Source organism: Callorhinus ursinus, unplaced genomic scaffold (assembly GCF_003265705.2).
Source record: "Callorhinus ursinus isolate GAN/ISIS: 27379988/994484 unplaced genomic scaffold, GSC_fseal_2.0 scaffold9, whole genome shotgun sequence".
Taxonomy (NCBI): domain Eukaryota; kingdom Metazoa; phylum Chordata; class Mammalia; order Carnivora; family Otariidae; genus Callorhinus; species Callorhinus ursinus.
This window is the reverse complement of record NW_027397071.1, coordinates 31,010,841-31,082,929: the sequence shown is the minus strand read 5'-3', so window position 1 is coordinate 31,082,929 and position 72,089 is coordinate 31,010,841. Positions and strand designations below refer to the sequence as shown.

Genomic DNA, 72,089 nt, shown 5'->3' with positions numbered 1-72,089 from the left:
TGAAAACCACTGAGCAACTCAGTATGGCATTGATTCAGGAGAGTGGGCATTGGATTTCATGGCTCCTGGGCTGCTGGTCTGGGAAGGTGCTAGGGAGCTCTAGTCCTGGGACCCACCGGAGGGTGGACTGGGAGACCATTCATGTACATTATCCCACTGCTCTTCGTAACCTTCCCTTGGCAAGGGCTGACATCCTTGGTCTTGCTTATAATCACCCAGTTGTGCTTGGGGTCTTTCTGGATGGGACATCGGGTGGGCAAATTCTAGAAATGCCTACTATAAACAATCTGAGAAAAACAATCTGATCATCTTCTCCTGCAGCTGGGAAGAATGTCACCCGATCATCACCACTTGTCATCTGACAACCTCTGTCATCTGACCATCTCTACCTGGTCTCAGAGAGGAATGACCCCTGGCCATCTCCACCTTTCATGAGATCATCTTCACCGGGAAGCTGAAAGGAATGTCAGCAAGCCCAGGGCAGGGGCGTTTACACCCACCTCTGCAGGTCATACATCGATTGTTTTCCTGATAGTCGCATGCAACGTGTAGAATCCTCGGCTCATGATAATGTTTCACATATTTCCAGAGGCATTAATGTTTCCAACCTTCCCACTGGTATGCTCAAATTTAACAGTGTCAGAGCGATGGAATGCCATTAAAGCAGTCACCTTTGCTGACGCTATGAAGGGGTCTTGGGGCCAGTGGCCACTGTATTCATCAAACTGGAAACAAGATTAAATCTGAAAACAAGATTGTGGGAAAAGGCTAAGACATTCTTCAGAGCAAAATGAATGAAATAAAATATAAAGAACATCCCGAGTATTTATCAAGTGTTTATTTAGTTCATTCTAGCAGTCTGTTTATTCATTCATCCTATAAATATTTAGCAAGTATCTGCCTGGTGCCAGGCCCGATGCTAAACCTTGGGATAACTTTCAAAGAGTTGGTAATATTTCCATGATGTCGTACCTGAAGGAATTCCAAGGCATTTTAGGCTTTTATTTATTGTCATTTCTCCCCAGTTCCCTACCATCCCTTTCTGAAAAACTGCAAGTCTTCAGGAAAACCATCAGGCCCTGGGCAGCCGCTGAATTGCCCTTGGGACAATCCAGTGGTCACCACTGTCATTTTGAGCCAACCTCCCAACCTGAACTAGAAGAAGCAGATCTAGGGTGGAGGTGGGGCAGGATTTTATCACCTGCAGGCAGAAATCTGTCTGCGTTCTTCCCAGATGAGAAAAGGAGAATTGAAAAAGCCAATTTCAGATTAAGTTGGCAGGAACCAGTGTGAAAGAGACAATATTCTGGCAGTTTTTCATTGACCTCTAAAACCTTGGCACTTGAGAGAACAACTAAAAGAACAACAGAAAGGCTAACACTTGGATTTCACTGGATTGCCTCAAGTGTAAAATAATGTGAGCAATTTTCTCTTCTAATTTGGGGAGGGTCACCAGAGTTAGAGGGGAAGAAAACACCTCCACCTGTACTCTCCTCACCCCTCCTCCAGCTCCGTCCCACGAGGCTTCTGGGGCTCCTTCCAGAATACAGCACAGACTCTGCTCTACCTGCAGGGCTGGGGGTGAGTCTCCCCTTGTGCGAGTTCTCTGAGGGATCCAGGGGAAGAGGGGCTTGGGAGTCAAGATCACAGGCGTTCTGCTCTGTTCCTCTCTCCAAATAAAGTCAATGAATCCAGAATTGTGTTGAAAAGAGGAAGTTGCTGGGGTCGCCTGGGTGGGTTAAGCATCAGACTCTTGATCTGGGCTCAGGTCATGATCTCAGGGTCATGAGATGGAGCCCCACTTCGGGCTCCACGCTGAACATGGAGCCTGCTTAACATTCTCTCTCCCGGAGCATGCTCACGCTCTCTCTAAAAAAGAGAGAAAGAGAGAGAAGCCCTTTACCCGAGAAGATTCTGATAATGGTGGAAGAATTGCTGGTATTCTCCTTGGCTAGAAAAATAGAAACATTATTTTTGCTCCCAGGGAAGAACATGAACAGCTGTGAAAGCTGTGGATTTCTGCAAAGCCACAGCAGGAAGAAAGTAGAGAAGAAATATTTAAAGGGGAAAACTTACTAATAAGAAGTGGGCCTCTCTGTTCTGGTTTCTGTAACTTCCTAGCTCTTCTGATGCATTGACATTATGAGGCATACAGACTCAGAGCCTGAGTCAGAAATTCATTTTGGAGACATTTCAGAATATCTGAATGGTCCAGAAGAAGGGGAAAAGTTCAAAACAGAAATGTGAGGTCTCTGGCTAAAGTAACATTCAGAAAATGGCCTCTTCAGGAGAGAAGTCAATCCCTGTTATACATTCAAGAGCTTGAACTGGATTCCATGAAGATTCCGTGTTTTGTTTACAACATTTGAATGAAGAGCCTTTAAGAGCAGCCTTCGCTTCTGCTCCCAGACTTCCACAGGACCCATTTTTATTTCAAGCCTTAAAAAAAAATTCAAAATGTAGAAACAAATGATGGACAGTGGGGGGGGGGGGGGGGGGGGGGGGGGGGGGGGAACACTTCATTACAGTAGTTAATGCAAAGGTGAATAAGTCCTGTTTCTAAGGAACTGAGCCCTACATAGACCAGGAATTATACTATATAATTATATAATATCTTTGTGGAATTATACTTTACATAAGTCTCCATTCTGTTCTAATTTCATCAGTTCAGACAAACTGGATTGTGCTGGCTAACTCAGGGACAATAAAATATTCCCATCACATACAGATTTCCTGTAAGCTGTTTTGCAGTAGGAAAGTTAATAAAGGCCTGGAGGCTTAAAAATTCAATTCTGTTGAGGCATTTCCCACATTTATTAACTATTATTACCAGAGCTCTGTATGCGGGTTCTCTTAAGACATGTTGGTGGGAGGAGTGGTGAAGCTATTAAAGCAAACAAGAAAAACAAGGTACCATTTCATTGTTTAGGCAGGTGCTAATGAGACTGGCGGGGGGGGGGGGGGGGGGGGGGGGTGAGCGCTGTCAGGATCCAGGGGGAAGAAATGGAACAGGTGATGACCATTCACTGAGAAGTTTTTGGTTAAAGGAAAGTTATCAGTATTTCATATGTGAAATCTAAAAAAAAGACAAATGAATAAACAAGCATAAACAGATCCATTAAGTACACAGAACTGATGGTTGCCAGAAAGGAAGAGGGTGGGGGGATGGGCACAGCGGGTGAAGGGGCATAAGGTGGGAGGCTCAAGCTTCCAGTTATGGAATGAAGAAGTCACAGGGATGAAAGGCACCGCACAGGGGATGGAGTCAATGGTATCGTAATAGCGTCCTATGGGGACAGATGGGAGCTGCAAGGGAGCATAGCATGTTGCATGCATTTATGGAATCACCATGTTGTACACCTGAAACTAATGTAATACTGTATGTCAACTGTACTCAAATCCAAAATAAATATATTTTTAAAAATTATCAAGAATAGCAGCCAAAAGAAGCTGATAGGTAGTGGGATTCTGGGAGCTCCTATGTGTTTGAAGGTTTGGCTTCAACGATGCCCAACCGAAGGGGTGCGGGGGGTGGGGGGGAAGAGAGGCTGAAGGTGTTTGGAAGACGGTCTGTCCAGAGGAGACAGCATGATGGCCTGGAGGGCAGGGGGAGGCTTTAAGCCTGGAAAAAAAGGGATGCACCTCTTCGGTTGTGAGCAGGAGAAAGGAGCAGCGAGGGGAGAGGGGCGGGGCGGGGCCCCACGCCCAGCATGACGCAGGCCGCCCACAACTCCCCTGGATTCAACTCCTCACACGTCTTGCCTTCTGAAGTCGTGTGCCCTTAAAACCTACTTGGGCCACACAGATCTCATTGTACGCTCTTCTCCTGAAACCGCTTTCATAGTTCTGTCACTGTTGTCACAGTATCTAAATTCCCGAGCCGGCGTGTGAAGCCCACTCTACTTCTCACCACTCCTGCCCCCCACTCCCACTCCCGGTGCTCACAGTGTGGTCCCTGGCCAGCAGCAGGAGGACCACCTGGGAACTTGTTAAAAATGCAAAAGCTCAGGGGGGCTCCTGGGGTGGCTCTGTCCGTTAAGCATCCGCCTCTTGGTTGGGCTCAGGCTGTGAGCTCAGCGCAGAGTGGCCGAGTCGACTTGAGATTCTCCCTCCCCCTCCCTCTGCCCCTCCTCCCACCACACTCCCAAGGGCGCTTGAGCGCACTCTCTCTCTCTGAAATAAACAAATACATCTTTAAAAAAAATGCAAAAGCTTATGCCCTGCCCCGGATTTAATAAATCCGAAACGCTGGTAAAGAGGCCTGGCAATCTGCATTTCACCAAGGCTTCCCGGGGATTCTGACGCATGCTCGGGTGTGAGAACCAGGGGCCTAGTCTTACTGAACCACACTGGCAGCTCCCGGACCACACTGTGCTGGCCACCTCTGCCAGAAGGCGCCTCTCCCCCGCCCCCCGCACTCCCATTTCGCCGGGTCCTCCGCCTCTCCCGCTGCCCTCGGTGACTGCCTCCCCTGCCTGTGCTCCCAGGGAAACGGTGAGCACTTCCATCATTCAGCCTTGCTGCAGCTCCGGGTTTACGTGTCTGCCTCCCCCAGAGCCAGCGAGCTTCCCTCCCCGGCGGGGTGGGGGGCGGGGGGAGTGGCGACTGTGTTTGTCCCGGCACAGTCCTGGGACTCAGAAGCTGTTTCTTGAGTTGAAATGTTAATAAAAAGCAAAGGACAGGGAGGGGAGCGAAGAAGAGGGAGCGAGCATGCGGGAGAGAGACAACCACGGAAGGCTAACAGCGGCTGTTTGCCCCGATCCATCTGTGGGCGGGTCCCGGGTCCCGCCCCGAGTGCCTCGCTGAAACTGTCATGCAGTCCTCCAACACACTGGAGGCACTACTGAGCCACCCGGCAGAGATGGAAACTGAGGCACAGGGAGGTTACATAGTGTGCCCCAGATGCCCTCGGCTGCTACGCGGCAGGAGTCTATACTGTCAACCCTACGGGCTGAGAGGGGAGGGAGCTTTCTTCGGAGCCGTTACCAATACTCACTAGCCCCGCAAACGTTTCCTTGGATGCCTGCTCTGTCTGTGCCAAACTGAGCCCACCGAGAGGAACGCAGAGAAGGGCACGTGTACAAAGTTGCTTACACGGCAGCCCTGGAGGAGCTCCCAGGCTAGAGAGATCTGTAAACCAGTGAGCACGACTCGGCGAAGGACAATTACTGAGGAATGTCCAAAGAGCTGCTTAGACCCCACAGCAGGCAGCATTGTTCTGCCACAGTTTCTGCCACAGAAAATTCCAGAGGTAGGTAGTCAGGGCTGTGGCGATTCTGCTTCAGGGCACCCTCCAGCTTGCTGCTCCTCCTGCCCTGGGGTGTGCCTCTCACCCTCCTGGTCCAAAATGGAAGCCATCGCACCTTTGTTCCAGGCTGCAGGATGGAAAAGGGGGCAACAGAAAAGCAGTAAAGGACATGTTCTAGATCCCTCCTGCAGAAATTCTTGGAAACTCTCTCATGATTCTTTCGCTTACATTCCAGCATCCGGAGCGTTGTCACCTGGCCATATTGGACTGCAAGAAAGACTATACTGTAATTAGCAATTGTCATGATTTTAATCAGGAAGGAGGAGAGAACATACATTGGGGGCAGACTGTAGTCTCTCCTGCAGGATGCATGGCGGCGGGTGTCCTAGGAAGACACAGGGACGGCTGGGAACCAGGTGGGAAGAACTCGGTGCCGCACGACCGGTAGTTTGGAAGCTGTCGTCCTGGCAATGAGAACGGTCAGGTAGGTTTCAGCAAGAGACAGATGGAAACTGAGCAGCGTTTCCCAGGGATCTCCCTGACAGCTGTGCAGACAGGTTCTGGTGGGGTGCTACTGTGACCCCGAGACCAGTTAGAGGGCAGGTCCCCAGTGTGGGTGAGAGGCAGTGAGGGCCCAGGGCGGGGCAGTAAGAGCAGGGTAGAGACGAGAGAATGGAGAACAGGACGTGGGGGGGGGGGGGCGGTGGCAGGAGAGGCCGGATCTTGGTGACAATTAGGAAACGGGGGTGAAGGACAGGGATGGAGTTGAGGGTGACACTGAGGTTCTCACCTTGAGCAATGTGATAAATGACAATGTGGCTGAAGGTGAAGGAGGCTGCCGTCAGTGGCAGGGAGAATTGATCAGTTTGATTTGGGATATGCTTAGTTTAAGGCGCCTGTTGGGTGCAAGATGTTCAGCAAGCCGACAAAAATACATGTCTGGAGCTCTGGAAGGAAGTCAGGGATAAACGTACCAACTCAGGAGTGGGTGGGTCCAAGTGACAGCTGCAGACACAGTTTGGGATGGCTTGACCAAAAAAGAGTACGGGAACAGAATCAAGGATGAAGAGTAGGGAGGGCCAAAGTTGTGTGCATTCCCTGCGAAGTCCATTCTGATGGAAGGTTCTTTGGAAATAGAAGCTCAAGAAATCTCCGGTTGCATCCTTTTCCCAGATGTCCAGGACCTGGGTCAGACTCTCCATTTCAAGATAAGGTGAAACCACTAAAAGCTTCTGCTTTCCCTGGGTGAAATACTTGAACACCAGCTAACGTTAGGTTGGGGGGGGGGAAGTCATATTTAAGGTTGAGGTTTCCATTTCTACTCTGTAACACAGCGGAGCCTGTGCCCAGAAAACCTCCTGCCTCCCTCACCGTCCAGGCAGCTGTCTTGTCATTATGCTGCCGGGCCTCGGGACTAGGCAATGCCGACAGGTTGAGATCTGTGTGGTAAGGGATGGCAGATCAGGGGAGCCCTCTCCTACAAATAGCTTTCAACTTCTGGGTGATTTAATGCCCTTTTTGATTGCTTTCAAGAAATGAGATGTTGATTGTTGGTCCTAGTATCTGCTTCAATTCTAGAAAGGGTTAAAAAATTGTATATAGCATCCCTTTTTTAAATTGATTTCTTTAAAAAGATTTTATTTATTTATTTGAGAGAGAGAGAAAAAGCATGAGTGGGGGGTGGGTGGGCAGAGGGAGAAGGAAAGGGACAAGCAGACTCCTCGATGAACTTGGAGCCTACACGGGGGCTCGATCCTAGGATCATGAGATCATGAGCCAAAGTCAGACGCTTAACAGACTGAGCCACCCAGGTGCTCCTTAATTGATTCTTATTGTCCTTGCCCTTCTCCACTGCGTCCAGTCCTTGACCCCCTCCCCTCCCCCCCAACATCTGCTGCCCCTGCCCCTTCTCATTTTAAGCAGTTGGCTAGTATAACCCACTTTCAAAGCACTGATTTCTTGAAATGCAATGATTATAATTTGGGAAACACTTTCAGCCAAAGACTATGATATCAAAATGCTCACTTCTTTGGGTGGTCACTAGCAAAGTGTCTTCAACTGATGAGAATCCAAGTAAAAGGGCCTTCAATTATCTAGAAAGCACTTAAAGTTCAAACCCAATAGAAACAACAAAAGCAATCTAAAATTAAGATAAATGGTGGTTTTCATTTTTCCCTTCCTACTGTCTTCTTTTTTTTTTTTAACATATAATGTATTCTTTTTTTCAGAAGTACAGATCTGTGATTCAACAGTCTTGCACAATTCACAGCGCTCACCATAGCACATACCCTCCCCAATGTCCATCACCCAGCCACCCCATCCCTCCCACACCCCCACCACTCCAGCAACCCTCAGTTTGTTTCCTGAGATTAAGAATTCCTCATATCAGTGAGGTCATATGATACATGTCTTTCTCTGATTGACTTATTTTGCTTAGCATAATACCCTCTAGTTCCATCCACGTCGTTGCAAATGGCAAAATATCATTTTTTGATGGCTGCATAATATTCCATTGTATATATACACCACATCTTCTTTATCCGTTCATCTGTTGATGGACATCTGGGCTCTTTCCATAGTTTGGCTATTGTGGACATTGCTGCTATAAACATTGGGGTGCACGTACCCCTTGGGATCCCTACATTTCAACATTTAACATAAACAAGATAGGCATACGTTAAATATTTAATTTTAAGATGATTGACCAAAAAATAATCAAGCTGATTGATCAAGTAGATAGAGATGTAGATGTGAGTATGGTTCTATAGCATAGATACAGCAGGGCTTTAAGACACTTGGTTGTAGTGATGGCAAAAATCAATTTTTACTCAATTTCTTACTTTAGTACTTGTCTGCCCATTAACTAATGTCTACCGCACATTAGCAAATTCTTAATCTGAGATCATAAAATAAATAAATAAGATAAAATAAATGGTGGCTCAAAACCACAATGAGATACCACCTCACACCCGTCAGAATGGCTAAAATTAACAACACAGGAAATAACAGATGTTGGTGGGGATGCGGAGAAAGGGGAACCCTCCTACACTGTTGGTGGGAATGCAAGCTGGTGCAACCACTCTGGAAAACAGTATGGAGGTTCCTCACAAAGTTGAAAATAGAGCTACCCCACGACCCAGCAATTGCACTACTGGGTATTTATCCCAAAGGTACAAATGTAGGGATCCGAAGGGGTACGTGCACCCCGATGTTTATAGCAGCAATGTCCACAACAGCCAAACTGTGGAAAGAGCCCAGATGCCCACTGGCAGATGAACGGATAAAGAGATGTGGTATTTATATACAATGGAGTATTATGCAGCCCTCAGAAAATGAAATCTCACCATTTGCAACGACGTGGATGGAACTAGAGGGTATTATGCTAAGCGAAGTAAGTCAATCAGAAAAAGACATTATCATATGATTTCACTCATTTGTGGAATTTCAGAAACAGAGGATCATAGGGGAAGGGAGGGAAAATAAAATAAGATGAAATCCGAGAGGGAGACAAACCGTAAGAGACTCTTAACTATAGGAAACAAACGGAGGGTTGCTGGAGGGGAGGTGGTGGGGGGATGCGGTAACTGGGTGATGGGCACTAAGGAGGGCACGTGATGGAATGAGCACTGGGTGTTACATGCAACCGATGAATCACTGATCTCTACCTCTGAAATTAACAATACACTATATGTTAATTAACTGAATAAATAAAATTTCAAAAATAATAAAATAAATGATGGTATACTTGTCTAAGTTGGAAAGTTTGGGTACAGGATTAGTGTAGGATCCTAGGATTAGTATAAATTAGGAATTAGTATAAATTCAGCCAAATGTCTACTATATCTCACCTCAGTGTATTTGGCAGTGTTCACTGATATTCAACCTGCTGGCCTGAGAATAGTGTAAGAAAACCTCCTATCAAATAAAGACTCATTTATGGTCCTCATGCTCTAGTGGCTAAGACACGAAAATAGGCAAAATGCAAGCTGCTAACATTTTCACTTTGGAAACATGAAAAATTAAAGAAAATATGGTAAAATGTTTTATAAACTGAAGTTTATTTTTTAAGACAGTCCTTTATTCTGAGATCATGTCCTTTTGATATCAATGTGTCCTGTCTCATAGAAACAGTAGTGACAGCAGATGGCAGGTTCTTTTTGAATGACCTTAGCTGGCAAAATTGAAACCTGGCCCACCATCACTGTCCCTAAATTTATTTTGGAATTTTATTTGTTGGTGAAATGTCAAAGTCTGGGAATCCCTGGAGTTCTATTAGGCCTTTCCCACAGGCTTGTAAGCAAATGAGATTTTCTGTGGATTCCCTGAGATTTGGGGCTTGGGGGTGGGGGGGGGTCTGGTTCTCTGTCCTCTCTCACCCTGTGCTGATCATGTTGGCTGGTGCTGAAACAGGTGCTCAATAAACAATTTATTGGAAATGGTTGATCACCAGGCAATGGAAAGCTTAAATAGGGCTCTTTTGTTTGTTTGTTTCTTCCACTAATTACCAAAATGTTAAACATTTTAATTATTTTTAAAGTTGTGGTTTTTAAAATATATGTATTTTTAATAAATCAGTTATATATACAAAAGTCAAACCAGACCACCCTTGCAAAGCAGCTTCAAAAGGGAGCCTTGAAGGCTTTGCACACATCTGCTCCTCAAAAATATCCTCGAAAGACCTGTTTGGGCTCCGTATTCTTAAACCGATCACCAAACCCTTTTCTGCTTTTCAGAAACCAGGAAGGAGAGAGGAAGAGACTTATAATTGCTACATAACTCTCAAAGACAATAAAGATTCAGGGTTGGTTAGAACCAGCTTTTAAATCGGAACTTGGGTTCTCTGCCCTCCAAAATCAAAGAAAATTTTCAAAATCACTTTTCAAGAATCACAAAGAAAAAAAAAATGCCCCTTGGAATAGGTTCTTGAACCAGAGAGTTTTGATAAAAACCATCATCGTGATTGTATTGTTATTTCCCAGAAGCCAGCAGCAAACATTTTCCGAGGAATCGGCTCTTGAAACTGGTGAAAATGTAGGCAGTAGCGAAGTCCATCATAGTCATTAATCACGGAGATTCAACCCTGGGTTCTGTTACTAGGGCACCCGGAGTGCTGCTTGATGAAGCCAGGACGTGGTAATGCTGAATCTCCAGGAAGAAGCCCCCGGGCGGCCAGTGGGCATGAGACCGCTTTAGGAGGAGGTCAGGGCAGCCTTAAGAGTGGATGCGATTTAAATATGGTAACAACTCTCCTCCCACACACATTTTCACTGTAGAACATTCAGAAACGAAGAAGAATCGTTCTAATTCTACCATCTACAAATTACCTCCGTTAACATTTTGATGCATCTTCTTCCAGGCATGGATGAATAGATGGACAAACATACAGAGAGCTACAACGATAGACTTACTACATGTATAGAAGTGCATTTAAGAACCCATTACTAGGGGCACCTGGGTGGCTCATTCGGTTAAGCGTCTGCCTTTGGCTCAGGTTATGATCCCAGAGTCCTGGTATCGAGCCCTTCATCGGGAAGCTTGCCTCTCTCTCTCTCTCTCTCTCTCCCCCTCTCCCTCTCCCGCTTCCCCTGCCTGTATTCCCTCTCTCTCTGTCAAGTAAATAAAATCTTAAAAAACAAAAAACCTATTACTAGTTATTTATGGAGAGGGGAGTCGGTAAGGTGGTGGTGAAGGGAGGCTGATTTTTTAATATACACAGACATGACTTGGATTTGTCACAACTACATATTACTATGTATGTTTTACTTCCCTAATATTTTAAATTGCAAAAGCCCAGAGCAATCACTCTTAGGAGTAGTGGGGTCCAGTCGCGAGCTGCCCTGGGTGTGCCGTGGGGGCGCAGAGGTGAGCCGGGATCCTGCGCGAGGCTAGAGCGCGCGGGGAGGGAGACTCCGGCGCAGGAGCCCCGGGCAGAGGCGCCCGCGGCAGCCCGGCTCCGCCGGCCGCTGGCACTGCACCCGGGGCGGGGGCGGCCCTGGGCCCGGACAACGGTTACCTGTGCTCTGCAGCGTGAGGTGTGGTGCGCGTCGGACAACCGCCACTCCGCCCGGAGTCCGCTTCGCCGTGCCGGGTGCCTCGCTTCCGCGCCGGTTCGCGGGCCGCCCGGGGCTGTGAGCGGCGGGGGAGGACGCGGGGCGGCGGCCCCAGGGCGCCCTCTGGCGGGCAGGTGCGGGGCAGGTGAGGGCCCGCGGGGCGGAGCGCGGCAGCCGCAGGGGCTGCGGGCTTCCGAAGCCAGCAAGCGGAGGGAACGCGCTGCCTTCGGGGACCTGCCCTGGTTTTCTGAGGTTTGGTTTGGGTTTGGTTTGGCTTGGGGTTTCCATTTTCTCACTGCCTTGCCTGTCCATCCGTATTTCTCTCCACTCATGTTGGCTTTTTGTCTGCAACACCAATTATTTTCTATTCTCCAAAAGAATGCTTATTCATTGTAAAAAAAAAAAAAAAAAAAAAAGGAAAGGAAAGCACAGAATATCATAAACACCTTTAATCTCACCATTCAAAGATAAGCACATGCTTAAAGTGTTTTTCGTCTAGTTTTTTCCCCCTGCCCTGTATCCAACAGTATCTATAATGGTGAGTGTGTATATAAACAAACTGAGCAATGCTCTTTGAGAAGTCAGGCCTGGTGTTGAACTGGCCCATGGGAAGAGAAGCCAGAAAGGCCAAAGGGCAGAGAGTAAGGGCCTCCTATCCTTAAAAACCAGGCCTGGCTGCCTTTTGGCTTGATAAACCAGTTAGTCGCCCCAAGGAAGCTTGTCTTTTTCATCTCAGCTTGGAGGCACATAAGCTAAAGTTGTCCCTTTACAGGGAGCAAGTAGGCGGCAGTGGCCAGTGGGGTGGGGAGGAAAGGAAAATTGGTCTCCCTGCTAGCTTTACATAACTAGAAGCTTCTAAGAGAGTATCTGGCCACGTGGTATGGCTCCAGCTCGTGCCCAGCACCTTCTCCCAGGCTTCTCTCTGCCACTGTTTGACTCATCCTGTGTGGTCTCCTGCCTCTAGGCTGTGAGCCCCCTACAGCAGGAATACATGCACCTGGCAGAATGCTGAAGTCTCTTTGGTCACTGTCTTTGTCTTCTTTTTCCTCCACACACTTTGTCACATCATACAAACAACGTGCTTGCTCTACAAATGCAGCTTCATGACAACTTGCCCCTCTTCCAGCCAGACTGGGGCCTCCAAGCAAGACTCTCCTTTATGGAAATTTGGAGGTTGTCCCTCTCTCCTGGGTGTGGTTGGCTGTCAGATTACTGTCGTTGGTTTGGGAGTAGAGAATCTGCTTCAGAGTTTACATGGCGCATTGCAGGTGTTCCTTCCTCTCTCTGGGTTACTTGGCCTGGGCTGAGGCAGAGAGAGGGGACTGTAGGAGGCCAGTCTGTGGAGGTGAGGATGTTGTGGGGCATGGGGATGCAAGGTCAAATCCTCTGGCCTTCAGCTCCCTCGAACTGAAATAAAATCTCCTGAGATTCACATTGCTCAGCAATGCCTAGCAGAGTTTCCCCTGTGGGAACACAAAGAAGGGCTGAGTTCCCCTTCAAGTTCTGCCTGGGTGAAAATAAAGGCTCAGGAAGTAAAGGCCACCACCCTCTAGGGGACACTGGTTAAACTGGCCGGGCTGTGCTGGTCTGACCTGGTGGTCTTTTTTGGGGAATCAGGTAGAAAATCTGTAATACCCAGAGTTAAAGGCCTGGGTTCTTCTTCTTTTTTATTTTTAGAGAGAGAGGTGGAGAGACAGAGGGAGAGAATCTTAAGCAGGAGCCCGACATGGGGCTCAATCCCACGATCCTGAGATCATGACCTGAGCCAAAATCAAGAGTGGGACACTTAACCAACTAAGCCGCAAGGTCTGGGTTCTTCTTATGCTACGCACTAGCAGCGTGCTTAGGAGTAGATTACCTGACCTCTCCTAATCTCAGTTTGTTCATCTCTAGCAGGGAATAGTCATGTTAACTGGAGGTTATGTTTCGTGATTGCTGTGGGGCCCAAAAGAGCCTTGAAGCTACATTTGCAAGTTTTCTCAACTTGAAAGCACTGTACCTCCTTATGTTTGATTCTCCTGCATCAATGTTGAAACCTCTGAGCTAGGAGTATGGGCAGCTTGATGGAGGAGACATTGAACTAGATGATCCTTCTAGTGGCACTGTCTCAATCTTGTCATTCAAGGACTGAGCTGGAACCGTCTGTTTTGCAGTTGGAAAAAAACAAGGCTCAGAGAGGTTGAACAACTTGCCCAAAGGCACACAGCTTGGCCATGACAAGGCCAGGACTGGAGTATAGTCCCTAACCAACCCGTCCTTGCCCCATCTCTAACAGGAGATGGGAAAGGAGCGTTTTCTTGGAATTGTTCCGGGGTGTGACACTGTCCCCATGCAGGAGACACCGAGAAAGCGGTAGAGGATCTCAGACTCTGCTCTAAACATTCCAGAGTGGGAGGATGAGCCCATTATTCTTTATGCACTTAGAATCTTTTTAATAATGCTCTTCATGTGCCATAACAGAGCTGAACACTCTTAGAAGCCATTTGAAGATTTTATACGCTGAGATTTCAAAATAGACAACTTAATAGGCTGCATCTATATTAAATGAGTCACTTGAAATGAAGAGTGTTTCTACATTTCTCAGAACTGGTGGGATAATTATCTCTGTAAGACACTGGCGAGAGACTCTGACCTGAACTTTATAAAGACCAAACGCTTTCTGGTGGGCACACTTTCTTGATCAGTTTCAGAGACTGAGCCCTTAGGATTCTTCCCTTTGAAAGAGAAAAAGTTAAGTCCCCAGGTGTGGAGGAGGATAAAGAGCTTTTTTTTTTTACTCCCCAGCAAGCGATCCATTGCGCCTAGGGCTGAATCTTGCAGGCTGCAGGTCCTGTCCCTGGGTCCTCAGGTTCGAGGAGCAGTACCAATGCCCAGTCCCTGGGACAGGGCCTCAAGCCACCTTACAGGACCCCTGGGGCCCAGCACTTCTGCTGCAGGGTCCTCAGACACGCTCCGCTCCCGAGCATCCTCTCTAGCTGCAGCAGGTGACAGCTGGGACAGAGAACTCTGCCAACACAGAGATGTTGTAAAGTATTATCCTGCCCTGGGGGAGAGAAGAAAACCAGGCTCTGAGAACAAGCCTCACCAAACTGAGCCAGGGCTACCTGCATTTCCCCGGATATGAAATTGAGCCAGTTATATAACAGTAGTTCAGCCTCTGAAAGCACACACGGCTTTGGGGAGCTGAAGATAGGATTTCTGCACAGGAGATTGTTTGAAGACATAGCCCTGTTCTCCCCTCTTCATATCAACAGAAAAAAGTGGGCTTTAAAGGCAGAATCGTCAGAGCTGCTCCTGTCACCTGCCGTCACACCACTGCCCCCATTCTTCTAGCTTTACTTCGCCCTAGCGTCTCCTAAGAGCGTGGCGCGCACGGGCAGCTTCCAGAAAGTAAATAATAGAATCCCAACACCCTGGCTTTGGGGACCTCCTCTCGGATCTCTTTCCCCTGCCCAGGGTCAGCCAGCAACGGGTCAGACCATTTTTCCGAGGAATTCCAGGAGAAAATGTGGGCCAGGAGAAAAGCTTTGGATGACTCTTTCTAAACCTCAGTGGGAAAAATATTCTGTGAACTTGTGGCAGAAGTGATGAACTTCAACCTGTAGGTTGAGAACCATGTCGTTCTGGAGCAAACCAGCACGAGCAGCCCATTGGCAGCCTGGGAGCACGTTGTATGCGTGCCACGCTCTCTCTCGGGTGGGGAGCCCTGCACTCCTGCAGGACTAGTGCAGTGGGCCTTCTCTTGATCGCGGTCTTGCTGCCCAGGCTAGCGGTTTGTTTTTCCCCAATAGGCCTCTGTTGTTCTCAAGAAACCTAATGAAGTGCAAGTGTGTGGGAATGACAATAAGGATATACTTGAATATGCTCTAAGTAACACCGAAAAAAGGAATTCATTTGCAAGCATCAATACCTTCCTGTTACTAATCTCTCACCACATAGCTGTGGATGAGAACCGCTCTAGGACTGGGTTTCTGCTCACATGGGCCTGGGGGCCTGGCAGCCTCCACCGGCCTTGCCAACTCCTTCTCTTGATGGGAGGGACCCTTTGCCCTGTACTTCCAACCACAGATTTCGCATCCTGCCCTGTTGGGGCACATCACCAGTGTTTTCTCGGTGATTTATAAGAAAGCTGCCAAATTCTCCTTTTGCCTAAGTTACTTCCAATTACGTTTCCGTCATTTATACATGGGGTCAGGTAGAAGTTTGCTATGATGGGATCGGAGCTGCTGGGACCAGTCTAGCAGCTGGGATGGTGACCCCATGCCGGGTCACGCCCACTCCTGTCACCCCCAAAAGAAGAATATTTTTAGGAATGTAAAAATTGCATGGGATTCAGTTTCAGGAACCATAACTAAAGTTTTATGCCAACATAATCATGTTCATGTATTTGCCTACTGTGATGGCTTTCCTGCTGAGATGGCAGAGCAGGGGAGCTGTGACAGGGACCGTGCGTGATGCCTCCATTGCTTTGCACCCCTGCTAGTTAGAACTGCACTACGAGTGCCCCGCTTCACCACACAGTGACATTTAAAAATTCTCTTTATTACCTGTACACAATAAAAGTGCTTCTGGTTATCGTGACTGTAGTCATAGAGGGAAATGGCACACAGACCCTAACACGGCCAAGAGTGGACCAAGACAGGGCAGAAAAAGCAGGGTGTCTCAGTATATCTTGGGATTCCTCAGTGACCTTTAGAGTATTATGTGCAATGAGCTATTTCAATTAGATCCTTAATGCCCCAGTCTTGAAAAGGTAAATGTTCAGTTCTGAATGGGATTGCCATGATAACCTTTCTCAAAAACAAGAGTGAGCCTTGCACCCGGACTGAATGATCAATAGCTTTGGTGCAGAAAATTATGGAATGGCGGGATATGGATTAAGAATTGAACAACTTCGGGGCACCTGGGTGGTTCAGTCATTAAGTGTCTGCCTTTGGCTCAGGTCATGATCCCAGGGTCCTGGGATCAAGGCCCGCGTCAAGCTCCCTGCTCTGCGGGAGGCCTGCTTCTCCCTCCCTCACTCCCCCTGCTTGTGTTCCCTCTCTTGCTGTGTCTCTGTCAAATAAATAAATAAAATCTTTAAAAAAAAAAAGAGTTGAACAATTTCACTTAAAAAGGGATACCAAAATGCTCTGCAGCCATCTGGAACAAGCTGGAAATTTAGGAATCAAAAGATCTGGGTTTCAAGTTTCAATTTTACCAATTATTAGCTATGTGTCTTGGGTTCTGAGTCTGTTACTCACTCTTAGGAAGGTTAATATTCTGTTATTCAAGGAATCAAAAGAGAACATGAATGTTGAGCATTTTAATAACTATAAAACTATCATCTGGACACTTCAAAATTTTCATGATAATGAAAAGTTTAGAGAAGGTAAAAGAAGCCTTAAATACAAATATATTCCTTAAAGTATATTCTTTTCCAAAATTAAGAATATTTGACTCTCTCCTAATCAGCGATAAATCCCTTGCATCAGTAATAGGTTTTGCTGGTTATGTAAGTAAATGATGGAAGGGATGAGCTATCAAACACACCTGCATCAGGTAGCAAACTCTCAGCGCCCAGCACATGGCTGCATTGTGCACAGCTCCTAGTCTTGGTGGAGGTTAGGTTGGTCCCATGTCTAGGTTCTGGACAAAGCAGCGTAGGTGGAAGGCCGGTCTCTTTCAAGTCTGGTCTGTAAAAATATGCAGCACCACCTGCTAGTCTGCAGTTTTCCTGATTGACAACGTTGGAGGCCACATGTTCCCAAGGGCTATCATACCTAAAAATGGAGGAAGACTGCCCAATCCACATCAGCAAGAATTTCATGAGCAAGAGGTAAATTTTTGTATTGAGCCACACCGACTTCGTGTTTATTTGTAACATGGCCCAGTCTATCCCAATAGTTCGCACAAACAACTAAGCTAGATGGGGTTGGAAATAGGACTCCCACCCTCAACCCCCCCCCAAAAAATCATAAAACAAGGTTCTTACACTCTTGAGAATTTGATAGTGTATTCATGCCAATGAGGCACTGTGCTAAATTTAATGTGTTTTTTTATTTCTTGTTAAATTATCTTCTTACCATGTGTCAAGCATCCTACTAGGTACAAATATTTCTGAATCTTAAATATAGGAATACTGAGGTGGACCTTTACCAGGGACTTATCACTGACATCACAGTACCTTCCGAAACCTCTAAATTCAGTTATGTGTAAATGTTAAGAATTTAAAATCTTAACCAGTCAAGTGAAATGGTTTTTGTTAATCAGATAATTTATTAACAGTCCACTCCATTTTTATATCCATCCTGAAAAATATATTTAGAAAAGGACTAGAATAACCTATTTTAGTATCTTTATCAACATGTCCCAATTCTTTGCAAATGCATTTTCTATTACATAGTAATACATATTCTTGTGGGGAGAAAATCTTACACTGCTTTGCAGGACAGTTTTTTTTTTTTTAAGATTTTATTTATTTGACAGAGCACAAGCAGGGGGGAGCAGCAGAGGCAGAGTGAGAGGGAGAAGCAGGCTCCCCACTGAGCAAGGAGGTGACACAAGGCTCGATCCCAGGACTCTGGGATCATAACCTGAGCTGAAGGCAGACGCTTCACCGACTGAGCCACCCAGGCACCCCTGCAGGACAGTATTTTGATTGTAGAAAACAAAATGAAAACCCAGCAAAACAAAACAATGATAAATTACACAGCACTTCCCATAGGAAATAATGTAAAGACTCTCTAACTGGAAGCCAACCATGTCACTGTCATGCACAGAAAAATCAGTCCAAGTTCTATTAAGAGACCGAATGCTTGCATAGCATTTACCATTCTTTGTTCTAACTTAGGTTGAGATAGCCAGTCTTCCACTCAACTCAGAGGCTCTCAGTGGCGGAGTGTGTGCCCCTGTCTTAAGAACGTAGTAGTAAGCCCTGACGTACAACAGGCACTTCATAAATGCTTATGAAGATTGACACAAATTAAGGACAAATACAGGGAAAAGTGTACCTACTAGCCTTTGTGACCCATACTTACCTTAAACCCAACCTAGAAACATACTCTGAGGATTCTTACAACAGGGCAATCACACGATGGGCTTGCTGGCTTACACTGTTCCGGTCATACACACTCAAGACCTCCTGGCATCCCGTCATGCACCACGGAACGTGTTTTCCTACAAAAGCCGTGTTACCACAAACCTACGCACAAGTCTGGTAAGCTAAGGTAGGAAACATGGAACTCTTTTTAAGTAACAAGTGTTTTAATTATACCATAAGGAAAACAATTTGCTGTGGACTATTCTGCAAATCTAAACATTTAATACATTGCTTCTACGAAACAACTCACTTAAGTCAAATTTTAATCTTTTAATTTTCTGGTATGATGATTCTTAGTTTCTCATCATCATAAATTCAAGATACAAAAGTTTAAGAGTAGGAAATAAAACCTCTCCCTTAAATTTTCTTTGCCACTTTTGTCCTTTGAAAATTCAAAATGAAAAGAGGAATTCAAAATGGATGCCATGTAAAAACAAACGAGGTACAAGATTCCAGATTTACAGATCGATGAACAAGAAAATGTTTATCAGGAGGACTTGAAAGCTAAGGTTCCCTGTGGTACCATCATCTAATCATGGCTGAATATAAGACCACAGCATAGCTGGATTATAAGTGCACTGCAAATACCCAGAGAAAGGGAAGGAAAGCAAAATCCTAGGAGTTGCAGGTGTGAAGTCAGGAGCTTTCCAACACAGAAACCATTCCAATAACCTGGGAAGTTTAGCATGACTAGGAATCCCTTTGGAGTTGGAATTCACAGTAAAGCAAAACGGACGCTGCTAGGTCAAACATAACTTCTAGCAGATCTATGCACACTTTTTATCAAAAATACAATGAACCTGGCTTTCATTTTACTGTCTTTTTTTTTCACACCTTAGATTTCAAAGGTCTCAAGGAATTTTTCCTTCCAATATGAGAATTCAACCAACCTAAAATGGAAACACAACAAACAACAGATGCTCCTTTGTAGAAATCCACTGTCATGGAATGCATTATTCCCTGGAGTAAGATTTACTTTCATTAAAATGTTCTTTTCTGGCGAAGTATATCATGGAAACCCCTGACAAAAAAAATTCCTGACAAATGTATCATGGACTATTTTAAAAATTTGATTGCCTTTCTTTGATCATGTGACTGCTCAATTGTAAAAAAATTAAAGCTCAGCTGTTTTCTCTTTTGGAATATGGTATGATCCTGGAAATTTTATTATCATTTCTAATATTTTAAACCATGAAGAAGTGACCATGCATCAAACTGAACGTCGTGAGTGACTGCTTAAAGAGCCAGCTTTTCAAGACCATAAATGTGGTTATTTTGTTACAGGTGGTCATTAATGTAATATACTCAGTGATAGTCTATCAGCCCTGAAAAAATGGTGCTGCTACCCAAACTCATATATAGTGAATAGATGACAAAAATAAGACTATTTTTAATATGATGAATGGAACAGCCATAAGAGTAAGTTTATGTCCGTGGCTGAACTACTGACTGGAGAATGGGAAGGCAGATGAGCTTTGCAGGATCTAGCCAGGCTGATCTGTGCAGGTTTCTATGTACACACAGGGTTAGGCGCTGAAGCTTTCTGGTAGAAGTCCTGGGCCTACGTTGATAATCATCAATAACAACATGAAGAAACATGCGATCAGTTCTGAAAGCGAGATGACACAAGTTTGTCCAGAGTAGGAGGAGAATATTAAGATAAAATCGGATGCTTTTTACATTGTCAGATTTATCATTAGCAGCTAACACCCCGAATTTATTGGCAACTATACCAAGCCCGAGCTGGTAGAGATGTTGCAGTACTGGGTCCCCATAGTAAAGAAAATATCACCATTCAGATAGCTTAACTATCTTCTGTCATCCCAAATATCTTAAACCAGTATTCTTAAATTGTTTCATTCAAAGGTATTTTGTTATCTTGCCTCTACTACCCTATCATCAAAAGTCCTTCGGAAAATTATATATAAAAGTCTACTGCTATAGAAATCTCAAAAATGTCATGTTAGCAATGATAATTATCTAAAGAAGTCAGCTTCGTGGAACAGCTTTTGAGTATTTATTGCTCAGATGCATTCAAAAAGTTCTTAAACATAATGTGGCAATGGCTCTAATACATCTGTAAACAGAATACCACTAAAAAAATTTTATTGGCATGAAATACTATAATATGGATGTGTAAAATTTTTAAATCTTAAAGCCTCTTAACATAATCATGTATATCTATGTACAAAACATACATAAATTTCACTTTATTTAAAACATATGAAAGAGGAAATTTCAAATCACACTAAACATAATAAATATAGAACTTGCTTTGTTAAAAATCTACAGTATACATTCAAGTACAGGCTAAATTTCCAATGCCAACTAGATATGAGACAAAATTAAAAATTTACAATAATCAGTTTCCTAAAAGTGCTATTTTTAATACCTATAAGAGGAAACTCATTCTAGTGCTTCTGTTTCCATCCAAACATATACATTCCTTTATTCACAGAACCAGATGCTTCTGTTACTCAAAATACGTATCCAAAGCTTTTATATCCTTTTAAATAGATTCAACATTTTAGCTCTTTGGGGGAGGGACAGGAAAGTCCAAACAAACACCTCAGACCATCTTCAATCATTAGATATGACTGACTTTATGACACACCCTGTTTCAACTCAGATGTGAAATCTGATGAACGTGCTGATGAGAACAATTCCAGTCCACACGTCTAAGGTAAGTCATCTTTTTCTACATGGGAGTTTCTGTAGGTCGAGGAACACCCACTATAGCAACCTTCCTGTGATCCAGGTCTTGAGGCCATGCTCCATTTCTGATTTGTACCTTCTCTTCCAACCGGATTTGGTTTAGGTTCTTCAGGAGTTATATTCAGTACATTGATGGAACTGTTGGGAAAAGACAGATCTTAATAATCATCTCCTCCTCCTCTTATCCTTAGGCTCTGCCTGAAGGCCTACATTCGAAGTGCCCCCTTGTCCTATGCTAAGTAAATTTTGAGGACACACAGATTAGGAACAAAGAAGTGTTTCAAAATGGCCTAATTTATCACTTTTATCCATATATCCCACCTATTTATCTGTTTACCCATCTACTTAGTTATTAGTTCTTTGGTCTACTCTGAAGCTCTCTACACAACCGAAACCTAAGACAGAACATGTGGGCTTTGAAAGCTCGTGTCCCCCGATGTCCCCATCTTCCTGCCACTATTTTTTAATCTCTTCATTGTTTTCTTCTTTACACATCCATTTGCTCATGCGTGCTTTCCTCTACCCAGCCATTCACCCACACAGCTATTTAACGAGTGCCTACAAAGGCAGTAAGGAGTCCAGACTCTGAAGTCAGATGCTTTAAGCTCATCCCAGTTGGACCACTCAGCTCACTATGTCACTGTTCTTCAGCTTCCTCAGCTGTAAAATGGAAATAATAGTATCTATCTCATAAGGTTGGGTGGAACTGAGTTAACACACATTAAGTGCTTAAACCAATGCTCAATTAATTGTATCAGGGAATAACAATCTTAGTGGCTGACACAGACACAGCTGCTACGCTTCAATGACACAATCTGAGAGGTATGCTCTGTGGCCAAAAAAATCTGGGGCGCCCGGGTGGCTCAGTCGGTTAAGCGTCTGCCTTCGGCTCAGGTCATGAGCCCCAGGTCAGGGTCCCTGCTTGGAGGGGAGCCCACTTCTCCCTCTCCCTCTGCCTCTGCACACCGCCTCCCCCACTCATGCTCTCTCTCTCAAATGTTAAAAAAAATCTGCCTAAATGATTTACTTTCAAATCGAACAGGTTAAGTCAACATATGATACACTTTTATCAACTGAATATCTTATGTAATTTTTTTCACAAATGTACTTTTCCCCAAATGTGCATTTTTTGTGACTTTGGTTTACTAACTCAACCTCAGTGTGGCAATTCTAAAAAAAAAAAAAAAAAAGTTGCTTTAATTCTAAAAATCGAAACCCAAAACAATTAAAAATTTTACTTACGCTTATTTGACAAAAAAAAAAAAAAAAAAAAAAAGGAACTTGCTTATAATTCAGCCCTCAGAAACCCTGACATCTCAGACGAGATGGGATCAAGAAGCAACTAAAATCTCTCCGTAAATTTGAACCCGAATTACTTTGTGTAAGATTCCATTCTACAGTGAAGGAGGAATGAGGTTGTTGCTGTAGAAATTAGCTACAAATACTCCTATTGGTTTTGCTATGATCTTATTACAAACCCAGATCCAAGGTGCTTCAGGAGCAAGGAGTCCAAATTTACCAAATAACTTAAAATTTTGAGAACTATGTCAGGCTCCCCAGCTTCTCTCCTGGTAACTGGTAACACAACTCTTTTCTAGGTTTTATCTTCAGAGCCCAGTGACCATGAACGTGAATAGCTCAATGGAGTTTCTTTATGCTCAAAATTCTGTTTCTATGCCACTGATGTTGTTTCGCCCTCGGAATACGTGAAAGAGAAAAGCACTTTTACGATCCATATATGTTTACATGTATTAAGTACTATTTTAAGTGCTCTATATGTACCATCACTGAAATCTCATAACACCCTGTGATGTAGGTACTAAATGCTGGACTCACCTTTGTTAAGCACAAAATAATGTCCTAAAGGATTATTATGTCAAATATTTAACTAAAAATAATTAGATTAAAAAGTAGGAATTGTAGAGACATAAAAATAATCGAGGCAATTGCTATATTCTCTCTCGGATACAGAATGCATTATTTGAAATTGGTGACTAGAATTTGTGTTATTTATATAGATCGTTCGGATGGGTCAAATTTGGAAGTTTCGTAACATTCTGTATGAGAAAATACTCTGAGCTCACAGTACCTTTTGATCGTAAATCAAACTAACTTCCCATACTCAACCCATTAGTTACTCTGTTGGCTCTAACTGCAAAGTATATTCCAAATCCCGTCCTGTCTACCTTCATGTGACGACCCTTGTCTAAACGGCGACCGTCTCCCCGCGACTCCCCGGGAGCCCCCTAACCGCGTCTCCTGGCTTACAGCACGGGCTCCTGCAGTCTGCTTCCCACGTGAGAAAACACTCATCTTTTCAAACAGACTTTTTTTCCCCACTCTCCTGCTTACACATCTCCAGGGCTTTTCCTGTTGCCCTTAGAACAATATCTGACCTAACAAACATCGACTAAATATTTTACAAATGAGATGTCAGGTATGTGCATGTGTGTGGGGGCAGGTTCTGGATAAACAACATGGTCATGAGCTGATAATGGTCATGAGAGAAGCTGGGTGATGGGCACACAGGGCATCATGACCTTCTTCTCTCGACATCTGTATATAGCTGAACTTTTACATAAAAGAGTTTGTATCCTCATCTACTCACCCAGGGCCTTACAGGAGTGACCCTGCCCACCTTCCACCAACCCCTCTCACCTCTTGGTCTTCCTCGCTAACACCACTTGCCCTCCACAAACACACCAGCGTCCCGCCTTAGGTGTCCCTACACTTGCCTGAAGGACTCTTCCCACGCTCTTTTTTGCCCCTCAATGTTTAGAGTCCTGATTCTTTTACAAATCAACAATATATACAGGGCTTCATATTTTTGTTTTGAAATTCATTTATTCAACAATTCCTGGTCCAAGGGCTAGTGGGTTTCTTCAACACTTAGGTCCACATCAGCCTCTCACTACCACAGGTCTAGTGTGCCAGAGCCCTGACCCCTGCTCTCTCGGGCATGTGCCAAACCCGCAGGCCCCCATGATACTGTCTCCTACTTTGGTTAAGAGGAAAGATCACCACCACACTTTCCAAGGTATCCCTTTGCTCTTTTCTATTCCTCTCTCTCTAGGAATGTTCTATGTGCTCAGCTAATTAATCTTGGAATAGGCTCTGAGGTAAAAAATTGACATTATACCTTAGAAAATGATTTAACAACTTGAGACAGAGAAAAATACCAAAATGCATCCGTTAATAGAAATATATGGGTTTCCTGGGGAGGGGGAGCAACTTTTTTTGACCCTGTCATCCCCAGGCACAGATCTTTACCAATCACGATGAGGACATTTTTCTCAGTTCTTTGCCCTTCAACACCAATAAAATGGGCATAGCAAAAGAAATTTTAAAATATATACTCTACAAAGACTGTGAAAATATCCTTCTATTTAACAAAATTAAAGAATTCACAATACTAAGTGATTCCTGTAATTGAGACTGTATTTTAATTATTTTGTATTTTGGATGTGAAACGAAAGGAACGACATTATATGATTTGGCTCCCAGCAGGCAGGAACCAGACCCACCTTGTTCACTACTGTATTCCCAGCACCTAACAGGTGTCCTTATATGATGACCACCCAATAAATATTTGCACAACGAATAATCAATCTACTAAATTCCTCTCCGTTGCTAACACTACAGACATGCCAACTTGCCCCCAGCAGTGCAACTCCAGCGGTGGGACAGACCACCTGCTAGACCCCCTACAATACCTATGTTCAGATGCACAGGAACGTGTCTGGCAAAAGTCCGAAGTAGAAGGAGAAGCAGGAAGAGACTTAGTAAGTTTGGATGTGCAAACTGGAGACCCGTTAGACACACCGTGAGGCTTCTTCTGCCGTGGCCTCGAGTGCACTGTAAGACTGTCCCGATCAGAACCTGTGAAAAGAAAAAAGAACAAAGGCAGTGCATATGGTGAGGTAGCAAACAAGGTGAAGGATATTAACTATGATGATCATCTGCAGGGGAGTGAGGTCTGAGGTAGAACAAGTAAATGTGGGTGGCCACTCCAGCCCCTGACTCTGGTCTAGCTAATCTCGCCATCTCTTATGCATATTCCATAAACATCTAAGGATCTAGTTTTTAAAATATTTGGTGATCTCCAAAATTTTACATTAATAATGGACAGGTATTTTATTTACATGCATTTTGAGATTAAAGGGTTAATGAAGTACTCACTTCCTGAGAAGGCACTGAAAAGTTTCATATTTTCTGAGTTCTGGTGGTCAAAGGTAGTCATATTTAAAAACTGTTGCTTTAACCAACTGGCTCTTTCTTCTTCAAATGCCTTTCTCTATCATAACAAGCAAACCAAAGAAATATTGATCAACATTTCAACATTCACATTGTTGGCATTTCCCATCACTTCTGTAGCTGCTGGTGTTTGCTTTCTGGCTATCATAAAGATTTTGTAAGTCAAATGAATTAACCTAAAAAACTAAGAAAAATTTCATTGAAGAAAATTATATTTAAGAAATAAAAAATGACCCATTTCACCTAATAAACCAACTCGTCACTGTTTTCACATCCGTTTCGAGTAAACTCAAATGGACAATGCAAAAAAAACAAAACAAAACAGCATATTAGCATAACTCCTGAACATACAGAACATTATAAATATAGAATTACCAAAAAACCAGAAAAATACCCACTGCAAATGAATGACTTGAGAAAAAGGAGCTGTGACTTTCCCGGGCATTGCCCTTGGCCTCTAACCATCTACTAGCATCAGCAGGCCACCACCACTAAACCACAAGAGGGCATGTGTCAGCCCTTCCCCTTCCCACCGGCCAATCGTCCTAAACTCTCCCTCAGCCCTCTGGTCTTCATGCTTGCATCTCATCCTTCCCTGGCCCCACTGGCCCCAGAGCCCAGACGCAGACAGATTCTCCTGCAGAGAGCTGGGAGCAGTACACAAAGTAGCCGGAGTATCTCTTGAACAGGCTGGGAGACAGGGACCCAGAAACAGGTTCCCAGAAGTTAGGAGAAAATGCTGGTGCACATTTTCTGAGAAAGTTCGCTATTGGTAAGACAGATTTTCACAGCTGTGGGAGGACATCCATGCTAGCTACTTAAACAGAATATAGTCTTTCATTCCTAAATACTAATACAAAATCATGCATCACCAGACATTTGAAGAAAACTAAGAGCATGAAAGAAAAATAGCCAAGATAAAGAGAACTGACCACAGATAACAGTTCGAGAGACCCTTCTAAAAAAAATTCTAACACAAATGATCAGATTTATGAACATCTGTAAAATAATATAGTGCTAGACAAGGAAAAGCAAAAAAACAAGGACATGAGAGAACTTAAAATAAAAACTCAGTGGATGAAGTGAAGAGTTAAAAGTGACAGAATATCCCCGAACTCAGAACATAAAGTCAATCTACAGATGCAGTCAGAAGGCCAATCATTTGTCTCATAAAAGCATTCCAGAATGCAAGAGAAGTCAAAGAAGGAAAAAACACAGAATCAAAGAAAATATCCCTAAATTGAAGAAATATAGTGTCTTGAGAGGAAGGAAGGAAGCTACACCTAGATACATCCGAGTAAAATATTAGAATTTAAGAATATAAAAAGGACAGAAGAAGGAGAGAAGGAAAGAAACAAAGCAGGATATCCACAAAGTACTGTATATGTAGGTTATATAATAATCAGGCTCCTCATTAGTAAAACCAAACAGAGGAAATGGAATAAGTTTTGAGGGAAAAAGTTGGAAACTAAATTCTATATCCAGCCAAACCAATCATATGAATGTATTCTTGGATATTCTAGAATTCAGAATATTTTTCACTCACACAATACTTAACGAAAAAAATTACTCAAGAAGACAATACAGCAAACTGAAAAAGGAACCCAAGAAAGAAGATAACATGAGACATAAGCTGAATGTGAGTCAGGAAATCATAAAGGAAGCTACAAAGAAAAGCCAAAGGATTCACTACACAGGGATATATGAAAGATTCTCTCCCAGATGGCAGAGTCTTAATAACAGACTATTTCCTAGGTGGCCAAATGTGTTACTAGGTGAGAGAATGAGTAACATTTACAGAATCATGCGGATGTCAGTCTTCTTTCAAATGTTAAGTCTCAATCTTGCACAGTACTTACATCTGGATTACCTTACAGGCTAACACTTGACAGTGAAAAAGAAAAGCAGAGACAAAAACTGGCAAGTAGAGGGACAAGAGAAGGGGAACAAGGGTGAGCCCAAGAATGTCTTCATCTTTCATTGTGGGGACAAACTGATACTACCTCAAGGGGAGCAGACGTGGAATGGAAGCATTAAACATTCTATTTAAAGAAAAAAAAGTCAACCAGAAGAAACCATTTTTAAAAAGTTAGTTTAACAAGGTAACAATATAATGAAGAAGTCATGTATGTAGATGAGAAACAGTGTAGATGGGAGGTAGGGTGACGGTATGAAATTCTTTATCCTGCACAGCAGGGGATCAACAGACTTCTCAAGGAAAAAAGGCTGCAGGACATTAAAGTGAAAAACATACTTCCCAGGAGAATTACAAACTTAGTGCTTCCCTCTGAGGAATGAAACTGGCGATAAGAATGGGTGATTATTTTTTCACTTTGTGGCTTTTTGTACGGGTTTTTATTTTTGAAAACACGTTCACACGTTACTTCTATAATTTTGGAAGGGAAGTATGTAGGTTAATACATCATTAAGCAAAAAAGCGAGCTGTGGAAGGCGTTTGCACACATTGCTGGGTGGTGGGGTGGGGGGAGATCTTCTGTTCTGTACTCCCCTCCCTCCCTCCTTTTTAAACAACAAACAGGCTCTCAGTTGCACTGTCTTTTGATGCTGCACCTACTGACAGTGGACAGGTCACAAATGTCCAAGGGTCTCCCGTGGGAAGCTAAACACTTACCAGTAGAAAGCCAACCCAAAGGGGATAACGAACGCTTATTGGTTTTAAAAAAAAAAAAAAGTTTCAATTCCCAAATCTGGTAAAGGCAGAATGATACCCTTTCTAGAGTAGTTCACGTGCTTCCAATCCCTTCCAGTTCACGTTATTTGTAAGATCACTGGTAAACTACTTGACCCAAAAAGGAACCAAACCGGAGAGCAAGGAAACAATGACGTGGATGCATTCCGCTGGGCCTCCCAGAACTTTCAAAAGCTCTACAAGGAAAGCTACTTGTTGAAAATACCTCCAATCCTAGGCGAATAGCTGCGTCTGTAAAGCTTCGTCTTTCCTTCTCAAAATTCTTTTTTTGCTCTTTAAACAGGGACCACTCTTCCTTGAGGCGCTCCTTTTCCTCCAGCAAGTAACAGTCTCGTAGCAGCGAGGTGGTGTCATCATCACATGCAGTAGCCAGCTGCTGCTATTAAATTTTAAAACATAGTAAGTTCCAGAGGGTCCCTGCAATGCTTCCAGTTAAAATTAAAGCAAGGGAAGCAGGGTCAAACTTTAGGGAAAGGACAGAAACAATGGAAAACCAGAAAGTCAACTGAGGATTCTCATTTTCCAGCTGGCGAAGCTCCCCCTGAGGAATGGCATACGTTGTACCTGTTAGCAAGCGAAGAACTTAGCTTAGAGCAGAAAAATGACAAACACTACAGATCTTCTGAAAAACGGGAGTAAAAATCTAGTAAGGCGTAAAATCCTGGCCATTCTCATGGGAAAACAGCTTGAAAAGGCAACTCACATTTACCTGTAAAAGCTGCTGCTGAGTTTTAATCATTTCTTTACACTGCTGAATTTCTAACTCGAGTTTTTCAGTTTCTTGTTCGTGGTCTTGTCGTGAGATTACGTCTTCATCATTAAAACCTTCTAGGTGTACCTTTGAAACTAACATAAAACCAGTCATTTGACATAGGTTTTATACCACTCAGTTTATGGTGTTTTTTGAATTATATTTAAAAATCAAGGCTCTCAGAATTTCTTTCTGGAATCTCGTAAGTTTTCTAAAAGGTACTTATTCCCTTTGCCCTTTAAAAATTTCGTAAGCTATAATAATACAACTAAATTTATAGTATTTTAGCACTATGGAAAAAATTTAAAAAGCAAAGCAACTTATTATAAGGGATTTATGACAACTACAAACTGGTATTATTTTTGGACTAAAATGATATCTTTACTGATAGTTCTACTACGAACATTTAATTTGTAATCCATATTTATTCAAGACTATGTCCTAATTAAAAATGGACAACCTATAAGCATCTGTCTTTGGCTCAGGTCATGATCCCAGAGTTCAGGGATCGAGCCCCGCATCGAGCCCCTTGCTCAGCGGAAAGCCTGCTTCTCCCTCTTGCCCCTCACCCTGCTCATGCTCTCTCTCTCACTTGCTCGCTCATTCTCTCAAATAAATTAAAAAAATCTTTAAAAAAATGGATAACCTATATTCACAAAAGAGAAAGATAATTAACAAATCCATAAACTACTTTTGACTCTTCTTCAAAGATCAGTGCAGTGCTACAAATCTTGCAAATTCCTATTCAACAAACAGGAAGTCCAAACATACTTGCCATTTACTAAAAGATGGTGACTGAAATCAATAAAATCTCATGTAAATTAATTTTAGTACAAAATTTTGCTGATTACTCTTTACTACTGAAGATAACTGACAGTTATTTTGTGACTTTTGACATTTAGAATAAATTTTCTTTCAACAGACTTCATTTACCTTAATTTTCTTGATTTAAAAGAATGCAAACTAACGAATATAAAATATTAAGAACACATTCATCAGTGTAGATCTATACTATCTACAGTGACAGGAAATGGTGTCTAAAATAATACAGTTAAATGAAAAAAGCAGTGTAGAAAAAATATGCAATATTCAATTTTTTGTTTTTATATATTTTTTTAAAGATTTTATTTGAGAGAGCAAGCGAGCATGAGCAGGGGGAGGGGCAGAGGGAGAGGAAGAGACAGAGAATCTCAAGCAGACTCTCCACTGAGTGCAGAGCTCCACATGGGGCTCAATCCCATGACCCTGAGATCATGACCTAAGCTGAAACCAAGAGTCAGACGTTTAACTGACTGAGCCACCCAGGCACCCCAGTTTTTTATATATTTTTAAATAAATATTTTGTGGGCGCCTAGGTGACTCAGTCAGTTGAGCATCTGCCTTTGGCTCAGGTCATGATGGATCAAGTCCCACATTGAGCTCCCTGCTCAGCAGGGAGTCTGCTTTCTCCCTCTCCCTCTGCTTGCTGCTCCCCCTGCCTGTGCTCGCTGTCAAATGAATAAATAAAATCTTTAAAAATATATTTTGTAAATGCCTACAGAAAAAATCTAGAAAGATAAGCATGAAACTGTTAAGTGTCATGTATAGGGAACAGAAACCTGAATACTCTACTTCATATACTTCCTAATTGATATTTTATATTAAACATATATTATTTTGAAAATAATTTAAAAATAATTAGGAACCATGAGTATGCAAGTATCTAGGAATAATAAGCAACAGGTTCATATTTATACCATATCACAATTAATAATTCTTAATTTCCAAGATCAGTAAGAGACTCAGTTCACTTTATTCAACTGTACATTGCACTCAGAATAGAGGGAGATACGTAGTATCCTCTTTTCACAGAAAGATTCACAGAGCAGCAAAGTATTTCTCAGTGAGGTTCAAACCTCACCTCTAGAAGTAGACAGAAGCTTGATTATCAAACCACCAACCTGAGCTCAAGTACTTTTGAATTGCCAATCAAGCCTCTGGAGCTACTTGCCAGTAATTCTTCCAAGGAGCTACAACCTCTATGTGTTAAAGCGTGCCAGAATACTATAAATCCATAACGTGACTTTCCAAGTGACTGAAATTAAGAGCTGAGTGTCACAACTCACTCTGCATGCAGTGAGGCAGTAAGTTACCTTGGTTATCAAGTTTTTCTACATGACTTTTCAAAATCCTCCACTGTTTTCTGATGCTGTTGGTAAGCTGCTCTCTCACAGTCTCACAGGAAAGGTCCCACAAACTCTCCCTACTCAGTTCCCCAGCGTCTTCTTCAGCATCAGAGAGAACCTACAAGAGAGAGATGAAAAGGAAAGACCAGTATCTTAAAACGGCTCTAGATACTCAGGCAGTAGTAATTAAGCTGATCATCAGAGACACCTATCAAAATCATTTCTGTGCTGTATCTTATGCATATATGACCTAATATTAAAAATAGAAATTCTCCAACTCAAGTCTCTTCAAATGTGAATCTGAATCCAAATACGGTTAGTGACAAGAGTCACCGAGCTGTGTGAGGAAGAGTTATTCACTACCTGTCCAGTGTTGTGTTAGAGCTCTCACAAGCTAATTAATCCTCAAATCATGTTACAATGTGGGGAAAATGACGCTTAGAGAAGTAGAGATACTGCCCACTATCATACAGCCAAGAGGTAGAACTGAGATCTGAAGTTAGATCAACTTATCTCCAATCCTAGGCTGTTTAAATAAATAAACCGGTGAGGTTATCTACAAAGTAGAAGCAACTGTGAATCCTGTTTTTCTCATATACTTTTAAAAAATAAAACTAGACATTATTTTTCTTTTTAATCTACCATTAAATCATAAGAAAATACAGAAAACCACTGACACAGAATCACACAGAATCAAAGCAGGATAAAGAACATAGGTAAACAGTACTAATATATATTATGTCAAAAAAATCTGTAGCTACGTAATGTGTGTGTGTGTGTGTGTGTGTGTATAATATCTGCATAATAATTTGCAAAGTCCTAAATTTGTTGTTAACATCCAGGAAAGTGATATACTTCCAGAGACATACTTCCCTAATATGAACAATAAAATATCTTGCTGGGGAAAAAAAGAGAACATATCGAAGATGAAAGAAACGCTGATCAGACAGTTCCCACAGGCGGGTGCAGCAGGAATGAGGGAGTGACTCAGTGGGGAGATCTGTATCAATAGCCCCAGGTCAGCGAAGGCTGCCAGAGGTCAAGGTCTCCCAGGGGAAGCAGGTTGGGGAAAGGCCCAGCAAGGAGCTCACTGTGACTCTGATTCTTGCCAATCAAGCCTCTGGAGCTACTTGCCAGTAATTCTTCCAAGGAGCTACAACCTCTATGTGTTAAAGCGTGCCAGAATACTATAAATCCATTATTTAAAAAATGAACAATAATTCCTTCACACTGTCCAGACTGAAACTCTGAAACCACAAAATGAAAGTAAAAAATTAACTTGAATTTTGGGTATATGTCTGGCTATACTTAAGCACAATAATAAATTAATGAAACCTCAAGGCTACCTAGGCATTCTAAGGTTAATCTTATCCTCTTGCTATAATGCTCCAAAATCCTTAAAAGAAAGGAAGGACTGAATTAAACTGTAAGAGAAAAAAAATTCTAGAAAAACAGATCTTTGAAAAACAAGAAGTATACTTGAGAGTATTGTTTCTCCAAAGGTAAACAGCTGAATTTTTAAGAACTATACAGGATGCTACCCCCTGGCTGCAGTGGCGAGGAGAGAGGGTCCTTGACTTACTACTGACTCGTGCTGCACACGGGCGGGTGATGTTAGTAAAGGCAGGGCCAAAAACTGAACGCGCTGCGGGAGTGAGTAACAGAAACTGCTCACTCTGGAGAGGTATTTGTGCGTGTGCACAACAAAAAGTGACAGACTTTGAGAGAAAAGGCAGAGGTCAAGCAGGTCCCGACCTGGGGAGTTTAAAAGAACTTCAGGTAATGCTTTAAAAAAAAAAAAAAAAGAAAGAAAGAAAAAAGAGGTGGAAGGTGGGATGGGCTTATCAGTTAGACTGATCACAAGGTAAATAATCCCCTCACATAGGTTTAAAAAACAAGTTCTGATGACTTGCTGATAATTAGCATTTCCCAACAATGTTATTTTCAGATTTTAGTCACTTGCCTGAATCCAGAGTTTAAACATGGAAAGCAATTAAAAAGTTTTCACCATATGGGACTTGTTTTTTCCCGACCTCTGCACGTATTACTCCCCTTGTGTCACATGCTTCTACCCCCAAAACACCCACTTTAAGAACCAACTCAAATATCCCTTTCTCCGTGAGGCCTTCTTGATTGCCACACTTCCTTTGTTCCACCCTATTACAGCTAAGATGTGTAAGGATTACTTTTGCACACGCCCCATCTCCCCAAAAGAGCTTCCTGAAGGATGCAATGGACCGAATGTTCATGTTCCCTCGAATTCATGGTGAAATCCTAACGCCCGATGTGCGGGTATTCAGAGGTGGGGCCTCTGGGAAGTGAGGAGGTCATGAAAAGTAGAGTCCTCATGCATGGGACGAGTGTCCCTAAAAAGGGACTCAGGTGAGCTCTCCTCCTCTTTCCAGCATGGGAGGGTGAGGGTACAAGGCGCCGGCAATGTGCGACCAGGAAGACATAGTCTCCCCAGACACTGACCCTAATGGCAGCCAGAGGTTGAACCTCCCAGTGCCAGAACTGTAAAAAATAAATTTCTGTTGTTCTTAACCACCCAATCTATAGTAGTTTGTCATAACAGCCCCAACTGAGACAAAGGAAGAAGTCAAAATCCTTTTAGCTTTTTCTTTCCAGGGACCAGAACATTATGTACATTCCGCAAATTTCTGGACTGAATGATTAGTTGGGGGTTCCCAAAGTTAATAAATATTTCACTCTGAAAAGTAAAGCCTGCTTAAGTACACAATACCTAAACTATCTGGAGGATACTCAGCACAGTGGTTAAAAACATGAACTCTGGGGTGAGACAGACTTGGATTTAAATCCTAGTCCTGTCACGTGTGATACTAAGGCCAATGAGATGAGTGTGCCTCAGTTTCCTCAGCTATAAAATTGGGATAATGATGATACGAAAAGCATCAAATTAGAACAATGAAATGAGACAATGCTCTTAAAGTGCTTATCACAGTGAGTAAGTCCTTGGAAAGTCACCTTCATCATTCCCCAGGCCATGTCTAGAAACACACAGGGACATTTTGTTGCTGTCGTCACAGTGACTGGGGGCATTGCAGCAGTGAGCATCCTGTCCACAATGCCAAGGGTGTTCCCACGGGGAATACCTAGCTAATGTTTGAACTGTTCGACTTAGCAATCCGAAACTGTATTAGAGAGGAAAGAGCCACTTACAGTTCCTGTACTATCATCTGCTCTTTCTCTAGGTTTCTGCTTTTGGGGAGAAAGAAGAGAAATCATTTCCTTTTTCATTTGCTGAAGAACCTTCTTAAGTTCAGCATTTTCCATTAGGATTTGTTTCTGACGATATTCATAATCATTCAAGAGAATTTTATACATTTCATCTTCATTCCTGAGAAAGAAACTGTCAGTATGAAAATGCAGTTATAGAAAGAAAATGCTGATGAAATGTATCAATTTAAATTGGACCTTACCTGGCCTCGGTTTTACCCGTCCTCCAGGAGCCTCTTTTTCCATCGGCTCTCCCCACATAATTTAAAACTTCCATAGCTACAAACATGAACATGCAAAACAAAACCAATTCTTACCATACATATGTTTAAGTGTATAAAACCCTAACACACTCTATACACACTGGAGACATAAGTCAACCTGGTATAGATTAGGATTTGGGCTCAAACAGCCCAGATTTCAAGTTCCAGTTCTCCATCACTGATAAGCCCTGAGACCTTAACCAGTTATTTAACTACCTAAGCCTGTTTCTTCATCAATACAGAGGGAATGATGAAAGTATCTACCCAAAAGTTGTTGTGAAGAGTAAAAGAAGCTGTTAAAACAGTTAAAGTACTAGTAAATATTATTTTATTATCACTATTAACTTTATCATTGGGGCTGGCAAACTCCGGCCTGCAGGCCAGCTGCCTGATTTTCCAAATAGTTTTATTAGAACACAGGCACACCATTTGTTTACATAGTTTTACGCTACAAGTGCAGGGATGGAAAGTTGTGACCAAAGACTAAAGACCCCACAAACCTGAACATATTTACTATTAGAACCTTTACAGAAAACGTCTGCCAAGCCCTGTGTTGTCATCATCACCAAAGGAGTCAAGGCCCCTGTGTATTAATTTCTCTTCTGTCCCAGGGGGATGGAAGCAGTTGGCATTAGAAGGAAGTAAGATGACAATAAGTTACTGTAATTTTAGACTTGATGAAATCATTATGAGCCTGTCACTTCCAGTTAGGTATGGACTAGGAAACAGCCAGACTCCCATAAAATAAGGGCTCTGTTACCAGAGTGCCATCTTTAATAAACTTCTCTAATTAGGTGTTACATTTTATACTTCCAGCATTTCATCCTGCTCTGTATATAATTCATGAATGAACATGAGGTTAACTGATGAAATTTAAATTTGATTACCTACAGATTTTCCAACCTTGTCTTAATTGCTTATTACACTTTCATTTTTCAGGAATTTTTAAAAGATAGCCGACTAACTGCAAGAGCTCTGCTGTACAGACGGGCAGTGAGGCAGCCAACACTGAGGGGCCTGCTGACAGCCTGTGACATGGGCTCATCAGTTGCTATGCCAGCAAGTCCGACCAAGTTCAGCTTCGGAAACTGCAGCTTAGGGCATTACCGTACAAGGCGGTTAGAACACAACCTACGGTCCACCTGGAAACCACTGTTCGATAAATCAATGCATAGATTTCCCATGCCGCATCTTCCCAGGCCAGCAAAACTGTATCTGCATGGACCTGGCTGCGCGTGTGCGTGCATGTGTTTCTACTTTTTCATCTATGTGATTTCCCTGAAATTATGCACATACTTGGATGAGGCTGACAAATGATTTTCAAAAGAATGACACAAGAAAAAAGTACACCTTATGAACAAACATAAGCATAACATTCGCAGTCCATCTTTCAGACTGGTTGCTTCAAAAATGCACAACCACACTTATTAAAAGGAACTGATGTAAATGATTTGGTCAGATGAATAACTTTATGAAGTCAATTCTAAAATCACACTTGTTTTGATACTCAGAAACTCATCGTGATTTTTCATATGATCAGTTCTTGGCTATGGAAGATCAGAATACCCCCTGGCTTAGTTTTTCCTCTGTGGAAGTACAACAGTCGTATTAAAAAGAAATGTAACTCTTACATGCAACAAAGGAAGCAAAATTATTATTTTTCACTAATGAGTTATCTCGATTTCTAGTTTATACAGATACACACCATCTACAAACAACTGCATAAAGCATAAAAATACTTCATGAGGTATTCTGCTCCAACTGACATTTATTTCTTAGCATATTAGCTTATTTATTTTCCTCTATCTTAACCAGTTGTTTCTTACCTATTTTTTTATCCTTCTTATTCATAACAAGTTGATGTAGACGTTCCTTTAATTTATTATATTCACGTTCTTTTCTCTTCATATCATGATTATACTGAGTAGCTCGACTTGCAATGATATTTTGTAATTTTTGTACCTGAAAAAAGCATTTTCCAACAAATGAATCCTTATGATTGATAACCCGTTAAAATTTGTAAATTCAAAAAAGAAAAGAACTAGCATTCACCTCCTCATAAAATAGTTTATTTTAGGATTATTCTTCCTTCTCAATAACCACTGGAAATCACTTTTTAAAGTATCATTAAGTGAATCACAAAGTTTTTATTTTTTAATTCTGAAATTTCTAGAGCTGCTAACTTCCTAAATTATTTTTCTACCCCTTTTATGCTACATATAGACTCTGATCATTTAGAAACCAGAAACTTGTGCAGAAGTATTAAAGTGGTTAAAGCTTCATCTGAAACAAGAACTGATCCGATCACCTGTAGTGACTTCCTTATACTACTGACTTGAATCACTTTATTCCTTATTCATCTGTGACAAATTAGCCACCGCACATCATAGCACATAAACAGGTTTGTTTTTATCTGATCATAAACAGTTCTCAAATGAGAGTAAGTCCAAACAGCAGACAGAATCCGGCTCAAATATTTGCTGAGTACCTACTATACGTCAGGCCCTACAGCTCAATGTTTAGATCTACTGTGGCTTCTCAGGCAGCCCTTGACAGGAAGTGTGTTCTAGTCTATACAAACATCTTTAATCTCTGCTGGAGATGACCATGTTTAACTTAATTCTTACTAAAGATTAACTATATTCAAATCACTTAGGTGTAATCTGCAGATCATGTCAAAATTTTCTGTGAAATAACTCAAGGAAATGCATAAGCAACCCTGCAGTTTAATTAAGAAATTTCACTATCCACTAACTATATTACTAAATAGTCAAAATATGACAAAACAATCTGTCTAAATCACTATAAAATCATTAAAGAAATAAGCTCCCCTAAAAGTCCTTATAATTCAAAAAACACATATACAACATTGAACATAAATATTTTTTTATTGGTTATCACATGGTCAGGGATCAAACTGCAGAGCAGTCAGAACATAATGGTTTCTTCTTATATAAACTAAAAAATCGTAATTTCAAACGCATTAACTCTATAGATCCAAATACTAACTAGCCATTGTAGCAGAAATGAGATTAAAATTATGATGTCTTTAACAATCAGAAATAAGATTTTTAAATGTGAATTGCTTTTTTTCCCCTAAACAATAACTCTTGTGTCCATTTAGTCAAGTAATTAATTGCTTGATGGGATGAACAATGTCAGTATTTAATACAGAGAAAGAAGAGGCATGCCAGATTTAAGTATAGGTATGGCAGAGAATAAAAGATCTGCATTTAAAGCACCCTTGTGCCTGAGAAAAAGTGACAATGCACTGGCGTCCAGGATGGACAGTAGAGGACACCGGCTGTCACAAGCTACGGACCAATATACTAAGCACCATGAATCCACCTGGGGCAGGGGGTGCCACAGAGAGCTCCTGATCTCAGTTAAATACGCTGCAATGCTGTACACAGAGGTCCACCATACCAGTTTGACAAAGGATAAATTAATGCTCTTGTTTTAAAGTGGGGTATGGTCACGTCAAATCCAAAAAAAAAAAATTATTTAAACTTTATCTTCAATAACTGATAACCCACCTCATCTTTTTCATTTTTCAGTAGCTGATGCAAATTCCGGTTCTTGCACTGTAACTGTCTGTCTCTTTCCTGAAGCCCAATCATTTCTCTCCTGGAGGTTTCCAGTTGTTCCTAGAACATCCACATGCAACTGTGATTAAAATTAACAAAGAACTCGGAGCAAATGAATTCTTCAAAGATTAGTAAAAACAACATACACATACTGGGGTTTCTTAGCTAAAACTACAGTTTAATGGCACACAAAATGCTTACTCAAAACAATTATTATAAGACAATACTATAAATTAAGTTTAAATATAGTATTTTAATTTATTAAAATACCAACATTTTTATGTTTACACAAATGAGTTTCAAAGTGGAGCCCTTGAAAGGCTCTTCACTTATTCCAGTGATGCTGCCACTGGACACTTTTTAAATTTCCTCTTAGGACTTTTTAACACTTCTACGGTACACTCTTTGAGAAAGAACCAAAGTGATATGGAGCTAAGTCTAAAGACAACGTGTGACCAAGCAAAGCAGCAACCCTTCAGGTCAGAAAGGGTGGGACTCCAGCACGACCCTCGTTCTCCCTTCCAAGTGCTAAGCTCTGAAGATTTTTTCCCAGAGCAGAATAGCAGCATTGCTGGAATCAGGATGAGATAAGATGTTCATTTTGAATACATTCCACACATTTCCTGAGGAAATGTGCCAAGTTCTGCATGAGGCCACTGGCATATTTTTAAAATCCTCTTATCTTTATAAAATATAAAAACCACTCAAGTTATGCCATAACTGACCACAATTAACAACTTGGACAATCCCTGTAACAATGGACCTCAAGAAGATTTAGGAATTTAGAACATTTAGGAATATACCTCGGATAACTCTAAAGGTGTCAGAATTTTTGGCACCCTCTTCTTCGGAGTGTTTGCGACTTCCTATCATGCCAGACCATCTGGAAAGACTGAACTTAAAGGCACTGGGCCAGTTGCTATGTCCCATATATGTCAAATCAGATTCACTCTGAGTGATGATCAGCACTTTACTTGAACTCCCCACCAGCCCTGCAAATCTATACACCCCCCTCCTACATCACTTATCTCATACCATCAGCCCCTGTAAACTTGAGACAGAGACCAGGCCGGTCTCATAAATTCATGACTCCCTTATTCCCCAAATTCAATTTTTCATAAAATTCTACCCATTTTACCTCCCAAGTTTGCTTCCTATTTCACTTTTACTATCTCCACTAGCACGACCTTAGTTCAAGTCCAAAATCTCTCTGGCTTTGGCAGCTGCTAAGGCCTCCTAACAGCTGTCCTTTCCACCAAGGCTTCTGGGCTCCCCACCTCTGTCCCAAATACAAATCTGCACCTTCCGCATAGTTTCTCTGCCCTACTGCCAGGCTGATGTTTACATGACGCCCAGGATGCCTTCCTCTCGCTTACATTCCTTGGTGCCTTCGTGTGTCTGCTCAATGCCTCTCACATCCTCGGACGCCTGGGGCCCAGCCTCACCTCTATCGCTCTTCATCATCATCATTTCAGCCCCTACAGAGCGACTGACTAGTCTCTGGAAGTCAAATACTCTCTCATACCTCTATGCTTTAAACAGGTTATATACCCTCTGCCTAGAATGTCTTTTCCAAACATTAGCAAATTTCTATTTACTCCTCAGATCAAGTGTTAACTCTCTGTGAAGGCTCCTCTTACTCCCACACCAAGAACAACGAACAAAGCAAATAATTATGGTTCAGTGTATCTCCTTCCACTAGACTACAATCCCGAGAGCTGGAACTGGGGTTCACTCCTCTGTGAAACCCAGTGCACCTGGCACAAAAATACTTAATAAATTTTGCTCAATGAATTGAATGAATCCTATACTGGATCCAGAAACTCTTCAAGGACAGATCGGCAACTTTTGCCACTGAACACACATTTCTGTCCAGAGAAAAATACCGGATTTTGGCCTAGGTCAAACCTGAATTAGAAGATTTCCCGGAAAACAGTCTATACTCTGGGCTGTCCTAATAAGCAACCACTCTTTGGAAGGAAAGGCTAAATAGGCCTGGATTACCAATATCATTCAGCCAAGGTTACCCACATATAAAAAGTTTTAATGCAGAACTGCGGCCTTCAAGGGCTTACAACTCTGAATCAGTCTAATTCATAAGACCCTCCATAGGTTTCTCTGATTAAGATTAAAGTATCATCCACAACTCACAGCCTTTTTATAACCTTGGAGGCTACTAACTACCCCCTCCAGCCCACCACAGTTACCCCCTCAGGGATAACCTCTATCCTTTAGGCATTGTAGGATGTATAAAAACCTAAAAATATTAAAGAGAAAACACTGTTACCACTTGGCTTAGCTTATGAGACAGTTGGCTTATTGAAATACAGGTCGACATGCAATCTCTACCTTAAGTTTTGCATAGCAGTTCTGTAGATGGTCCATATCACTTCCCAGTTTCAGATTCTGTGTTTCTACGTTTTCCTGAGCTAGAAGGTTCTTCCGCTGAAGTACAAGTAGCTCATTCATACAATTTAAAACAGCAACTATATTTAATTCTCTCTTTGTGTCTTTACCTTTGGATTCTTCATATAATGAAGGAAAACCGAAAGTAGTCAATTCCTGGTAAGAGAAAATGTTTTCCTCAAAGTTGGTTACCAGACAACTCAGTATAGAAACAAAAGATAGAAATCTTTTCTCAGAAATAATGAACACTATCCTGAGTTAAGAAAATTGTAAACATCCCAAAGGACAAAGAACTGAGAGAACTGGGCTCTTTTTAGCCTCTGCTCTACAAGTGCCTGTGTCCTGGGGCAAGGCACTTAGTATATCCGTAAAATAAGGGAGAGACTCCTGGTGGAGAGGTCCCTAGAGTGATGTGCAGGCCAACCTGCTCCTGACAAACACATTTACCATGTATCCAGACTAAACGGTCACCACGGTTCTTTGCCCATCTAGTTATGTTACATAACAGGCCAATACGTAACAACATACGTGTGCTTGACAAGTATTTTTCTCGTAACTTTGATATGTTCTATTATATAACATGATTTATGCTATTGCTTCTCACACACAAAAAAATCTTTTTACCTGATCAAGATATGAAATACTTTGTTCAATATTCTCTTCTGTGCAGAAGGCACTGAAAAAACTGTGCACATTTTTTGATAAAGGTATTGAAGAACATAGCACTTGCTGTGAGTATAAACTTGATGGAGACATCTTTGTTTCTGAGGTATATTGACAGATATTTTTGCTTTCTGAAAGAATAAAAGGCATTTACTCAATTTATAAAACATATGCAAACTATCTCCATTACCAAAGACCTTGAATTATATAAATATTTTTAAGTATTTTCAAATTAAGGCAAAGCTGTTTTTTGCATGAAAACTACAAAAGTTGACCCTTAAACAACACAGGGGTTAGGGGCACCGACTCCTCATGCAGTGGAAAATCTGTGTATCACTTTTTTTTTTTAAGATTTATTTGAGAGAGAGAGAAAGCATGTGCACGAGCAGGAGGAGGGGCAGAGGGAGAAGGAGAAGCGACTCCCCGCTGAGCAAGGAGCCCTATGCAGGGCTTGATCCCAGGACCCTGAGATCACGACCTGAGCCCAAGGCAGCCCCTTAACCGACTGAGCCACCCAGGCGCCCCCTTGTGTATCCCTTTTGACTTCCACAAAACTTAACTACTAATAGCCTACTGATGACCAAAAGCCTTACCAATAACAGTTGATGTATCACATTAGTATAGTCTTACAATAAAGCTAGGGAAAAAATCACAAGAGAAAATACATTTACAGTACCGTACTACATTTATTGAAAAAAATCTGTGTATAAGTGGACCCACACAGTTCAAACCCATGTTATTCAAGAGTCAACTGTACTTTTTTCAAAAAGATACAACTATAAGGTGCCCTTAGTAGGCATGTTAAGCTACAATATACTACCTTAACTTACAGTATTTCAGACTTATAAAAATAACAGACAAAAACCACCTGAGTCAAAAGTTATGGATTAAAGGAATAAATCACAGCAACGTACTGACGTACCCAATAAATTTATTTCAAATGCATAAACATTCCTCTCCAAGATAATAACAATCAAACCCATCATCCATCAAAGGCACTGAACCCCACTAATTATGGCACAATTCTTAGCTTTCCCAGATAAACTTTCTGAAAATAAAAATTAGATATTTTACTATTTATGTCTCTCTCTAGTCACATCTTCGATATTTGTGATAATTATTTATAGTTTCATTTAAAAATTCCCCTTTACAATTACTGCTTTAGTCTACCCTTATTTTAGACCATTACCTGAAGACAGATCTGGGTCTGTAACAGTCATCCACTCTCCCATAGCAGTCACGAGGGCCGGGCTACCTGAGGAACCAGTTCAGCGGCTAAACATTTAGTCCAGCTGCTGTCACTCTTCTATGTAGGCATCTCCTTAAAAAGCAAATTGTAAAACAGTAACATTTAACTAAAAATATAAAAGCAAATATAAAATCAATGTGTAAAAAGAAGGATTTTGCATTATTTATTTCCATACACTCTCATACAGAACATGGTAGAGCTCAATAATAACCCTGTGTGTGTGCGTGCACATGCGCATGTGTTTAAGGATCAGGAGTAAAGGGTTAACAAGTTCTACCAAGGCATTCACATTACTTCATTTACAAAGTACATGATACATGATTTGACTCATAATATAAATCTAAGGTACAGCATCGTACTAAGTAATAACGATTTCTATATTAAATCCTCTAAAATAAAGTACAAAGTATTTATACAGATAAGGGGATAAAAAACTTCTTGGCTAACATTTTCATTTTTTGTTTTTATTAACTATATTAGCAAAAAGAAATTTTAATTACTATTCCCAATGTTGGCACAGATGTAGAAAAAAGCCTACTTCCATACACTGCTCTCCAGAAAGATCCCATCAATTCATACTACTACAGCAATTTGGCAATATGTATCACATCTTACAAATGAAATATATTTTGACCTAGAAATACCACTTATAAAATTTTATCCTAATAAAATGATTTGTGCTTGCTTTGGCAACACACAGACTAAAACTGGAACAACACAGAGAAGATTAGCATGGCCCTGCACAAGGATGACATGCAAATTTGTGAAGCATTCCCTATTTTTGCATGTGGAACTTAAGAACCAAAACAGACGAACACGGGGAAAAAAAAGAGAAGCAAACCATCAAACGGACTCTTAACTGTAGAGAACAAACTGAGAGTTGCCGGAGGAAGGTGGGGGGGGATGGGTTAAATGATTGGTATTAAAGAGAGCACTTGTTGTGATGAATCACTAAATTCTACACCTGAAATTAATATTGCACTGTACGTTAACTGGAATTTAAATAAAAACTTGGAAAAGAAAAAAATGATTTGTATAAAAATTCATCTACACATTGTTCTTGATAACATCAAAAAACTGGAAATAGGTTATATGCTCCACAGGAGACTGGTTAAATGACACATTTATACAACAGAACATCTTTAAACACAACCAGGTGGAATTAAGGTGGTTACCATATGAATGAAGGGGACTAAGTGTTAAGAACCTTTCATGTAACTGTTTCACATACACTTTCAGCCTACCATCATGTTTCCACTTTTTTATAGAGAAAATGGAAGAAATGAATATTTCTCCAGCATAAAAAAATTCAAATGAACTTATAAATGACAACTGGGAATTGATTTCAAGGTCAGGGATAGGAGGAGGAGTGATGACTACAGGCAAACTGGAGGACACGTGCCACCACTTTGGACACCTGCTTCTCAGTTACAATAAACTGCGGCCAAGAGAGAAAGCAGGTCGTGTGTTGCTATCTTTCCATCTTTCAAGGGATGTTGGAATTCTGGATTTTTATGTGGAATCTCGAAATTCGTAAATGTGAGAAGCTACTTAAAAAGATTATGCAAGGTATCCTGTGGGAAGGGGGCGTGGCTGGAAGGAGGATGTGAGAGAGCCTTTTGCATCGTGATCTGAGAGAAGGCTACACGAGCCACCAAGTTGTACCCTTAAGATCCGGGCACCTCACTGGATGTAAGTTACCTTTCTAATGACAACATTTTTTAATAAGCCAAATCAAATGTGTCTTTAGGCCAGATCTGGACTGTGAATCAGAGTTCACAACCCCTATTCTGAATATTTAAGGTTGTGGAGAAATAGGGGCACCTGGGTGGCTCAGGTGGTTAAGCGTCTGCCTTCGGCTCAGGAGATGAACCCAAAGGTCCAGCATCTGCATCACATCATCAGGCTCCCTGCTCGGTGGGGGAGTCGGCTTCTCCGCCCCCCCCCACCACCGGCCCTCATCCCCACCTACAGCCCCTCATGCTCACGCTCTCTCACTCACTCCCTCTCTCAAATAAATACAATGTTTAAAAAAAAAAAAGATCGTGGAGAAATATTCATAATGTAATACTGAAGTGAGATGAAAATTTTCATTCATTCAATAGATTTTTAATTGTGCTATACATGCCAGGCACACTCTTCTAGGCACAAGGGAGGCCCTGCCCTCAAGTTCACATGCTAGTGGGGGTGGAAATAGATAACTAAGTAATAAATTAACATAACAGAGTGTGATGAGGACTATAAAGAAAACAAAACACAGTAACATGAGAGTACTGGAGCGAGGGTATCCAGATTCACCAAGGAAGGCCGCACCAGGACACTGAGACCTAAATGATACACAATCAACCACAAGATGATCAGTGACCAGAGCAGCCCAGGCAGAGGAAACAGCAGGTACAAAGACCCAAGATGGAAACGAACTTGGTAAATATGAAAACCATGAAGAAGGCCAGTACCTTTGAAGCACAGTACACAAGGAGAGAGGGTAGGAAGCTGGATTTTCTCTTAAGTTGCAATGAAAAGCTATCGAAGGAGTTTAGGCAGGAAAGCCAACAGGATCTTCTTTAGGCTTTGAAAAAGATCCCTTCAGCTACTCTACCCTCTGTGAGTATATTAGAGGTGGGCGACAGTGGGAGGCTGGAAGATATCGGGCCACTGCAACTAGGCAAGACCATTTTTACACTACGACTAGAACAGCAGGAGTGGACACAGGTGGATCAATCAGGGATGGGTTCTGGAGAAAGAACCTGCAGGAGTTGAAGACAGAATGAAGTACGGGCAAAAGAGAAATCAAGGATGATTCCTAGGTCATATAGGAGCCTACAATATATCCCAATGCAAATGATGCGATGTGTTGTAGTGCATGTTACAGTGTCACACACATACGGGGGCTGCCAAGTCTGGTGTGGATTTTTGCTATTCTTCTACTCATGTGCCTTGCTAAGAGCAACCTGAACCATTCTGCACTTCCCCGTCCTTATATGGGTGCCTTCAGCAACAGGAGGAGCAGAATAAAAGTTCAGTCTGCACCAAGACAAGACAATGATTTTACGTTTCGCTTCCAGAGATAGTAGCCATAAACAAAACAAGATCCAAGGGACTTATAAACCCATCTACTCTAACCCAGCTCTGCTTTGGCTAAGTTACTAAACTCTTCCAAGCCCTGGTTTCCTCACTGGTAAACTGCCATAATAATGACTCTTACTTCAGTTTCCCCAGAGGATTAAGTGAGATGATGCATATAAAGAAGTATTCAGCACACGGCCTGGCATATGGGGCACACGGAATTAATATTGTCTTCATCATCGCCATCATCATCATTATCTGGATACAGATCTGTTTGGTATAAATGACAGGATTCCAAAACCTATAACAAAAGGCACTGTTGCTCTTAATAAAAGCTGAACACCTTAGAAAATTTGGAGACAGATATCCTCATAAAACCACACTAGGCAGTGGGATTAATTCTTTGTAATTGTTAGGTTGCGGGGGGGGGGGGACAGGATCAGAGGAAAAAGGCACTTTTCCAAGCCCTTCTTGTTCCTGTTTTTTTTTTTTTTAAATAAGACACAACACTGCCTTAAGTGCCTTTCCCCTCATACAGAAAGATCAAACACCAGAATGTCTACTATACATCCATTCTTTAAAGTTGTAATTTCAGTCAGTTATTCTTCCTCTGTGAATTTAGCTCTCCAGCATCTACGGGTTCAGACGGTGAACTGTTCCCTGCCCTGTTATTTAGAATAACAAAAACAACAACAACAAAAACAACCAACTGTGAAATATTTAGGTCTAGTTAAATGTTCACAATGAAAACCAAAACACTTTGAAGCACTACGAAACAAAGAAGTTACCAACAGAATATGATTTCACACAATCTCACGGTTTCTATGTATTCTGTTCAATGATGCACCAAATTATACACTAGGAGGTCTGTGATAAAAGTTACCCAGTCAGACTCTTAATCAATATACAAGCCGAAACTGAGAGACTAATTTAAGCAAGTTATCCTATTCTAGCTCAACTACAGTCAAATTTCATTGTTGAAGGTTACAAACTATTTTATAAAGATATTATAAGACATCAGTATTAATTTCAAAAGCAAAAAAAAAAGGTAACAGAAGAACCTCCGCTTCGCATAAACCTAATACCATCACAAGTACATTTCAACTTGAAAGCTTCAAAAGCAGCCAAGAAGGACTCCATTACAGCTGAGTGCTGGAGGGGCGCCTGGGTGGCTCAGTCAGTTAAAGCTGAGTGCTGGAGCACACAATGAAGTTCCATATTACAGATTAATCAAGTCAGAGCAAAGCATTCGACAGTAGACCATAAGCATACAAGAACAAACTTGGTTATAACTAGCATTGTTATTAGAGTTTCATTATAGAAGAAGAAAGGGAAGAAGCTGACAGTAAATCATGTTTTGGTTCAAGTAATCTGTAACCCCCATTTCTCTATACCACTGGTTAGGGAAACTGTCCAGATTGCAAGAGAGGACAAATTCATGAGTGAATTTTATGAGCAAAACTTGAAGATTAAACAATTTAGCCACCCTGTAAAAGTCATTTCATTCATCTAAGATTGTTGAGGATTAACCCTGAAATAACTTAAAGAAAAAAACATCTATAAAGTAATCCATAAGAATTCTTCCTCCTAATCTTTAAGTCAGAGAGACATGGTTTTATTCCTTCCTGGTGGATAACATGTATATAGGCACCTAATAAACTTCCTTGATTCCAAGTATTTCTCAATGCACATTCCAGTAAGTCAGTCTACATAACAGAAAATCTTACTAATTGCAGTAACATTGCAATAGTTTCAGTAAAAATGTTACCTTACTATTTCTGAGGAACTACTTTGGCTTCCCTCATATGGTGCCATATCTCGGGTGTAAATAAGCAAGGGTACTGTCGTGTTTCCCGGGTAAAATGATTACGCAGACCTTAAGAATTATCTAATAGCAATTTCTGGGTTAGAATCCTGACAGAAAATGGGGAACTAGTGAGACATTTGACCTTAACATAACTGTACCCTTTCTGAAGTGAAGATTTTAATAAAGTTTCATACATCTATCATTCTTCATGTCAAAGCACTTTCTTTCATATATATTTACCTATATTATAGACAGAAAACTTGGGCTTAGGGGAGCTAACAGGATTGCCTGAGGCCACATTTCTAATTGGTTGTGAAGCCTGGACACAAATCTGTCTTCAAAAATGCTTTTTTCACTCCATTACCACGTAACCTTTCTACACTGTCCACACAAACCTCTATAGAGTTAAAAGGAGAATAAAAAAGATTTCCATCAAGTTTCTTTAAAAGAACGAGTCCCAGAGTTCACCTGAAATCATTCCACTCAGAGCGTACAATCCTTAAAGGAACTCACCTCCAACTTATATTGAGGCACACTGGTAACCTTCTCTGCTACGTCACAAACGACAGCTTTTTTCTCACTTAGAAATGCTTTGCTTTGAAAAGGTTTAAAAACAATTCTCAGAAATGAGATCAGTTCTATTGAAAGTTTAACGAGGGTGAAATAACTCATCTTACCATTTTAAGACAACATCAAAACTCAAAGTTTATAGATGTTCAGTAAAAACATTTGTGGTTCAGGTTACTTACACCTGTTTTTCTTTTTATCTTTTTTCCAGCAGAAAAGTTCCTTGGCTGGTTATTGCTCTTCCTTTTATCCAAAAAACTCAAGGGGTCTCAAGGTCTCAATATACAATGATCACTTGTAAAATATGGGGGGAAGGCAACCTCTAAGGTGGCTCCCAATTATCCCTGTTACCTGGCGTATGCACCTGTGGGCGCCTCTACTCCTTGGCTGTGGGCTGGACTTAGTGGCTAGCTTCTAAAAGTAGACTACAGCAAGAGGTAAAAGGGGTTTCTTTTCCAAATTCAGGTGACTAAAAGGCGTGACTTCCTTTTGGGATCCCTTATCACTGTCTCTCTGATCCCTGTCATGAGAGGCTGCTGTGGCAAGGTTAACTGATATCTCCAGCCAACAGCCAGTGAGGACCTGGAGCCTGCCCAGAGCCACAGGAGTGAGTTTAGAAGTATTCTCCCCCAGGCAAACCTTGATGACTACCACCTTGGCCAACACCTTGATCACCACCTAGTGAGAGATCCTGAGCCACAGGCACCCAGACAAGCCACACCCAGATTTGTGACTGACAGAAACTGGAAAATAAATGCTTGGTGTTTTAAGCTGCGAAGCTCTGGAGTCATTTGTTATGCAGCAATAGATAAGTAATACAAGTTTTTACAATATATATATATACACACACACATTTCTGAGTCCCTTCCATAATTTACCTGTCTCTAGCTGAAACGTAACTAAAGTGACATCACACACTACAAGTGCAACAATCAGCTTTATGACAATATCCCCCAGTAGTACAATTAATCGCTCCGTATTATTACAGGGAGATGCCTCCCCTACTGGTTTATGAACTTCTACAGGAAGTTACGAGCTTTCCTACAGGGTAGGGATCTTTGTTGTATCCGTGCTTGAAACAAAGCAGATGCTCAGTAAATATTTAGAAAATGAACTGCCTCCTGCACACGGCCCACCCACCTCCAGCCTGTGCTTTCCCTTCACCTAACCCAAGACGAATGCTTCCCCAAGCCCAGAAGAAGAACCACCATCAGCCACCCACCCCCCACCCCCGCCCCACAGGCTCTCTTGGTTCTCTGTTTGCGGATTTGTTTCATCATTCCTAGCTAGACTCTCACACGCTGCACGTTTCACACTCCTGTCTTCCCCCCACTAATCTTAACAGAACAAGACTCAATAACTGATGATAAATCCACACGTTCACTCCAGCAAGCAAAGGTGGATAAAGGAAAACAGCAATGGAAAAGAGGCCAAAGATGTGAGTCCTCTGGAGAAAAGTATTACTCTCTTCATCTCCTAAATCTCTAACACATCTACCAACTGAACGAGAGCTCAGCAGAAACATAAGTAGTATCTTGATTACAAGATTTCCTTCACACAGTACAATATTTTAAGTATTCTTTTCAAGTTCACTTGAAATTCAAACTTGAGAAGGCACAACTGCCTACCTAATCAGAATTCTAAAACTTCAATCAAGTGTCAGAAAATAATAGCTTTTCATTATACAGGGAAGCAGTAACATTATGCCATCTAGGTTTCTAAATATTGCACAGGATTTGTCACAAACAGCTAACGACTAAAATCTCGGCTAAAATCTCACAAAGTTAGACTTACCAAATTGTCAGGCTAAGAACATAAAATTACTAAAACTCAATCTTTAAATATTATTCCTAGCTTACAAATGCAGGCATAAAAATTAAAAATTGTTATCTGCATATTTTAAATAGATGTTATTACTCTCAAAAAGCAAATATGATTATTTAAAAATTGAATACCACCATCTGTGTTATTGTTCCAAAGGAGACTACAGATTTTAATTCCATTATAAATACTTCTGCTGCCCCACACAAAACCATTCAGGTGTGCACATCAATGTAGAAACACACTAATTCAACTTCTTAGAAAATCTACCTTTTACAAATTTAAAATCTAAATGAGTTCATTTGCGTGGCAGAATTTAATTGTGTACTTTCCCACAAACTCCTCATAACTTAAATTTGAATAAATATCTGAATGGCTGAAATGCAAAATGCGGCGTTGCCTTCACCACCTGCCCCTCTGGCTGAGTCTGCTGCTCCGGGGACTGACACCTGGGAGCACGGTGCGCTCAGCGCAAGCTGCACAGGCCTCAGCCAGACAGGCTGGGGTTCCGTTGTGACCGGGTCTCCTGGGAAATGGGGTGACACCGTCTTCTTTGGAGGGTGGTTGTGGGACTGTAATGAGGTCACAGGAGAAAACTAAGCATTGCACACCTGGCAGAGAGGGAACTGATGTAACAAACATGTGCCAGATGCCGTTCTCAACGCTTTACACATATTATGAAGCCGATCTTCACAACAATCCTACGTTATCTCCTTTTTACAGATGAGGAAATCGAGGCACAGAAAAGCTAGACGCCCCCTCCCCAGACTCGAGAGCCCATCCTCTTAACCAACACACGCTGCCACGGCCGCAGCGGCGGCGAAGCTCGGGGAACAGTACTCCTCCCAGGGATCCTTAACGGCCACGCTCGCTAACCGGTACCCCCAGCTGGGCCAGGACCGCACGAGACAGCGTGAAGACACAGATGACGGTAAAATACTGCCTGTGCATCCCTCTGGGTTGAGGATACAATCCCGGTGAAGCTCCAGGCCACAATCTGCCATTAGAAAGCCACCCTCTTAGTAGCTTTGGGAGCTGTATTTTGTTTTGTTTTGTTTTGTTTTTAAGATTTTATTTATTTATTTGAGAGAGAGAGAATGAGAGCGAGCACGAGGGAAGAGGGTCAGAGGGAGAAGCAGACTCCCTGTTGAGCAGGGAGTCCGATGTGGGACTCGATCCCGGGACTCCAGGATCATGACCGGAGCCGAAGGCAGTCGCTTAACCGACTGAGTCACCCAGGCACCCTGGGAGCTGTATTTTCAACTTCTGACACACACCCTAGGGCCCACCGTTGCTGCAGTATGAGAAACAGGATGCTATAATGGTTAAAAGCCCAGGATCCAAAGTCAGACCACCCCAGTTCCACCACCCACAAACGAAGTGGCCCTGAACAGAAATCTCTGGACTTCATTTTCCTCATTTGCAAAAGGAGAGTAAAAACAGTCTTTTAGCCTCAAAGGATTATCATATGACTAAGTAACACACTGAGTTTTAAAATTTATTTAATAACCTTATTAATTAGGCTTATGCACGTGCAGGGTTTAACACAGGGTCTTGGGCACATGGCAAGTTCTCAATAAATGTTAGCTATTATTATTTTAGTAACTTGGAAAGATTTCATGATATTTTGTTAACTAAAAAATTTGCAGAACAATATCTAACACGACCTTATTTGGTCTTCAAAAAAAACCCAAACTATAGGAGTATATAGATATAGGTATAAATTCTGCTCTATAAACACAGAAGTTTGTATAAGAACAGAAAAAACTAGAAAACAAAACCAACCTGTGAGGAGAAAAGGGACTTTATCTCTTTATGTATTTACCCACGCACACAGAGAATTATGGGTAATCCTTACTTTTTTGTGTCTCCCAAATTTTCTGTTAAGTGAATGTACTTTTCTTACAATGAGAAAAAAAAAATCCATGTTTTTAAAAGGCAATTACAGTGATAGGTAGCAGCAAAGGGCATGAACAGCATCACTCTCAAACACCAAAATTAATGGCAGAATGGCATAAGTAACAAAAAATACGAAATATTTATTTCCAGATTAATCAATCAATCTGCAGTATCTTAACGCACAAAAGCAAGCAGCTCTGTTGGGCAAATTTCTAACCGGCTCTCTGGTTAGAAATTATGCGAATGTCCCAAAGCTACTCAGATAACCAATTATGTAAGGGCAACAGTACTTTAGCAGAGGTCAGTAGTTTGTAGTTTTAGATGGCAATCTAGCAGTCTACAAAAATCAATTATGCTTCTAGGCATCTATTACTACATATTCTGTCACATGAATGAGCAAGCAAATTGTAATGGCAAGGAACTGGAGACAATCTAAATGTCCATCAACAAACAGTTAAAAGCCAATACAGATAGTAGAGCCAAAACATGGGCTACTTTGGGATTATTACGGCAGATCTGCATGTATAGCAAGGAAAAAAAACAAGTTATGGATAATAAGAATACTGTGATCACCATTTTCCTTTAAAATCAAACTATCTAAAAACTACCTGAATTTAGGAGAAAGGTCTAGAAAAGTTACAAACTGTTACTAACATGACAATCCTGTGGAATGAGATGCCGGGTATAGGGAGGGGTGGACCCCACCTACATTCACTTCTTCCCTAGTACATTTTGATATAGCTGGAGTGTTTTAGGAGCATGGATTATTTTGTAAAATTCTTAGAGGCAGTGGATTCATGCAGAATTAATGAGGTAATGTGTGTGGAAACACTCCCACCTCAATCCCAGATAGTAGCACCCCTACCTTTTAGTGGAAATACCAACTTAGACAAATGATAAATTCTTTCCACCAATGAATTACACTTCTAGCACCATTCCCACATATTCACGCATACAAGTAAGCAAAGGTGATGCAGTCTTTACACTGATGCCCTGCTTTGTCGGAGCATATCTGTGGGGATCTAGCCCATCAGGGAAGACTCACCACCACCACCACCACCAGCCCCGCCCCAAACCCCACTGCTGTGAAGAGGAAAGACAGAAAGAGTACTGGCAGACCTGGCAAAGGGGGACTGTCCCTCTGGTTTAATTATAATCTAAACTTGGTAGGAGAAAAGAGGGGAGAGACTGACTTTGATTTTTAACTATTAAGATTCTTTTCAAAAAAGAATGTTCTTACTCTATCGACCTTCTATAACTCAAGCAACTAGTAAGGTGTATTTCTCTCCTTCAGGAGAGCAGCTGATGAAGTTACATAGGTATGTACTTAAGAGTTATGCCACACCATCTGATATTTCATTGTATACTGACTTTCTATTGCTAATGTTTTCATCTGTTTTGGTCGTGGCTCCCCAAAAGAATTGTTAGTTGTTGTTTGGCTTTGTTTTTGAAGGTACTGTCATTTCAGGGAAGGTGCACAGGAGGATAGTGAAAGAGCACAAGACCAGGTGTCAGGGGCTAAGGTTCTCAGGGCCACTTCTATCATTTACTGAGCAAGCCTGAGCTCCTCACCATTTCTCTGGTTTTCAGTTTCCACATCTGTAAAATAAGGAGGTTGAACTAGATGATCTTTAAAGAATTTTTAGTCTATTATTTATGTTTTTTACATTTCTCATGGGACTTAATATGGAATTGAGTAGAGCTATTCATATCAAAATGTCTTCTTTACATTTTTATAACAATGTGCACACATGGTCTTCACAACCGTTTGTTTAGCAAATGAAATTCTACCAAATTCTAACAATAATGATTTATTAAGCATATACCATTTACGAGGAAAAATTGGAAGCATTTTACGTGTATTAACTCGTTTAATCTCACAAAAGCCTAAAGAGTTACCCGTCCCCATTACAGATGACAAAACTGAGACCCAGAGAGCTTTCTTGCCCGAGGTCACACCGCTAGAATGTGACAAAGCCAAGATTCAAACCCAAGTAGTCCAACACATTTAACTATTACACCCTACAGTCTTTACCGAAGGAGAGGAGGGAATACACAGTATGTGAGCTGCTTTTCACTGAACACACACACAGGTACTCACTTTTCTACCAAATCACCTTGAGATGAAATTACAATCAGATCGTAATTATTTCAACTGAGTGACTGGGATGTGAACTATGTAAGAACAGACAAACATTAAATGTTATAGCAATTCAAACAAATTATTTTTGAAAAATCTAGTGAACAGAGATGTCAAATTGCCAGGCTTTCCCCGAACTGCCATTCCCTTCTGTTTGTGCTTCCAGATAGATCTCGCTGTAATGAAACTTCTCTCCCACCACCTAAACGGAGCCTCTAGTCAGCAGGCCTGGCATCGTACTCTTTGTACTCTGCTTTGCCATGAGGTATCATAAATGACCCATGGTGGCATCCAGTCAAATGTTCGCTGAATAAATGTCAACTAAGCTCAATGACATATTAGTGTGAGGTATACTGCTTTAATATGACAGACCAGAATCCATACTTAAGCCATGCTGCATCTTAGAAGGGCTTTCAATTCAATCTTGATTGGTGCCAGCTCAGAGAAGCAGCAAGGGGGCCTAAGTATATGAATCAAGAGCATGACAATTTAGAGACAGTACACCAATTTCAAATTCTTCCAGTGTACATGTAGGAAAGCATCATGTTCTTATAAGAGGATTAAGAACAAAAAAGAAACACCGTTTTAACATCTATCTTACTTTTTAAGGCTGAAAATCAGCTAAGAAGTCCAAGTAAAAAAAAGTTACCATTCGTTGGTATTTTATTACTAAATGTAGTAAAGACCATGGAAATAACAACAACAACAACAAAAGCCCCACCACAACTCATGAATTTGTAATAGTGTAATCATGTATCTGTAGTAGCTTTTTCAATGATTCAGCCCAAATTCAATCATCAGTTATAGTTCTCAAATTGTGGTCCCAGAACCAGTGGCATCAATAGCACCTAGGAAATTGTTAAAAATGCAAATTCTCCAGGCACCTGGGTGGTTCAGTCAGTTAAGCTTCCGACTTCAGCTCAGGTCATGATCTCCAATAAAATCTGTCTCTCTCAAATAAAATCTTTAAAAAAATGCAAATTCTCAAGTCCCACTCCAGGTCTAAAGATTCAGAAACTCTGGGAGTGGGACCCACAAATCAGTGTTTTAACAGAACCTCCATGAGATTCTGATGCATCAAATTTGATGCATCAGATGGCTATACTCTATAGAATGTGCTTCAGTAGAAGTTAGTCTATTTATGCAGTTTAGAATATGGAATACCAAAAGGAATTCTTACTTAAAGGTGCTACAGAATGGATTTTAGGAATAATGTAAAAGTGTTCCAGAGTACTAGATGAGGGTTGAAAATAACAGTCCTAGTGACTGTCCGGCTAAGGCTTACTAAACCTTGGAGGGTGGGAGAACCTTTGAAAAACAAATTTGGCAGGTGAGATTCATATATCCTATTCACCCACTCCACAACCTAGCAGGTCCATGTCTAGGTATAAACCTAAGAGAAACTTTTGCATCTAAGCGCCGAGAGGCATGAACATAAACAGTGGCACTCTTGACAGGAGCCAAGGAGCACAAGAGCATAACTCTGGAAGCAACCCAAACACCCATCAAGAGGAGAATGAATAAACTGTGGCATATATGCAAAACGGAATATTATGCAGCAATCAGAAAACTACAGTGACACACAATCTAGAGGAATGTCAGCAAATACTAAGCGGATGAATTTCAGGATTATAATAAGTGAAAAGCGCCTCAGAAGACAGGGCATGTAACATGGGTGTTAATTGTGTATGTGTTTGGAAAACTCATAGATGCAATAAAACTATGTTTTAAAAGATACCAAGGGAATAATGTATATAAGATTCGGTAAACAAGGGGTGCCTGGGTGGCTCAGTCAGCTGAACGACTGACTCTTGATTTCGGCTTAGGTTTTGATTTCAGCGTCGGGCTATCGAGCCTCGCATCGGGCTCTGCAGTCAGCATGGAGTCTGCTTGTCCCTCTCCTGCTCCTCTCCCAACTCTCTCTCTCTCTCTCAAATAAATAAAATCTTAAAAAAAAAAAGTCAGTAAACAGTTGCCTCAGGTGAGGCAAACAGAGCAAAGGATTGGTCGCGTCCACATGGTCACATAGAGATTATTGTTAAGGTCCTAGCTTATGTTAGGTAGTATTTAGTATTAAAACTAAGTAAACAGATCAGTTATGAGAATGTGTTCTAAGGCAAGCAATGTAACTAACTCTTTGTACCTGAAGTCCTTTATTTTTTTTTTTAAATATACGGGTGCCTGGGTGGCTCAGTCAGGTAAGCGTCCAACTCTTCATCTCATTTCAGGTCTTGATCTCAGGGTCATGAGTTCAAGCCCCGTGTTGGGCTCCATGTGGAGCCTACACTAAAAAAATAAAATAAAAAATAAAGGGTGCCTGGGTGGCTCAGTCGGGTAAGCAGCTGCCTTTGGCTCAGGTCATGATCTCAGGGTTCTGGGACCCCAATGAGCCCCACTTCGGGCTCCCTGCTTGGAGGGGAGTCTGCTTCTCCCTCTCCCACTGCTTCTAACCCCCCATCGTGTGTGCATGCTGTCTCAAAATCTTTTAAAAAACAAAAAATAAATTAAAAAATATATATATATATACTGCTCCTCAACTATGTCAAACACTTCTAAATTCTACCCAATCTTGGCGATGAGACACTAAGAGCCCTGGGTCCTCAGCCTGACAACAGCCAAGGCAGGGGTTAAACTGTTTTGGGTCACAGAATCCAAACCCAGTGACTCTCCTCCCTTAAAAGTGCAAAGACAAGTAGTTTTGGCTATAGTTTCAGAGGGTCTATGAAGCCATTCAGATCTACACAGGATCCATGGATAAGGAGTGAAAAACTGGAACTCCCGTACTAGTTAATTACAAGAATCTGGTGGGAGACAACAACTCTCAGGTGATGTGGGTCATCAGCTATGTCATCCTTACAATGGCCCCAGAAAGGAGGAGATAGAACACTATTTTATTGACGGAAGAATCTGAGACTCAGAGAGACTAAGTAACTTGCCCAGTTACAAACCTGGGGGGGCAGGAATAAAAACGCAGCTATTTAATAATATGGAAGGTAAGAATAAAAACGAGCTATTTATGATTCCAAAGTCTCACAGATCCTGGCCTTCTCTTGACTCTCAAGAAGTATCCCAAGTAAATGATATAAATTCTGTGGGCCCAACTCTTCATTATAAAATAACACAGCTGATGATGGGTTGTATTTATTGATGATTTCTAGGATGTCTTCTGGAGTTTATATTCTTGATCTCATGTGCAAGGATACTTCTAAAACTTGGATACAGAATAAAAGAATAATGTTAAAGGTGCCAACTTATGGATAGGAAAGTATAGACAAGCAAATAATCTACTGGCAAAGGACTGACAAACTCAAGACTGGGATCTTTATAACCTAGACTAACTTTCAGATAAAAAGCATATGCAATGGCTGGTACCCACCTTGGATTGTAAGTAGCTAATGGCCACTTGTTAAACTCTATACATGATTTTAAATTCATATATAGTGCTATGATTTCTTTAGAGCAATACTCTTCTAGCAATCTCCTCCCAACTTGATGTTTCCAAAACATTAAGGTTCCATTTTTAGCAGCCCTGACACAAAAATATTATACCTAACTAGGCAATTAATGGTCAGGGCCTGGTTGATGGACTTAGCCATGACAATGAGTATTGTGAAGGACAGATAAATACTTCAGAAGTTGGACTGACAAACACGATGACTAGTATACAAAAGGGAGGCATTTATTCTCTCATGTAAAAATCAGTCTTTGGTACTAGACAGAGAACAGAGTCACTTAAAGAGAACAGAGGAGTAAGGTGAATAAAATTGGGTCTGGTTAAGTATGTGGTGATAATGAGCTCAGTGTGGAACTTGCTGCGTTTAGAGAAGCCCTCATAAGACATTCAAATAGGGATAAACTCTAGGGCTTGGAGATCAAAACACGTCAGGGCAGAATTAGGAGTCATCAGCATATGTGTGGTAGTTGAATCCATACAGAGAAAAGAGGCAGCAGAAAGAACCCCAAAGAACATCAACATGCAGCAGGTGAGTGAAGGGGACCTAGATATAGGAGATAAAAAACTGGGGGGGGAAGCCAAGGGAAAAGAAACTCTTGGGGCGGGGGGTGATGAACAGCGGCAAATACCATGAGAGAGAGAGATGGGAACAGAAAAATATGGTGGATTTGGCCATTAGTGACTTTATGACAAAGCTGAACAGTAAAAATGAAAATCAGATTTTAGAAAAGTGATCAGCAAATAAGAAAAGGAGACAATAAATCATGTGCTCATGAAGCTTAGTTTCATGGAATGTGAAAACGGACCTGTTTAAATGTAGAAAGGCTTTATTAGTTTATTAGATGCTCACGTATCCACTAGCACCTCAAAAAAAAATCCTGCCCTTGTTATTTCCTAATCAATTATAGCATTTTTTTTTCAGTATAGCATTTTTATATCAAATAGAAATAATATTAAATATCCGATAAATGTAAGTTATTTTTCCAGGCACCATTCAGGACATTAACATATTTTCTTATTTAATCACAACCCTATGAAGTATTATTATTCCTAACTTACAAATGAGACTAAGGCACAGAGAAGATAATGTCCAACAGTAACCTGCCCAAGATTGCGTAGCTAATAGCAGGATAGTCAAAACCAAAATTTGACTCAGCAGAGTCAGAGGGAGGGAGGGCAATGTGGGAAGAAGAGTTAACATGAGACCTGTGAACATCACTGGCTAACTGGCTGTAGTTTAACTTCTACTTTAAGAACTTATTTTTAACTTGGGAAAGATAGTTTGTGGTTTTTCTCATCTCAGACTCCTACACTGCGGGAACCTTTTTCTTTAATGGCCCTTAGGACACTTAGATTCTGTACTGCATTATAATTTTGTTATTTCTCTTACCGCATCACAAGCTGTAACTTACTTATCTTTGTATCCCTATTCCCCCAATCTTAAAAGTAAAACATGCTCAATAAAGGTTGGTTGTATGAGTCATCATTTCTGTTTTCCTCAATTTTCTGGGGGCTTCAATAAAATATTTTTCAAGTATTTAATTGCTGAGTAGGGCTGATGTCTCTCAGAAGCTACTTAGACCATCTATGCTCAGAACATTTTCAGATTATTCAAATTACTGATTTTGGTGGAAATACCCTTCTAAAAATCAAATATAATTCCCCCTGGATAATACCCTTCAAAGGTTCCCTGGCACTTAGGGTCAAAGGTCACAGCCCTGTTCTCTAACCTTATCACTCACAAACCCCACCAGGCTCCAACAACCAATCCACCAGGACATCCTCAACAGCATATTGGGCAGAACCAGACACCATGCACTTACCAGGTGAACTCCTTCTCTTCTGTCAAGACACAGCTGAAATTCTCCTTTCTAAAGCCTTCTCATATTTGCAATTTTCATTTTCTATTTTTGCTCTCTCCCTTACTACACTGTTAATTTCCTAAAAACAAACTCCTCAAGGCAACACTCATCTTTTTTCTCTTCAGGCCTGGCAAGGAGCAGCTCTGTTAGTGTTTATTAAAGCATAATTCAGTACATCTGCTGGTACTATGTATACTATTGACCCACTACCAAAAGTAAAGATTTCAGGTTGTCCTCCATTAGCAATAAAGAATGGTACACTTCTCTATTCCATCTCATCTCATTAACTTGTGAATTCAAGATTAACGTATACCTTCATTACCAGCTAATCATAATCACCATCACCAAAGACACAAAAAAGCCCATGGTAGGATCAAAACCCTTTGTGTCCTGAGCAAATGGTCAAACCAGTAAGACATATTCACAACTATTGTAAAAAATACCCCCCAAAAAATCACTTAAAAAGCTTTGGAATGCCTCCAATTTAAGGATGGGAAATGAATTAAAATCACACAATTCTGGGGCAGTATCTCTCTTTTAATCTGTAGGTGCGTAGTACACAGAAGACACTCAAATGTCTACCTTAATAAAACCCGTGTCATATCCAGCTTTATCAAAGAGCAGCTAGGTCAGGTTTTTGGAGAACCCAAGAATATAACCTTTGTGCTGGCCTTCAGGCTTTTGACAAATCATCTGAACAGTGAACATTGTAGTTTCTCGTATAGCGCCTCAGCATGTCTGGAAGGGAATGTGCTATAACAAGTCTTGTCACAAGGCACAATGTGTTATGAGGAGATCTTCACATTTCATCCTACAATAACAGTCTCTGCAGTTATCTTCAAGCTGCTTCACCCATGTTACTTAATCCTGGGGCTTTTTTATCTTCATCGCACAGATGGGGAAAGGGAAGAAAAGGCCCCCCAAAGTCACCAAAAGAGCCTTCATTTTAACCATCAGCTGCTAATCCTCTTTTCAAAGAACCATTTTGTTTGAGGAACTTTCACTGACATCAAGCACAACAGAGGGTCAAATTGGTCATTAGCTTTTACTTGTTTAGTGTGAATGAATACCGTAAGCTTCCTAGCCCTCTGTGTTATGATAGCTCTAGGAGAGGAGTTTTGATGGATTACTTTTGCTGACTGAATCCAAGTCCCTAAATCTACCTCTAACTTCTTCTAAATTTCAAGACAGCTTGACTTAAAGTTTAATTCTAAAAACATTTTTTTGTCTCTCTCCAGATCGCTCATCCTTTTCAAATTTTATTCAGTCTCTTAAATGTGTCAAGTCACACCCACTTTTCAGTTTAGGATCAAGACTACCAGGATTTTCTTCTGCCTGAAGAGGAGACCAATCCCTCCTGAGCAACGCAATGTTCCAAGGCATCCATCATTCACAAGCAACTTGAGAGACAGACTCTAATCTGTGTTGTTAGGGAAGCTCAACAATCTTAAACTGCAGGTAGCTTCTTACACTTCTGATCCACTCTTGGAGGAGTGCCTCCTCTAATCCTCTCCCCATCATGCTCCCCACCCCCAAAGGGAAAGCTCAATTCTCTCCGATTCAACAAGAACTACATCATCGGCCTTGCAAGATGACATTTTGGCAATCACAACTATGGACCTTGAAATGAGGTAACAACCTAAAGATCCCCACATTACATGTGCTAAGCACAAATTATTTAGCGGATTCCATTTCCTGGGCCCAAGTGACTTGCAAAACAGGGCGATCAGCATTGGCCCAAAAGCGGGCAGGGAGCTCACAATTCGGTTTACCATTCTTGACTGTAAAATTCTACACCAAAATATTTTCACACTCGCCTGACTCTCAGAGGATGTAAGCTCTTCCCCTTGACTTTTAACTAGATCTCGTCCCCTGCAGCGGCCACGGGCCACTCAGTAACTCATTCTAAGGACTGCCTCTTGCGGCTCGCCCCAACAAATCCCGAAGCCCGCAAACCCCGCAGCCTCTGCTAGCGACACACCGCAGCCCCAAACTAGCCATCCCTTCCTCCCCCACGTCTCCGCGTCGCTCGTCATCCCACGCCGGGCGCCACCCTCTCTCCATCCCGGAGAAGGTTTTGGGCTCCGCGGTCCGGAGCCCTCCCGTGGGCGCAGCGCTGCAACCGCCGGCGGGAGCGGACCCGAGCTGGCACCTACCTCCCACCTCCTCCTCCAGGCACGGCCGGGGTCAAAGGCTCGCCCGCCTCCTCCAACGGCCCCAACGGTCGCGCCGAGCCTCTCACTGAGAAGCGGGGCGCCGAGCCAGGTGCCGGCGCTCACCTCCGCACCCGCCCTCCGGCTCCCCGCCGGCGCCCGCCCCAGGCCCCGCCGGCGCCCCCGGCCCTCTGCGGGCGGGCGCGTCACAATCCCCGTCGCGGAGGTGGGGGGGGTGCTCTCACCGTCACGGCCCCCGAGAGCGGCGGGGAGGCACCGCTCGCTGTCCTAGACCGGCTCGCGCAGCCCCAAGGGCCCGCACAGGCGCGGCGGCACGCAGCGCCTCGCGCCCGCGGCCCCGCCTCGGCCTCGGGCTCCCGCCTTCCCCGCCCCCGGCCAGGCTCCGCTCCGCCCCTCGCGGCCACCCCCTGCTTCGGCAGGTTCGCAAGGTTCCCACCCCGCCCCCGCGCCGCCGGCGCCGCAGGCCCAGCCTTCTCTCATTGGCTCCGCCAGTTGCTAGGCGATGAACAACCGCGGCCTGCATTGGCCCCCGGAGTCTCCTCCCCCCCCTCCAAAAAAACCTAGAGAAAAAGAAAACCTCATCCCTAGAGCCGGAGCGGGATGCGGGCGCAGCTGCGGCTGCGGCACCTGTTACGCCCTGTGATTCACCCGGCCGGGCCCTACTCCCCGCCCCCTCCTTGCGCCCGCAGAGCTGGGGCCCCCGGGCTCCGTGGGGGGAGCGGGTCGTGGTTGCTTTAAGGCGCGTGTTCCGAGCCCCAGTGAGCCCCAACACCCACCCTAGAAGCAAAAGTGAAGCTCCCAGAAGACCCACGTGCGCTGGCAAAAGTGGAGAAATAAACCAAACAACACCCAGAATTAGGTCAGGCCCAGGGGAAGGGAGGTTCAAGCGTTGGGAATTGTGGATGCACACAACCCAACCCGGGGGAAGTTAGATGTAAAGTAGGGCAAAGAAACGGACCTGGGCAGAAGACAGAATACTAACCAACTCGTGAACTACAAGTTTATGCAGAAATGCCCCACACCCACTCAGCAAAATATGTGCAGAGAGAATGGATGCCTGTGCTGCACCCGTAGCCGGGGTCAGATCCGCTCCTCCCCTATTCCATGTCAGCCTAAAATTCTCCAGGGAGGAAGAGGGGCCAGAGAAAGGGAAGGGCTCAGATGGTGAAGTCGCAGGCATAGGAGTTGAGTTATAAACACAAAGATGTGCTTTGATGGATTTTGTTTGTTTTTAGTGAAGTGCATGAATTTACTCAAGAGGGGAGAAACAGGTTTGGTATTTTAAGGAGACTCCTGAGAGCTCTTTGAAACCTAAATAGGATGTGACAAAAACAAGAAATATTAACACAGAACAACAAGGGACGGAGTACTGCTCCTACCTCCCCCGCCCCCAGTTTACACGCACAGACCCCCAACCCTGGATGAAAGATCGAGACAGAAAATGAGCACGCCATGGTGACAACTTCCGAGTCCAATGAAATCCTCTTCTTTGCTTTTGGCCTAAGCCATCAGGAGGCTGGCTAGATGCTGGTAAGCATAGGTGAACGATAGCCAAAGAGCGTGGTAGGGGCCCATCTTCGTAAAGACGCTATGAGCGCAGGGCTAGTGGGGAAGAGGAAACCAAGTACTACCAGTGACTACCTAACTCCCTAACCTAGGCTACTGATGGGGGCGGAAGGGAGTTACTCCTGCTCTCAAGAGGGGTTTTGAAATTTCCACTGTCCACCCCTCAAAATTCCACACCCCTTCCCATCTTAGGAAACAACTTAATGTCACAGTTTTTTCTTGACATAACAAGGCTTCATTTTGACCATTTCCCCTGACAATCAAAAGGCAGTGCTCACTCTTGGAAGAGCACTGCCTTTTTGATTGTCAGTTCAGTAAGTAGCGTTGGGCACATCCTTTTGTGATCTAACCACTAACAGAGCGGGGATTCTAAGAACGTTTGGGTAAGGCTTAGGTGAGCTCTGGAAAGTTCAGACCCGCCCCCACCCCCAAGGATGAATCCGATCTGTCTGAAAAAAAAAACAAAAACAAAAACAAAAACAGCAGTTTTCAATTTTTTGGTTTCAGGGAACCCTTTCCATTCCTAAAACTGAGGGTCTCAAAGAGCTTTTGTTCATATGGGTTATATCTATTGATATTTACCATAGTAGAAATTAAATTTAAAATATAAAAATTACACCTTAATGTAAATGGCACATTTTTATGGAAAATAACTAGTTTCCTCCAATACAGTAAAGAATGTCATGATTTTAAAAGTTTGTAGATTTCTTTAATGTCTGGTCTAATGGAAGGCAGTTTGATTTTTATATCTGCCGAATTCAATCTGTTGTACCTATTTTAGGCGTCTCCACTATACACTCATATGAGAATGGCAGTAAAAAGGGCAAATAACATTTTAGCATTATAATTAAAATTGATTTCACTGCACCCTCCCTGAAAGGGTGTTGGCAATGTCCCCCACCCCAGGGTTCCTAAGATTACACTTTGAGAACCACTGGTCTACACCTGTCTTGATACTCTGGCCCACTTTGTTGACCACCGGTTTAGGAGCTGAGCATGTGACTCAATTCTGGTGAATACATAGTGTCAAGTGGGAGGGTATTGGACTTTGGGGGAAGAGTTTTATCCCTGAGAACCCAGAAGAAGTCTTTTCCTTACCTCTTTCCTTGGCCATCCTCCAGTGAGCAAGACATGTTTGGAGCTGTTATGGTACATCCCACAATAGTGAGAGAAGAACAAGAAAAGTACAGGAAAAGCAACCCAGAACCCAGACATCACTGAGTGGCTGAATTAACCTATCCTGGCTCTGCCTATCTCCAGACTGCTCGCATGCGTGTTCTCTGATGTATCCCCAGTGCCTAAAACAGTACCTGGTACTTAGTGCTTGGTGCTCAATACTTATTTGGTAAATAAATAACATAACTTCAAACGAATGTTTTTCATTTCAAAGTAATCACCTTGGCGGGCTGTATAGATGACCTAGTCCATTGATGCTGCTCAAAAGGTGTCACATCAGTAGGCACTGAATTTGTTGAAAAGAATTCTTTCTTTAAGAATCAATCTGAGTTTTGGAACAATCCAAAAGTTATTCAGAGCCAAATCTGATGAACACATTCTGGAGCCATGTTAAAAATGCCAAACGTGTGTTTTCCAACTAAGTTACTACATTTGGGGAGATAGAGAAAGGTCAAAAAACAAGATGTGTTTGATATTCTAAGACAGACAGTAAACTAACTCTGAACATAATTTCAAAGAGAAAGAGTCCTAAAAATGTACACCAATAAAAAGTTGCAGGAAAAGCATATATATATATATTTAAAACTATATGCTTGTGTGTATGTGTGAATGAATCACTTTCAAACTGCAGACTTCTTGCCCCTACTACATGAGAGTCTTTCAAAATGAAAATCAGCTCCTTTCTGCCCCCCACCCCCAATTAAGAATCTTTAATGGCCTCTCATTGTGCTTAGCATGAAATTAAACTTCATACCCAATCATACACACATGATCTGTCCCCCATCCCCCTCTTGGAAATCTCACTTTGGCCCACAAATGGCCAGAGCCACAGCGGTCCCCTTCTTGGTCCTCTGGCCCCTTTGAACCTGCCATTCAGTCTGCCTAGAAGGTTCTTCCCACAAAGGTTTAAACCCTGATTCTTTTTCATCATTCAGACCCCACTGTCATATATAAAGTAAGCTTTCCAGGCTTGCTTCTATTTGTTGACCTGTTTCCTTGCTTACGGTCTGTCTCCTCCCACAAGAATGCAAACCCCATGAAGACAGTGACTTTGGTTGTGCCGGTCTCTGCAGCCCCAGCCGCTCCGTGCCTGCACTGGAGGGTTGCTAACCAAACTATTAATTGTGAGATTGGGAGGGAGGTAGATAGGAGGGAAGGGACATCTGCTTCACATTTCATTAGCTTCTGTTATACATGAAATTTTTACAAGTATGACTTCCTGTAATTTTAAAATATTTTCATTCCACTGAAATAAATAGGCTCTGACTTTAGTATATATATTAATAATCCACTCCCTATTTACTCATATGTGTGCCTTAGAAACCAGTGTTTCACATACCACAGCAAACATTTAGGTCATGCAGCCTCTCCTAATGTGTATATTCAAATATGGATAGTAATGGACCAACTTAGAAAGGCCTTCTGTAGCAATTCGTACCATCTGGATTATTTCAATAACCACAACAATTTCTGGACCTAGAGGAGAATATTTCCTGTCAGAGCCTGTATGCTCTAACAGATGAGAAGATGGGCTGAGTCACTTCTCCTTAATGGCGACACTTTTATTAATTCTGCTGTTCTGGCCGGGACTACCCTTCCAGGGCTGGCAGGATGAATAAACAAAGTCTTACTGGGTATTGTACTAATAACTCTCTTATCTGTGGCCTCATCTTATTTACAAGATAATTTAAGGCTGTTTGTAATTAACTGCAAAATAGGGTAGGACAGATTTCAAGGCCCAAGAGACTTCAGAGTCCTCCCTGTGGTCTGGGATGGTGTGGGAGCACTCCGCAGAGGAGAAAGAGCTGGGGTAAGGCCTTGGGGCCATCTTCACTCAGCTAGCCTGGTGAAAGGCAGACTTTTTTTTTTTTTTTTAAGATTTTATTTATTTATTTGACAGAGAGAGACACAGTGAGAGAGGGAACACAAGCAGGGGGAGTGGGAGAGGGAGAAGCAGGCTTCCCGCTGAGCAGGGAGCCCGATGTGGGGCTCGTTGTGGGGCTCGATCCCAGGACCCTGGCATCATGACCTGAGCCGAAGGCAGACGCCTAATGACTGAGCCACCCAGGCTCCCCTGCTTTCTGACTTCTAAAAGGTGGTGTTATACTTGGCTAGACATGGCTCCCCTAGCTATCTGACGGAATCTCTGCATCATGCTGCATTTCCAAAGATGATTTATTTCTGGCCAATCCCTTTGGATTTTGGCCCGGAGTCGTCCAGCTCGAAATGACAGTCCTGTGCCACTTACAAAGTACTGGTGCGTTTGCACGAAAACGGACCACTGCAGTCCCCTTTTCCTTTCATCTCCACCAAGGTGAAAATTTCCAGAAAAGAAAACTATCCCTCCACATTACCCGCCCCACCCCACCTTGCCACCCACAAACACACAGAACAGTAGACAGTTGCCTGATCATCTTCCAGGTATCCCATTCTTAGTGCTTTAGATTTTTGTCTGGTCAGCGGAGTGTTTTACTCTAGTATTTTTTGTTTGAAAGGGTTCTTTTTGAGCAAGGATGTCAGGGGAATTTTATTAAGCTCTAACACTTTGGTCTCCAACTCTCCATTAGTCCCAAAGTCGATTCGTTAATTTTAAAATATGCCATGTAAAACTCAATTATGCATAAATCACTCAAACATTTGTAAAGATACTATCATAGAAAGGTGGTAAGGTATCAACCAGAGTAGTTCTCAAACCCTGTATTTCCAGGAAAGAAGCATACCTCCTTTAGTAAATGCAGCAAACACACACGTAACCACACACACACACACACACACACACACACACTGGGCAATCATTTTGAGAATTTTGAGCATGAAGAGGGACTGTCCTGAATTCTGATGTAAAACACATAGACCATGTTAACACAAGTCATTGACACAAACTCATCTTCTTTAATATCCAGTTATACTAAGTATATGACTTTTATATTTTTACTGAAAACTTATGGGGTCTCATCACACAGCATATAACATTTCACTTTTTAAAAACTCACCAATCAATAAAGAAGATGTGGCATATATATATATAGATATATATAGATATATAGATATATAGATATACTGGAATATTACTCAGCCATAAAAAATCTTGCCATTTGCGGCAATAAGGATGAATCTAGAGAGTATAATGCTAAGTGAAATAAGTCAGTCAGAAAAAGACAAATACCATATGATTTTACGCCCACGTAGAATTTAAGAAACAAAACAAAGAAAAAAAGAGACAAACCAAAAACCAGACTCTCAGCTATAGAAGGCAAACTGACGGTTACCAGAGGGAGGTGGCTGGGGGGCTGGGTGAAATAGGGGAAGGGGATTAATGAGTACACCTATTATGATGAGCACTGAGTAATGGACGGGATTGTTGAATCACTATATTGTACACCTGAAACTAATATAACACTGTATGTTAACTATATTGGAATTAAAAAATAATAAAATACAAAAATTAAAAGTTACCAATCATATATATCTTCCATTGGGTGTCTCCTTCAGCCACCTTGTTTTTGCTCGCCACCACCACCCCCAACCCGGCCCCTCCAGTACATGCACAAACGCATGCCCAAACCTAACCTTGCTGACTACAGTGACTTCTAAACCTTTCTCGGAGCAATTTGGCTCCTTTTACTCTTCTAAACTTGCAAATTTAAACCCAGAGCACTGATCACACAACAAAAGACCCTTCAAGGAAGGAGGAGAGGGACTATAAATGACCCCAAATTCTTTTTAGTTATACTGAAACCTATTTAAAAACCACAGAGCACAAAAATCCAGCATTAACTTGAATAGTTCTAGCTGATTTAATTCTGCACCGACGCACCCTTTTATTTCACATTAAGTTCTAGTCTCCCTCCACGTACTTGAAATTTTCCTCAATGGTTCAGTGAATATTTATTGAATGATTACCATGTGCCAAGCATTGAGGGATATAAGGTCCCTGCTCGCAACAGGAACTCAGAGTCTCCCAGAAAGACAGAACAATGACAGTCTAAGTATTGTAGGGAAGAAGTAGAGGGTACCAGACGGTCTTGAGTCAGACTTTCTGGGCTGAAAGACTAGCCCAGTTGCCTAGGTCCATGTTGACATTACAGGGGCTTCTTTCCCCTGGACATTCAGTTTAGTAAACAATAAATGCTTTGTGGTCTAAGTCACTACTAGTTTGATTGTTACTTGCCGCCAAAAGCATCCTATCTGATAGTACTCGAATAAAGTGACCAGAGGGTACGATATTTCATTTTATTGGCACAAATGTATTCAAGCCTCACAAGTGGAAACAGTCAAGTGAGCAAAAAAGTAAGTAGAAAAAATGAAGTGTTGGAGTTATTAACAAAGGACTGATTGAGAAGAATAATTAAAGAAGCAGGAAAAATGTAGAACAGTTTCTATAATTTGAGTTATAAATATATATCTAGGATATCAACATTTTCCTAAAGTATATTTTCTTTCTTTACTAATTTAACTAGGCCAGAAAAATTAAAGCATATTGAGAAATACAACTTTTCACAAAATGACTTCCTATTCTGAAATTTTTAGACAACACTGTTTTCTATCTAGTACTTGCTTTAGATATTTAAATAGATATTTTTCAGGAAAAGTCATGTGTAAATAATTCATTTAGAAATCAAATCATATTCTAAAGGTCCTAGTGAAACCAGGTGTTTCAAAGAAATTTATGATAAATCTTTTTGTATGGCAAACGACATCCTTATAGAACAAATAATCTATCATTATCCATTCTATAAGATCATATTTTAATATGCTGGATATCCTTAGAATACTTTTACCATATTATCATGTAAAGCCCAGACTTGGAGAGCCTGGGTGGCTCAGTCGGTTAAGCATCTGCCATCGGCTCAGGTCGTGATCCCAGGGTCCTGGGACTGAGCCCCACGTTAGGCTCCCTGCTTATCTGGGAGCCTGCTTCTTCCTCTCCCTCTATCTGCCCCTCCCCCCTGCTCATGCGCGTGGGAGCTCTCTCTCTCAAATAAATAAAATCTTTAAAAAAATAAAACCCAGACTTTTGCATAACTATTGTAATGAAGAGTTTTCTCTAATATGAATCATAACAGGAGGCTGAGTGTTACAATCAACAAAATACTTATATCTTTTTATTCTGCAACTAGTATCTCAATTTTACCTTACTTTTAAACTTCCTTTTGATTTCATTGTTTGTATCTTGCTAGGCAAAGTTTCTTTTCCTGCACTCTCAGTGAAGAAGAAATCTGGAGGCTTGGCTCCTGATGGATTTTATTTCCTGCTTTATAAACCTCTATCAATGATGTCTTCAAATAATTGCTCAAGTTGAAATATAGTGGAATAGAATCCTCTATATGCTGGGTAAACTGCCCACATCAAATTTCAGATCTGAAAAGCTCTGATATCAATTAAAATATGGTATTGATTTAAAGTAACAACTTAAGACTGAAAAGTCACATGTGAATCTGCCTGTCCCTTTAAAAAGAAAAGCAATTGCATTTTGGTTGTTGAGCTCTCTTGGATTTATTTTATCTTAGCAGCTGTTCCTGAAGTCGACGTTATTCAAATGAGGGGCTTCAAGCTCTTTGTTGTGTTTTTCAACTTATGGTATATGCTATCAAACATAAAACCCAAATTTAGAATGGGGTGGGGGGAGGGGGCAATTAGAAATACCAAAGAAATAAAAAAAAATTGAAAAAATCCTCTAATTTTTATTTAACAAAGATAAAACTGATGAACATGATCTGCCTGAGGCCCCAGTAACAGTAGCAAGGCAAAACCCCCAAACCTCTAAGCACCAAAAGTTGGATGATATATTTAGTAATAAGTATATGTGTAGGGGGGAGGGGTGGTGTCCTAGATGGAAATAATGGAACTTTTCTGTCTTATGGAAGACGAGAGAGAACATATTAAACACTTTTCATTCCATGCTGCAAATAAGCATATTATAAATTCTGCCTAACATAAGGCTGCTCTTTGACCTCGGGAGAATAACTTTACAACTCATCCACTTTCTCTTTTCATTTATTTTTGTTGCACTTGTGTTTGGAAAAAGCAGCACAGCCTGATTGTTAAGAGTGCAAACTCTGAGCAAGAGTATTCGCTCTGCCACATATTTGCTGTGGAAACTTCACTTCCCTCTAATTTACCAATTAAACCTGTTCACTTCAGTAATAGCAAAGTATTAAATTTTAACTTACTCAGGAGTTATCACCCTCATTTGCATGTCATATTTAATCATTTCCTAGTATTAAGGCCCATTACTTACTGAGTGGTTACTATTTGTCAAGCATTCTTCTAAGTGCCTTCCATATGAATTGATTTAATCCTCACAACAATCCTATGAGGCAGGTATCATTATTGCCTTTATTTCCAAATCAGGAATTAAGCAGGGAGACGTTAAATAATTTGCCCAAGATCACACAGCAGGTACATTTAAGAGCTGGGGTTCACAGGGCTCTTTCCCTTAACCACTATGTCATTACCAACCTCTCAGGACCGCCTTAATCTCTGGTGCTGTCCAATCATTTTTGTTCCAATGCCTGCTTATTAGTGAAGAGTAATTTTTAAACTGGGATCACCACCCTCTGCCCATGTACATGGGGATTCTCCAAGTGGTACAGAGCATGGGTAGTTTGAAGGGCATCAATTCCACGGCCTCAATTTCTACACTTTCCTAAAATGTATCTGCCTGAGAATAGGTTTTGGGTCTCTTTTCTACCCCCTTCCCACAACTGCCATTTTTCTACTTAACAAAAGAAAGTCATTCTCACAGATCCCACTCCTTCCTATGGCGCCTTGACGCAGGCGTACAAAACATGGAAAATTAGAAGCCCGTATTAGTGTTAAGGAAGAGATAACTATGATGAGTGGCGAACACAACTGCTGCCTGACAAAGCATTAAAATTAATTCAAATGATAGATCATCACATGACTTTTGGCACATAATGGGGAATTCAAAGAATTGGGTAACACCGCTACAGCAGTTCCTTCCATTCCCATCTACTTATTTCTGTGAACAAAGTACCTCAGCGTTTCTATCTATACAGTGTCAAATGCATGAATAGAATTGGAGCAGATCTCAATAATACACTCAGAATATAAATGCTATTCATCCACAAATCCACTGGAAAAGAAAAAGCCCCTTCCATTTCATTCACACTTGCATTTCCAATAAAATCTTATTTTTTATGTTTCAAGGTAGTTATCAATTTTTAATATAGCCACTGTTTGATCAATTGTGTAGAACCAATAATCTTAGTGATAACTCCATCCAGAGACATTTTTAACACCTGGAACCTAGAATCACAGGGAGTAAAATTATGTAAATACATAGTTAAAATGTCCACTATGCAGAATGATGTAATGATCAACAAAAATTTTTCAAGCATGAAAATACACAATGAGAAACCATTCTGTGGGGGAAATAGAGTAAAAATACGAGTTCAAGAAGAAGGAAAAATGTAAATTTTCTGACTGTTTTAAAGAAGGGCTAGTTTTTATATATTTAAATGAAAAATGTTAGGTAACAAATTATGTGGGATTTAAATTCTTTAAACAACCTTATTTTAAAATCTCATGAATTGCAATACACCGGAAACCACATCCACTGCAAGTTTATGATGAAAAATTATAGGTGGCAACATAAAAATGTGGGAGGGACACAAGTTTTTCAAAATTATTTTAGGGAGGTATGTGAGCACAAAGTTTGAAGACCACTAATCATGAAGTCCCAGGAGATCTCCCTAGGGCACTTAAAATCTGGTCCAGGTAATCACAACACTACCATTTTACACATAAAAACATGACTGCTATGTAAAATAAAATAAAATTGGTCACTACTCTTAGGCCCAGGACAGTCAGCAAATAAATGTTAACAAATGAGAACTGAATATACCACTTCGAGTTGATGCGGGCACTTTTCTCTATGCTATTCTTCATCTCTACAGACACTGTGTACAGCTATGCCTACCACACTGTGTGTTTGAGGAAAACATAACATAAAACACAGCTTTCGAGACCACATTTAAAATAAAGAAATGTACTACAAGATTTTCCTGTGAGTTCTGTCAACATAAGCCTGGCCTATGAGCTACTTAGGTTGTATGATTTTTTTTTTAAGATTTTATTTACTTATTTGAGAGAGAGAGAGAGAGAGAACATGAGTGGGAGAGGAGAAGGAGAGGGACAAGCAGACCCCTCGCC

At 41.7% G+C, this 72,089-nt stretch overlaps 1 protein-coding gene and 1 non-coding gene across 10 annotated transcripts; one reads left to right on the top strand and one right to left on the bottom strand.

Annotated features, from left to right (window-relative positions):
* Positions 1-20,745: 20,745 nt before the first annotated feature.
* SSX2IP (SSX family member 2 interacting protein) lies at positions 20,746-61,551 on the bottom strand. Of its 9 annotated transcripts, none has more exons than XM_025872100.2 (14): positions 61,394-61,551; positions 42,320-42,451; positions 41,092-41,261; positions 40,411-40,623; positions 38,011-38,121; positions 36,301-36,436; positions 34,415-34,490; positions 34,155-34,344; positions 30,942-31,092; positions 28,768-28,904; positions 28,264-28,434; positions 25,274-25,388; positions 24,808-24,973; positions 20,746-21,232 (listed from the first exon to the last, which is right to left on the bottom strand). In XM_025872100.2, exons 2-14 carry the CDS (start codon positions 42,360-42,362, stop codon positions 21,058-21,060), a joined length of 1,854 nt encoding a protein of 617 aa, XP_025727885.1. In that variant the 5' UTR covers positions 42,363-42,451; positions 61,394-61,551; the 3' UTR covers positions 20,746-21,057. The 9 variants fall into 9 exon arrangements, with proteins under 9 accessions (XP_025727885.1, XP_025727881.1, XP_025727886.1 ...); XM_025872096.2 differs by having other exon boundaries at positions 28,264-28,437; positions 61,394-61,550; XM_025872101.2 differs by having other exon boundaries at positions 28,264-28,437; positions 34,155-34,332; positions 61,394-61,550.
* Positions 43,057-43,162, top strand: LOC112824695 (U6 spliceosomal RNA). The gene has a single exon (XR_003208498.1). It is a non-coding gene; the product is annotated as a U6 spliceosomal RNA (small nuclear RNA).
* Positions 61,552-72,089: the final 10,538 nt, after the last annotated feature.

Coding starts and splice junctions, on each gene's coding strand:
- SSX2IP (XM_025872096.2), bottom strand. CDS start 42,362: ATGGGAGAGTGGATGACTGTTACAGACCCAGATCTGTCTTCAG. Junction 36,437..38,010: donor TGAAAAATGAAAAAGATGAG/GTGGGTTATCAG, acceptor TGCTTTTTTCAG/GTACAAAAATTACAAAATAT. Junction 25,389..28,263: donor CTATTCGCCTAGGATTGGAG/GTATTTTCAACA, acceptor TTGTTATGATAG/AGAAAGGCATTTGAAGAAGA.